This window comes from Streptopelia decaocto (genome assembly GCF_964273445.1).
Source record: "Streptopelia decaocto genome assembly, chromosome: 5".
NCBI classification, from domain to species: Eukaryota; Metazoa; Chordata; class Aves; order Columbiformes; family Columbidae; genus Streptopelia; species Streptopelia decaocto.
The window spans coordinates 52,454,418-52,526,506 of record NC_138659.1 but is presented as its reverse complement, the minus strand read 5'-3'; the positions used below and the strand labels follow the sequence as shown (position 1 = coordinate 52,526,506).

At 38.2% G+C, this 72,089-nt stretch overlaps 1 protein-coding gene across 1 annotated transcript; it reads left to right on the top strand.

The window, feature by feature from the left end:
• Positions 1-20,684: 20,684 nt before the first annotated feature.
• Positions 20,685-60,953, top strand: HECTD2 (HECT domain E3 ubiquitin protein ligase 2). Its single transcript, XM_082053083.1, has 21 exons — positions 20,685-21,222; positions 26,525-26,654; positions 32,455-32,593; positions 35,009-35,111; positions 36,006-36,095; positions 36,679-36,743; positions 37,865-37,910; positions 39,002-39,111; positions 40,237-40,385; positions 41,865-41,988; positions 44,289-44,385; positions 45,261-45,368; positions 47,181-47,313; positions 50,672-50,760; positions 52,160-52,318; positions 52,767-52,841; positions 53,774-53,861; positions 54,093-54,199; positions 55,290-55,405; positions 56,040-56,183; positions 58,390-60,953. The coding sequence occupies exons 1-21, from the start codon at positions 21,004-21,006 to the stop codon at positions 58,508-58,510; spliced, it is 2,412 nt and encodes an 803-aa protein (XP_081909209.1). The 5' UTR covers positions 20,685-21,003; the 3' UTR covers positions 58,511-60,953.
• Positions 60,954-72,089: the final 11,136 nt, after the last annotated feature.

Genomic DNA, 72,089 nt, shown 5'->3' with positions numbered 1-72,089 from the left:
ATTGCTCCAATAGTGTCTGCAAAACACTTTGTCATCATTGCTTGTATATGTTCCAAATTATCATGGACTTGAAGCAGAGATTCAGGGCCTGAGCTTCCTCTTCTTTTTTCTACATCTGCTACACAAGGTCCTTGTATTGTGAGAGTAAATAATCACCCCTGTCTCTGCAGACATGTTCCTACTTGCTGCTTATGTCCTTCTAATGTCATAGCCCAGTATTGGATTAGTGCCAGGATTAATGTGCGTTTTCTTAACATGGGCAAGTGGGATATCACATTAATATTATCTTTGAATTGCTTCTGGCTGGTTTTGCCAGCCAGCTATCCAAACTGTGCAATGACAGCCATTTGTTTGGGCTGAATATGGTGCTCTGGTTCAGATCTGTATCACTGTTCCTTTCCATTGGATCAAACTTGCACTCTCCACTCTAATGAGTGCATCCCAGCACAGATCTCTCTCCAGATGTGTGAAGTGCCTAAATCACATTTTTGTTGTGTGTCAGAAAGAGAAGGCTCTCATTCTGAGAGAGACTTGCTCCAGAATGCTGGCCACTGAGTGATTAAGGCTTATGGACCAGCAAGGCAGAAGACCCAGGGTGAAACAAGGGCTCTGCCTGACAGGGAACAAGAATTTCACCTGGACATCCCATGAGTGCCTTGAATGTCAGGCTGCTGTTGTTCAGAAGGTTTCTCTATTTATATCTATTTATATTTTTCTCTCAAAACTACTCTAAGTGTATATATATATATATATACATATATATATATACACCCACATGTATGTATTGCTTTGGCAACAAGTACCTAAGAGCCTGGAAGTTCCCCTAATAACACCTCTGGCAAGTAGGGAAGGTCTGTTTTTTCAGGATTTTACAGACCAAGAGATGAGAACAACTATCCTGCAAGATAGAATAGCCCTAATAATAGAGAGCACTGACAAACTCGTCTCCTAGTTGAACCAGGCCATGTGTCTCTTGGTCTCATATCCTGAGCAACACAGGCTACAGGCAAGCATGCTAATCACTGAAACATTTATACCTAGTCCCCCTCTGTGGCATACCCCATCTGGATGGAAGAACTTCCTAACTTCGACCCCAGGCCACGTAACTGCCAGAGTCTGGATCTGCCCTCTCGTGTCTGAATATGGATTCAGCAGTCAGGCTTATGTATACATTTTGAAAATATACTCCTCCAAATCTTGTAGTAAGGCAGGCTTTAAAAGGCTGCAATTTCTACAGGAAAAATCACATGAAGTATGCTTTTTAAAGGCCTAACTATAATGAAGTATAGTAATTCCCAACATGTGTATCTTATTTTCAAACAGTAATCCAGCCACTTTCAGTTAATAAACTGGATCACGTATTTGCTTACAGTCCTCTTTGTTTGAAAAATAAGTCACATTTATAATAATCACATAAACATGGCAGTCATTTTATTCATATTTTATCAGTTGTTCATGCTTTTAAAATATTCTTCCAGTTTTATTGAAGTGAAAATTAATTTGGTTCAGAATCTGATTTAAAAAAAATAGTGAAACAAGTTTGTTTGCTAAGCACTGCAGGTGAAATTAGAGTTATTTCAGTTCAGTACCAGATCTATCCTGGGGTTTCTGCTGATGTACAATACTGGTATGCTCTTTGCCTGCCCAAAAACTCAGCCACATGCCAGGTAAGACTTTGTAGCTACAGCTGAGTGACCAACATCACCTTATTTTTCTTGTTTATTCCAGTCTTTTCCAGAGTGAGCACACGTTTCGGGCATTTGACAGATCGAAGTGCTGCTGTCACCCAGCACAGTCTTACAAAAAATGTCTTTCAAATGCTGCTCTCCACATTGTCCAGATTGTGTCATTCCCATGCAAACCAAGCCAAAATAATGTCTTTTAAAACTTCCTATTACGAAAGAGTAGAAAGTGTGTACATAGGAATTTAAAGGAACAAGGACTTGCTGCCAAAACTGGTGGCAAACTTAACATCATATTCAATTGTTTTAACAGTTGTGAAACAGAACATTCTCTTTTCCAGTTCATTTAAGTAATGTGATAGGCTTGGCCTAAACTATTATTGTAAATAGTGATGGATTTTCTGCTGGAATATATACTTGTTCATTGTTGTGCTTCAGCTTTCATGTGAAGAATCATTTTCATTAACCTATTCTTTATTGAATTAATATATTTATGTTCCCTGTTTTCCTGGATTTCATAATCCCAAAATAACTAACCATACAGAAAGATTTCTTCATATTTCTGCCTGTTGTTGCTCCCTTAACTTCTACATTCCTAGCAAGTAGATCAACTGTGAGATACCCTTATTCCCTCAGAGCAGTGCCTTGCTTCACAATTAGCTTCACTGACATCAGTGGATTTCCTTGTTCAGTCTGGCAGCAGCTATCAAACTGCCCAGTTTGATTCTGGCAGTTCCAACAAGGTGACTAGCCTGACAGAAGTACAATTGTTCACACAGTTTATGTGGTCAGGAGCTCAACAGAAGTGGGATAAGACAGGGGAAAATTTGTGAAAAACTAAGATAAAACCTAAATAGCTGTGAAAACAGATATTACGCTCTGGCCCTTGGTCATAAAGAGCGCTGTCAAATGCTGTAGGACTACTGCAAATGTGTTGTGATGCAAAACAGAGAAGCAATTTTTTGCATTTGAAGATCATCTGTGAATGCCAGGATGCTTCATGCATGCAAACATTAAGTTTGCACCCCAATGGCTATCTGCAGATACCACTTCAGCTTTGTTACAGAAATTGTTGCGATAGCTTGTGTGCACAAATGAAAAATATTGTGCCTTGTTTTTTACAGCTACAATGTCATCAGGGATTTTTCTTTATATGACTGAATCCTACTCACACGGCCTCCCCAAATCATCCTACTTGTTTTGCTATTTCAAAAGAATCACCTTGCAAGCATTTATCTTTGTGTTTGCTAAATAATACAATAGGAGCTCAGTTCAAATGCAGAGCTACTCTCGTAAAATTATTTTTCATTTCATCTAGCTCATTGTCTCATCATGTTTATTAAGTGTTTAAGAGGCAAAGTCACTCTTGTAATACTCAAGGAATGGGAGTTAGTTAAGATCCACATCTAAAACTGATGAACTTGTCAAAACCTATAGAGCCTGATAATAAACAGCAGGTGGTTTTGTGATAACTCAATCCTTACAGAAATCTATACTTCATAAAACTGGAACTGAATTGTTAGTTTAATGTGTCTGATTACTGTGAATATGGATGGTAGGCACCTCGTAAGGGCATGCAAAGCTGCCTAGTTCTCCCTCAGAAAACTTAGTGTGGATGAGTAAAGGCCATAGGTAGGTATCGAGGGAAAAGCTGCCTTAAGTGTGTGAAGCTGTGAAGTGTAGTTCTTGTCAATGGCAATTTTAGAAAATGAAAATTGATCTAGGTCTTTCAGCTCAGAGGTTGGAGGACAAACAGTGGAAGTCTGAAACTCTGGCTCTTTCCTTCTTTGAGGTGTTTCCTCAGCTTCAGCCTTCTCAGTGACACAAAGAGTGATCTGGAGAAGTTATTGCCACTGTTGCTCATACTGTTCACTGCTCTTTGGGTGCACTGATCTTACTTTATGCTGCTCTGGCAACACAGAGCAGCCACTAGTCCTTAATGCGCTCACCTGGAGGATTATACCAGCAACCGGCAGGCAGAATGCCACTGTGAGCCCCCGTGCTGTTCTCTTGTAGGCTTTTGTTATTCACGTTCTTAATCTAAGAGTCCACCTGGATGCTCAGCTAGACAGAGGCAGAAGAAAGGACAAAGGAAGACTCTCATTCCTAATTGCAGCTGATAAGACATGGGCTGCTGAAGGTTGGGTATGAGTAAAGGAAGAAGAAGGAACTTCAAAGGGTGAGATGAAGAGCCTGGACTTTGCCTTATATGTGTTTTCCTCAATGTGCACACTGCATGAAGGAGCTGTGGCAAGAGTCTCTGAAAGCATGTCTGAAACACTGACATCCCAGGGGCAACAGGTTGTACACCGGGTTGTCTTGACCTTGGCCAAGACACATGGAAAAGATTTCCAGCTTTGTACTGCATGTCTTTCTATTTGATCAAATGACATAAGTGTTTTGTCTGAGGGGTCATTTTATTACCTCTGGGCCCATCACATTGTAAAATGAATACAGATGGACGGCTGATCATTTTAATTCTATTTTTTTTTTTTTTTTTACTACAAGAGAAGTGAGGTCTAGTGGAAACCTTCGAAGTTCCTTAACTCCAAACATGTAGGTGTCTAAGTAGACCTTGCTTCCTTGCTCAGGCAATACATACTATTTCAATCTTATCTGGAGGGTAAGATTACTTTGTTTATGGGTACTGCTGTGGGAATTTCCAGTATAGAAATTGAAGGTGGCTTCGGCTTGAAGAAGAAGGGAAGTAAGGATTAAATTTTAGCAGTCTTGCTTTGTTTTTACTAATGAGGCTATAGCTGGTTAACTGTGGGGTTTCCAAACCCTGTGACTCTTCAAACTGTGTCACTTCTTTATGTGGGAGACACTAAAATGTGAAGATGAGGAAATACCAGAAATAAGAGCTTTAACTGTCATATGAAGCTAGTTTCATAGTGTTAATGCAGACAATATAGAGAAGTGACAGGATTCACCTTTAGTATAGGTCTTGTTGAAATAATTAGCACTAAAGGAACAAAGTTTTGAAAAACAGAGTCTTGATATGCCATGAAATATTCATTTCTAGTAAGTCATTTAAGTTAGAAGTGTTGAAAAGGGAAATTGTTCCAAGACTTCTCACAGTGTCTGTTGAACAGTTAGATAGGAATAAGGAGGGGAAGCAGGGAATGAAGAGTTGTTTTGGTTTCGTTTTCTTTTTTAGCTTAAAACCTGACATATAGCTTACTGCTTATATTATTGATTAATCCCTTGCTGTTTCTCTGATGTAGTCATATGGTGTTGACCAAAACTAGGAAGGAAATGTTGAAATGTGTACCTAAGCCCCTTCTCCCATTTCAGCAATTTGTATTGTGGGATGTAGAGTAATATGAACCCGCATGATAAATTATTTTCAGTTGACTGACTTTATAGTAGTAAGATCTCAACTGAAAAAAACATGTACTGTTGCAATGTTTGAAAAAAATTCCCTTTGTACTACTGTGTCGTAACAGGCTGCCAGCCAATGTCATCCACATGTCTGCTTGGTAGCAAAAAAAGGTTTTCAGCACTTCTTCTTACTAAAATGAAACCTTTCATATATATTTCAGAAACACTCTGTCATTTTAAATTAGATCACATACATTTAGTTTTCCTTTGAAAAGGAAAACAAGGTTCACACCATGTAGAGTTTGTCTTCACTTCCTATCACTCCTTCTCTCCTTTTTAAATCACCTCTCAGCAGAAACTCCACCATGCCAACCACTTTTAAGTAGAATTCCTCAGATTAAGTGGTCCCAAGTTTATACAGCAGAGAATAGAGGGCACAGTGCTACAACTCTACTTAGGGCAGTGCCATCAGTTGAGTTACTCCCACAGACTAGGAGTCTGGAGTCTGACTTACCTCATGAGCTGAGCTCACATGAACCCCGGGTTCATCACAGTTAATGCTTTGCCCAAAAGACTAGAACAAGCCAAGAGAACACTCAGATAGTCATGGGAGACATTCACATCATGAGCAAATGGAAAACTACTGAGGCAAGGGCATCTTGTGTCCTTGACCAGAGTTTTCAGTTGTACAGCAGTCTGTTACCATTAATAACTGTTACTTATACTCTGGACCTCCAGTTTGGATTGGGACTGTGTTATCCTTGCTGCAGTACAAAGACTCAAGAGATTTTTTTCTGCTTGGGATGCATTTGCCACAACCCATGGACATTGGCAGCAGCCTGGTCTCTGACTTATACTCTTGACAAATCTGCACCAAAGACAGAGGGTGCTGGATTTCTGGCTGCAGAAACCCCACAATGTACAGTGGTGAACTTTGGTGGGACCAGATTCAGCTCTGGACAGACACCTAAGGTTTAGAGGTTCCTGCTTTATCTAGAGATCACAACTTTGTGGCCATCCAAGAGGGTTCCAAAACAGTTCATCAAACATACATGAAGTGTAAGATAAGATACTTCAAACGTATTAACTATTCATCAGTGTCAAGAGGAATTTCCCACTAAACTGTAAAAAGATACTGATCAAAGTCTATTTGGAAACAGTCATTTTGCTAGAAAACAGGAAGTCTTCACCCCCTCTTACCTTCACTGCATACCAATTCTTCAGATCACTGAGAAGCCTGTAACAGAATTATTTACATTTCCATCCATTAGCATTCATATATTGTCTGTTGTATCACACATAGATTGCTGTTTTTCTTTGTGCCTGCCTTTTTATTCTGGTTCTGTACAACTTTCAGCACAACAGATTTAGGAGCTCCAGAAATGCCTGCACACGACTCTGCTAGTTTCCCAAGTGTGACTCTTGGAAGCGTGGATAAAAATGCAAATTAATATAATTTTTACCTCCCTTTTTCCCTTTCATAGGGACAATAAGGGGAAATCTCTCCCTCCAGAGCTGTTGCACCACTGAGCCAGTCGCCCTCTTGGTAATGCTCCTGAGAAGAATGGACACAAAGGGACTTTTCTGGAGTGTCACTTCTCATGGGGAGAAGAAAAGACTGCCAGCCACTTCACAAATATACTGTTCTTCAGGAAAGACATGTAACCCACAACTTCATACAGAATTCTGACAACTTGTTTTTGCAGAATATGTATTGTGCACATGCATACTAAAGATGATTATTTTTTAGGTAGCTATTCTCCTGAATAGCCTTAAGTACTTCATGAATAGTATAAAAGAGAAGAAAATACACAAACAACTCTTTTAAAGACAACTCACTACTCTAAGCCAATACATGCATAGCCACCCCTTTATGTAGCATAGTGTCATTATAAACATAAAAATGTGACAAGATAAAGAATATTTTAAAATAGCTTCATAGATGTGACTCAGTCCTTTATTAAAATTGGTGCTTACAGTACAAGAACATGGAGAATAACTTTTCCAAATTAATTATTAAAGTTACAAAACCTTTATCTTCATACAGGTTTTGGATTGTTAATTTTGGGAGTGCACTCTTTAGACGCAATTGTAGGGCGCATCTGTTTTTATAACAAATAAATTATTACTGTGTGCAAATCTAACCCCACTGGTGTTTGCATGGTATTATGTTCAGCAAGACGCGCAGACTGTGTGCTCAGCATCCTTCTTGTGCATATTAGATGTTGTCAACATTTTGGCGTGGAATTCACTCAGTGTCACTTTCTGGATCCATGCTCAGGGCCCTGTGGTGCTGTGTTGCTGCTGTGGGCAGAGTGAGCAGACGGTTGCATCATCCCCCTTGTGCACCTGTTCTGGATGTATTTGCTTTTCCTCTACCTCTTCTGTGGATGTTACATTGACAATAAGACAGAAAAGGGAGATTGAGCAGTTTAACAGTAATGTGAAAAAGTATTTTGCAACATGGGAGTATAAAAGCACAAGTTTCAATGGTTATGACTAGATTATTTAAATGAATAACAACAGAGAAGTAAAACAAGTTTAATTGTTTTTATGATAACTGGCAATTTACCAAGAACCAGACTATTGTTAATGAAACTACTCATATGAGTAAAATGGGCAGGAGTTGGCTTTACAGCTCTCAGGCTGAAATCTAATCACTTTGGTTAATTTGTATTTATCCAGGATATTTTGTTTATTACTTTATTGTCCTTCACAAGTAATTGTGTACAAATTTCTCTGCTGCCTCTCTTCTGATTACATGACTGTAGAACCTGAATGAATCAGTTTCAATAATTCAGCAGATGCCACTGTCTGTAATTAGAATTTCAAACAGGGTCATGAATACTTTTTCTAAAAAGGTTGTTAGAATAACTCTTCTCTTCTGGCTGCTCTCTTTAATCACAGTCATTGTGTGCCACCCAGAGTTGGGATAGCAGAGCCAGGGCACAGAATGGGTTTGGAGGGGAAGATGAGTCACCAGGTCCTTGCATGTCGAGCATCCCCTCCCACGTTTCCCTAGCGATGAATGACGTTAAGTGCAGCTAAAAAAGAAATGCGTCTTCCCATGACAAAACACAGGGAGAAAAACCTCATCTTCAGCAGCTACATAGATATGATGTGTGGCAGAAAACCAATACTTAATATGGTGCAAATGCTTACCTCTATAGCTTTTATTTACCTATGACTCACTTCTTAACAGATAATTTTTCATTCTGCGAGGGACAGAGGGGAGGGAGGGATAAAGTATGGCAGCCCAGTTCCTGCTTATCTTGCTAGCAACACAAAAAGGCTTACCTTAAAATGTTCAATGCTACATTTTCCCTCTTCTGTGGTGACTTCTACTGGGGCTGACATTCCATCTGCCCTTCTGCATGCGATAACACTCTGCACTTCCATGAGCCCAAGAGTATTTTTAGCACATGTTGCAATTCCCTAGATGGGAAGCAAAACCACAATGTTGTATCTCAGTCCAATGGTATCACTTCACACTGCTGCCATGAGCTGGTACTTAAGTCATACATCCTTAATTATATCAGATACATGCTAGGATTGCATTCTTTGCCCCAGAAGGTTGCTGTGGTATGTCATGTGTCAAATCACACCACAAGCAAAAAATATGCACTGCACCTTCTTTGGGCAGTTCTTGTAAAATATAACCCACGTGCACATTCCCCTTCTGTGTTGCAGGCAGCTGGGCACCAGTAGTGAATTTGGGCTCTGAATCCCAGGGGTGCCCTGTCTGAGTCTCACCCAGGAGTTGGTTTAATTGCCCTTTTCCTGTACAGCACCTACGTCAGTGTGGTGAGTTCCAGCCTTGGAGCTGCCGCCTGACCTTCAGACACTGCACAGAGCCACCACTGAGCCCAGGCCCTACTGCTGGCCCTCATTGTCTTTTCATTAATGGTTTAGCAACCGGGCTTGATTTTTCCCTGGTTTAAGCACAACCAGCTCTCCACGTAACCCCATGAAATGCTCCTGCAAACACTAGGGAGTGGTGGAATGACAGCAATTAGCTGGCAGGTGAGGAAGGGTGGACAGCTTCTTTCAACACCAGAACCAGTTTATGCTACCTGAAAGCATTTGTGAAGCTACAGCCATTACTGACCATCTAACTTCTATTTTTTCACAGGTACAGAAGAAACCCTGGTATCAACTATGGTGTTTCCTGAGGGGAAATGTTACAATGTGACCTCGAGTTCATGGACGCTGAGGAGACGCCAAAAGCTTCTGGCCAAAGTGTGCTCCTCTAGCCTTTGACAAGTGGGCTCCAGGAGAGGCGTGGAGCTGCCGCTGCTGCCCATCACTTGGAGCACAGGCAGCAAGTATCGACAGCACACTCGGAGTTCAGGACCGAACCCCATGTCCCACAGAGCCATGCTGACCTCTGCAAGTGAGTGCTGAGCACCACAGCCACTCCGAGCTCCTCTCTAACCTCTGCTTCCCGAAACCTCGTTCAGAGGAGGGCACAGTGCTACAGAAACCCCAGCTTATGCCCACACAGCAGCAGCAGGTGATGTGTGATGTGAAGGTCCGTTTATTCAGGCAGATCCAAGCAGTGGTCTATGACACAAATGTGGATTCTTCTACCTGTATCTCACTGGGCTGTCTTATTGTTATGCATATTAGGAAAAAAATGCAATCTCTAAATTTTTATATAGCTTTTCAAAAGCAAAGGTTTGATAAAGAAGAATCCCTTCTGGGTTTGGGGTTTTGTTGTGTTTTGTTTTTTATTTATTTGTAAAATGAATTTAACATTTTGAAGTCATTAAAAAATACTCAGATTTGTACCATACGAAGCACTGGGTTTTTTTAACAAGCGTGATTTGGTTTAACCTCCAGGTCTGTAGTGTTAAGAAAATGGATCCTTGAGTTTTCTGTAAATAAAATTTTAGAGAAATCATTCACAGAGCACACAACAACCAGAACACATGATTGCTATTTTGCAAGGACAGCTGTAGTAAGAGTGGAGGAGACTTCTGACAAGGTCCCCATCAAATGATGATGTGAGATATGTGACCTTCCCAACAGTGTACTGCAGCATTTGTTTGAAGAGCAAGCTCCTGCTGGCATGGTTGTAAAACCTGACCATAAATTAGGTCTCATTCACAGCTGTCTGAAACCCAAAGAAATTAGCTCAGGTTCTTCTCATTGCTTCATTCTGACAGGAAGGACTGAAATATTTGCATGTGATGAGGACTGTCAGTGTGTGTTGTTAAATCTTGGCTACTTAACAGAGCTTGATATGGTATTGTTATCTATAATTTTGATACAGATGAACATTATATGGAATAAATTTTAGAGGAGAAATTACTGATAAAACCTCTGAGAAGAGGCATAGTAAGCACGTGTTGAAATTCTACCATTCTTCAGAGAAAAAAAGATTCAGTAATGAATATATTGTATAATGTAGGAGTAAATGCTTCAAGCTTATAATCTTGTGAATGGCCTTTATTCACATTTAGGTCTAGTGGATTCAGTGGAATGAAAGGATCTAAACTTAAAAATATTTGTCTATAACCATTGTGGCAAATTATTTTATAAACAGATGGAGTATGCCTCCCCAAGAGGGGTAGACTAAAGAAGGCTGAATTGGCACAAGTGCTTCTACCAAGAGTAAATTGCTCCCTGGAAAAAATTTATCTATGAATTTGAATATCATGTTAAATGAGTAAGTTCAATTGAAATCTCATCACACCCTTTGCATCCTGTAAGTATTCTTAAAATTTAGAAAATTTTTAGAAACCTACATATCATATGGGACACTCTTGATTTACATTTAAACATGCTTGCAAATATTTATGTGTATTTTGCCTCAATATGTTACAAACAGAAAGTTGTGCTGGAGACAGGCAGGACCTCCCTAGCTTTGTTATCTCTCCCACCCTGTCTTCCAGAGTACTTAGAAAAAGAACAGGGTGTGTTATGTTTACATCAATCTGCCCTCTCCTGCAGCTGTTGGCTGGACACTCTGCATAAACGGTCCTGGTTTATAATCTCCTGGCTTTATTTGCTAGTCTACTAGAACTCAGATTTGTTAACTTCAGAGGATGTTTCTTTGCCTGTGCAAAATGAAGCAAATGGGCTCACATGTAGATGTGGTTTGTTGTAGATCACTAAACATAAGTAGTTTATACTACTATAAGTTTTCTAAATTGTGATGCCTTAGACTTTAGCATACGTACTCAATTAATATCATGGTGGATGTAGAGATATCCTTGGTGGTAATCACTGCAGAGGAGAACGAAGTCACATTAATCACTGGGAGGAGATTCTTCCTTGTCTAAGTGGGAGGATTAGGGACCCTCCACAGCACCGAAGATTTTGTCTTCCCTTTCACTGTCATCATTTTGGGTAATGTATTCACTTCAGGTGTGTTCTCAATTTCTTTTCTTCATGGTGACTCCGCATGGATAGCTCTATTTCACCAAAAATCACTGTTACTTATGCCTGTTTCCAGGGCACACTGTCCTTGGATTATTACTCCAGTGTGATTACTTGTCTTGTTCGTCACTGTTCAGGACTGTAACGTTGGAGAATGGAGGAGGGAGGGAGGTGATACGGTAAGTTTTTGTATAGTTAAAAGAGGTAAGGCATCTGCAACCACTGCATAAATCATCCATTTGACACTTTTAAAAGCTTTAACATGCTCTATTTTTGGAATAAAAGTAGCATCTGTGCTGACAGCTTACATGCCAAGTTTCAGCTTGATGCAAATTTGAAAAGTCCTGAATAAAAACTGCTAAAAATCAGGAGTGTATAAACACTACTTGATCCTAACTGACATTCAAAATAGACAGTAGTTAAGATGCAGTATTTATATAGTACACTACTTCATACCTTGGAAAGATAGAAAGTAATCTCCTTCTTTAAAAGTAATTTGCCAAGTATACCAAGTATATTGGGTCACCTGAAAGTTTATTATAAATAGAACTACTTGGCTGGATACAAATGATGTTATAACTTGGCACTACCATCTTGGGAAGGAGTCTCTACTCCTGCAGTCCTCTCCAGCAAATCAGATACCTCTGTACCCAACAACAGTAAATTCTGCAATATCAGCTGAAAATGTGGGAGACTGTGCTATAAGCACAGCCTGGTCCCCTGGTCCCCCACTGCCAGCTCAGCCCTTTCGGGGGAATGGGGCCATCCTCACCCAGCTTCTCCTCGCACCCTGCTGGAACGGGCAGCCCTGCTCACCCCTGTCCAGGCTTCGCAGGATAGGGAGGATCTAAACACATCTCCTTATTGCCTCTTCTGCTGGACAGAGCATTCACAGGAAGCTCTGCAAGACCTTTCTTCTGCCCTTTTTCTTTTTCCAGAGAGGTCAGGTGGAGCAGTGCATGGTGGAAGCCTGGCATGAACCTATTTTGTCACTCAGATTGAAAAGGAAAGTGATGTGTTGCTCACACTGCCAGCACTGACCAACAAAGTCCAAAACTGAACCTACTCTCAAGAAAAATACTCCCAGATTTATTTCCAGTAGACTGAGTTTTCAGTTTAAAGTATCGTAATAATTTATATGGGGATCTGGTACAGCTGTTTGTTTTAATATCTCTTATTTATATATGAAAATTGTTCTGTAACTACAGGATTCTCTTCTGCCTTACTATTTGTCTCGGAGACTCCAGCAAGTGTGACCCTATTAGAGATCATGTAGACACGAAGATCTTTGTGGAAAATGTTGGAATATTTCTTTTTTAAGGAGAATAACTGCAGAAAAAGTACAAAGGGAAAACATTTCTTAAAAGAGAATTATTCAGGAGGAAGTCAGACACATCAATCCCATTATCTAGACCAATGCTTTGCTTTTGTAAAGTTTCTACCACTAGTCAAACACTGTGGCGTTTTTCTTAATATAGGGATTCTGTGTGGGGCAAGGGCAGAAAATGTGATTATTAACCACTTGGTGAACATTTCTTCTGAAGGTTACAAAAGTAAAACAGCACTATTTATTAAGCAAATTGAGTCATCATTACATGGTTTGTGTTTGCATCACTCCTTTTTTTTCACACACACCAAGGGGAGGTTTTTGTGCTTAATGTTGTACAAGGCTGCTTTACTAGAATAGATACTGTTTAGGAAGGAACAAGTTTTGAGTATTTCTGTAAAAGAAGCTAGCCAGTATCCATAAAACCTATCTAGATCATGTTTATTTATATTTGTGTTTTTGTTTTAAAAGGCCCTTGGGGAGTATGCTAGCACAACCTGCTCTGGAGCGCCCTGTCCACAGCCATGGGCCAGCCGGTCAGGGTGTTTGAGTGGCATCCACGCTGCACAGCACTGAGATGCTCTCAGCACCCATCCCATCCATAAGCATTTCTGGTGCTCCTGGAAAATGAGTTGTGAGCCCCACTGCGTCTTGCTGGCACACAGGGAGATTCTGGTGTCAGAGTCCACGCTGATTGACAATATGTCCTGAAGTTGCTGTCTTCCTCCAAAGCTTCTGTGAAACCTCAGGTGTGCTCCTCAGAGGTATGGTGAATGTATTAGTATGTCTGTGTGATGGGCCTATGCTAACACGTCAACACAGTTTGGGGTCTTGTTGGGAGTTTTTCTCTCCATTCTGTGGTTTTGGTCTGTGGCTGCCATAGCACAGCATGGTGTTCTTTATTCCCTCTCACAGCTACTATGGGCAAGCTGTTGAAAGGCAGCCAGCATGGCAGCAGCCAGGGGAAATTTGCAACTGATAGCAATGTGGGAAATTTAAGAAATTCTTGTGAAAGTGGCAATGCTGGGTTTGGAACTGACAGCATTTATGGGAGGTAGGGGAGCAAGCCCTGAGACATATTTTGAAATTACTTTCTCAAACAACTGTTACCCTAGGCAGGGAGGAAGGGAAAATAAAGAAGCCCTGGAAAAGGGAAGACTGAGCCTGGGAAAGCCAGGTGCCTGCCTGTTTGACACAGCACCCAACAGCTGCTGCTTGGCCAGGTGCTGAACTGGGCATACTGGGGCCCACGGTACAGATCTGCAAGTGGATCCATGCACAGCTCCAGCTGTACATGAGAAATGAGATTTGAGGAGAAATGTCCTCAGAGCTCGCTCTGCTCTAGGAACAGCCCCGCCAGCACCCAGCAGAAGAAAAGGCTTCACCTTCACTTTGGGGTCCCATGGGCTTGTAGCAACAGATTCAAAGCACAGCTGGTTTACCTTATAGACCAGTCTGAAAGGTGGGGCAGGAAAGGAGCAGGTTCATTGGCAAGAACAGTGCCATTGCGGGGGGAGGGGGTCAGGGGGAGGCAGAAAGGAGAGAGGAGGAGAGCAGTGACTGCTCCAGCCCTCAGATTTTAGTTACTGTTGTATATCTGCCAGAGGCCTTTCCTCCTTGGGAGATTCAAGACGTCTGTAAGCTGTTCAGACATCTCTCCTATTTATAAAATTCAGCCATCATCTTTTCAAGAAATAAGCTAACTAAGGTATCGTAAGGAGCAAGCCCTATACCCATCCATTTAGACATTGCAAAGGGAATAGCCCATACTGCATTAAATATGTGAAATCCTCAGCAGCTGTCAAGCAGCCGACTTTTAAGACTGCCAAAATTAACGTATGAGACAGTTAATCTATGCCATTTATCCTATCGGTTTCCAGGGTGCTCATGTGAATTATTGTATGTATGACTTGATCCCACATTTATTATTTCTAAAGCTCAGAATCCCGGAATTTCTACGATGTCCATCAAGTCTGTGAGCTAATTAATAATTTCCAAAGGCTTGGAAGCAGGAGCGCAGCCGTGTGCGGTGCAGCCGAGCCCGCCTCCCCCCGGCAAGTCCCCGCGGCTGGAAGCGCCGCCGCGCCGGCGCTGGAGGGCGCTGCAGCCCCGGGTACCGCCAGCCGCCCCTCCCCTCGGCGGGTCCTCTCCAACGAAGAGGACGAGCATTCGGCAATTATTTAAATTTCACCTCTCGCTGTCACTTCTGTTCAGGAATGTCCTCTTTTTAAATAAATCAGGCTAGTTTTTTAACTCGTAAGTAAGCAAAGATTTGCAAAGCCATGCTAAACAGAAATCTTAATTCAATAAATTGTATCCAGTACAGAATACAGTAGTGAACAGAAATCTTAAACCAGTAAAATCAGTATTTTACAATTCTATAGGTCATATCATGACAAAGGTACAAAAGCAACCTTCTGAAGTAAACATTATTTACTGCCTCCTCATTTTAACTTTCTTTAGCACAGCATAATTGTTTTCTTATTTCCAGTTTGAATAGAAATTAGGTAAAATTCTGTGTCTACTATCTGTCTCTATCTCATTTTAAAATAATTTCTGGATTAAACATGAACAAAATAGAGGGCTGTCTCCTAGCCTTAACTTTTGTCCCTTGCTATACTGTTATATCTTGTGAGAGTTTAAGTGAGACAATTGAAGATTGAATAACCCACACCAACATTCTGGAGGTATGAAGCAGAAACCTTAATAAAAGTTATGTGGTCACTAAGCTTATTCTCTTCACTTGGTGAGGTTTTCTCTTGCTCTCTCTCTCTTCTAGTGTTTGCATTATCCCAGATAACCTCCTTCTGGACATCACTAAAATATCCAGAGTGTTTCTAAAATAGAGGCTAATGATGTCTTTCAACCCAAAGGTCCTGTTCCATGGCAAGGGGTAATATAATATTCAGCTTATTCAGGGAGACAAAAAAGAGTTAATCACTAACCTAAAAAATCAGCTGTTGCCTAGGCACCAGTGTTCACGAGCCTTTTCAGTTAGCTGGTACAGATGTTGTATTGCACCAGTCAGTGATGACAAGAAACCCAAAATGCAAATGTAAGGATGCAGATAAAACAGAACTGCTGATTAACTTTTCCTTTTCTGTCCCAGGAATGCCCAAGCAGAATATATCCCATCTGATGAGATACCTTCAATCAAAAGTTTACCATTTGCAAAAGAGAAAGATACAATTGAGTATCTGCCAAGACAAAACAACAGCTGGGTAACTTGCATGTAAATGCCTCAGATGAATTAGCTGAGGAATTCTTTGCAACGCTTTTCTAAATATTTATAAACTCTTTAAGGAAAGGGGCTTTCCAAGTACTGGATCACAGCCAAAGGGTGAGAGCTATAGATTGCTTCAATGTTAGTCACAGGGGAAATAATGTGGACTTAGCTCAGGAGAGTTTGAGTGCACCTTGCACATATGCTCCTGAAAAAGATGGAGCTTTTCTCTCTTGCAGATGACGGCACATGATCCAGGGTCTGAAAGAGTAAGGCAAACTCAAGTTTGACATAATTTCCTATTCCCAGCAAAAATAACAAACATAATTGGCCTAACTCACCAGCAATGGCAGACGGATTCACAAGCATTCGGATTCTTTAGGACAAAATTCCCCAAATTTATACCTTAGTCCAACTTCAAGGGAAACACCAATAGGCGAGGTCAGACAAGACTGAGGGCATCCCTTACAAGTTCTGAGGCTGTGCAGTCTCAGACAGTCATGACTGGTGGGCAGGCAGGAACTTCCATCTCCCCTAATGGGTGAAGTGGGTGGGTGGCACAGGAGGATAGAGCAGCTCGGGAGTTAGCTGGCCGAGGAGTCCAGAAGCCATCCAGCCCCTGATTTTGATGATTCACATGGCAAGTGTGGCAATCTTTCCAACTGAGTCAGCAAAGTAACAGGTGGATTTTGGTGGAATCTTGCCTGAATCCTGCTAAAAGGTCACAGAAAAAGATGCTTCTTTGTAAAACATTTCCATTTCAATGAATCAGGTCTTTCTGTTGAAAGTGAAATGTTTTGCTGAAAACCTGTTGTGTTGGAAAACTCCCAACCATTAATCTCTCTCCTACTCCCATAGAGAGGAAATGGGTTGTCTCCAGCCTCTGTTTCCCCTTTCTATGTTTCAGTCATCCTGTGCTTCCCCTTGTGCCCACTCAGGGTCCATCTGATGAAGTACACATCTGTTAAATGGTCCAAATATTTTATTCCAGGAAGTGTATGAGATCTTCAAAAAGTATGAAGAGGAAGAAAAAGTACTATTCAATAAAAGAGAGACACGGTATAGCTGTGTGATGACAGTGTTATCACCAACTGACCAGGAAACTCAGCTTACCTTTTCTAAAGGACATGGGTCACTTCAGTTCCTGAAATGCCAGTTTGCACCAGAGATCTTTGATATTCTTTGATTGCAAACACTAGTAAAGTATTTGAGTGCCAGAAAAAAACCCCATAGTGAGCCTGAACCATCCCTAATATTACTGAATTAAGCCAGGGCTGATTTTCACTATGGCTGCATTTTGACTTCTGACTACAGAGGAACGTGTGAGGTACACTCAATTATTTGTCATGAAAATACTAGCCAGGGAATTTAGCCCTTTTTGTTTTTTTCATTTGTGCATCACTCCCAAATGCCAGTCTCTGCAAGTGTATCTATTACGTGTAAGCATTTACTAATCATTTGTGAACAAATGTTAACATTTGGTTTGTTTCCATCTGTCATTCCTAGCAGCAGTCTGTGCCTGGCCACGTCATTGCACAGAGATGTGCTATCGACTTTTTCCCCTTCCTGACAACACAAACTCTTTGAATAGAGAAAATCTATTTGTGAACAATTTTAAAGTAAGTTGTTGAGAAGATCGTCTTCTGGTTGAAAGGATCAACACCCTAATAAGGCAGGATTGTTGTCCTGTAAGTACAAGAAAATACGTTCAAGGTCATGTACTGCCTGTGTCCCCCCTGTGTCACCCAGGGCTGTTACTACAGTGCATGTACGCTTGTCTGAGCCATCAGTGTGGCATGCCAGGGTGGGGTCCAGTGCAGGCTGCAAACTCATCCAGGAGCCAGCGTGGATGTGTAGACCCAGGCAGCACGTACTTGGCATGAGCAACAGTTTTTGATTGAACTTTACCTTTCCTCCACTCACCAAAGAATACTGTGAAGTCGCTGGCACCGTGTCATTTAAGATTTTTAAGCAGCTCAGAAGAGATTAAAAAAATCAAGGAAAGGGTCCTTGGAAGGATAAAGGAAGGAACATAATAGCAGTTGAGGATGGAAAAGTAACCACCAAAGTAAGCAAAAGCATTATGAGAACTGGAAACTGGAAGGTGACACAAACAAAAAGCCTGCAAACAAGGCTCCCAGGTCATCTGGCCAACAAATTCCTGAAGCCCTTCCATATTGGAAGTTGCATACCTCTGTTTACTTTTGCAAAATTTTGTACTTTGTATATCCCACAAACCTTGCCTGATAGAAGACAGACTGTCTTTATCCTGTTTTCTGACTGCTCCATTGCCCACTACTCTGGTTTATCACTTTGGCAACAAATGATTGCAGGGTTTACTTATATTGCCTCATTACATGCGGCACTGCTGCACCAGCTAGCATCTATCCGTGCTAGCAAATCGAAAGCTAGTCTAAGCATGCCTTTCCCACCTGAGGTTAAATCTTTGACTGCCTTGTGGATCTAAGAATTATACTGAAATACTTTCAGTATGTGGTCCTTTTACTCTCTTAGAAAAACAGGAAGAATTTTTTTAACAGTGCTTTGGTGCCTACTTTCATAATTGTCAGGGGTCAAAATACTCACCTGAATTAGTTTAGTTCAATGGAACTCTTCAGCTTCAAAGAGCACAGGACAGTATGGACAGTAAAAACTGATGTTTTTGACATTGTATTAGCTTTTTGTGAAATAAAGCTATTGAAACTCGGGCCTTTAGAGCTCAGTGGAATTTAAAAAAAAAAAAAAAGGCATTATGAGTTTGCTTGTATACTCGCCTTCCTACGGTTCTATTTCCCTTTGCTTCATCTCTCTCTGCAGGCTCAAGGGAGCAGATCCTTCCATGTTTCAAGTCGGCACAGCTCCACAAAACAGCTGTGCCAATTACTTCCCATTGGGGACTGCTGCGGGGTGTGTAGCTGCTTGTACTGAAGTTGTTGCAATTACTATCATTATGTTATTTCTTGGCAAGGAATGGAAAAAGATGAGTGAGTGTTTGGGGGGCTTTAAGTGCAGCAGGCCACTTATTCATGCAAACCACTGAGAGCAACTGGAAGGAAGCACAGTGAGGAGTAAACTTTTTGGAAAACCAGCTCTCATATTTAACTTGGTAAGGAGACAAAGCGTTTTCTTAATGAAACCTAATAAACTCCAGGTCTGCCAGTTCCTTCAAAAAGGGAAAGCATTTTTCAGTGTGTTAGATTAACACTGCAGTACCTATTATGCCCTCGCTTTTAAGCAGCTTATAGAGATCTTTACCACAGCTCCAGCCTGCAGGAGCTACTTGTGTAATGCCAGTGCTGAGAAAAACTGTCACGTGGCTTACTTCCATCTGAAAAACAATTTTGAAGAATTTTTTTCAAGTAGTCTGTAACGCTATTCAAACTCTTTTGATCCTGACGCTGGGAGGGGAATTCTTCTGTAGACACAAAATTAGAGTGGTCTGAAAGCAGCTTATTTCATCTGGCAGCTGATGGTTTGAAGGACTGAAATTTTATCTAGCTGAGTATATACAAATGTGGCACCCTTTGTAGATGGAAAAACTCCCATACCTTTGTATATCAACCTACCTTTGTAGGTTTGTACCCCACAGACAAATGCTGTATTACAGCTAGTCTAGATATTGTATCGCAACCAGATCAAAATACCCTGTTTCCCCAAAAGTAAGACAGGGTCTTATACGATTTTTGCTCCAAAAGATGCTTACTTTTTTACATGTATAGCTGCCTGGACACTATTTAAGTTGACTTTTTAAATGAACTGTAAGTAGGGCTTATTTTTGGAGTAGGGCTTATATTTCGAGCATCCCCAAAATTCCTGAAAACTCATGCTGCTGGGGTCAGTCTTTTTTTTGGGGAAACGGGGTAGCATGTGTTCTGAAGATGACTTAGTTTTTAATATATTATTACTGCAAAGCCTCAGCAAGACTGAGCTACCACATAGACAGCAGGTATGACCTCTGGTTTCCTAAGACCTGTCCAAATGAAGGGCCAAGACCTTTCATCGCAGAGGCCTCAGCTCTACTTCAGCTTTGCCAGTGCAACTCTGAGCTTTTACACCTCATTTATGTGCTTTTCTCGTTGGAGTGTGACTTGAAAGCATGTTGAAGATATCATGAGGCGACAGGGTGGTGCGAGAGGTGCCACCAGCAGCACAGTGCCTGCCAGCGGTGCAATAGGCAACACCGGCCCGTGTGAAGGCGGAGCAGAACTGCCGAGCCGGTACCCGCCCCGAGGTCCCATCACCGCAGTTTATATTTGTTACTCGTGTATATTGTTACTCGTCGCCATGGCCCTGTCGCGCCTGGCCCCCGCAGCCCGGGAGGACGCTGCTCCCCGCTCGCGGGGACGCGGAGGACACGAGTTCGCTGGAAGGCCGGAGATCCCGGCCGGCAGAAGCATCGCTGCAGGGGGGTGCGGGAGCTGCATGCTTCGAAGCGCCCTCCCGCCACCCGCGCTCCGGCGAGCGAATCCTTCCCGGGGCTGCGCCGGCCGCCCAGCGCTCGCTTCTGGGCAGCGCGGCTGCGCTAAGCGCGGCGCACAGCCCCCATTCCCGTACGCCCGGCGCTGCCGGGCCAGCACCGCGCCTTTTCCTGCGCTACGGAATTTCCGTAGCCGTGTCCTCCGCTGCCCCCGCGCGGCGCCCCCAGTCGCCAAGCGCGTTTCTATGAGCCGCCTATAAACAACATGGCCGCGGAGGCCCCCCCTTGCTGGCCGCGGTCTGTAGGTGGCGCGGTGGCCAAGGGGTCACGGGTGTAACGGGGTTCGGCGGCGCCGGGCGCCTCCGCTTAACCGCGTCTCGCTCTCCCCTTTCTCGGCGGGGCAGCGGCGGGGGCGGCAGGACTGCGCTCCGCCCCGCCGTGCGGGGGTGTCTGAGCGCCCGGGAGCAGCGCGGCTGCTGCATTGCCGCGGCGGCCCCGCGCGGAGCGGAGCAGAGCAGAGCGGCGGCGCTGGGGCTGCCCTCGGGGGCGACGGGAGTGGAGAGAAGAGGGCGCGGGGGCTCGGGTGCTGGCGGCGGCTGAGTGGCTGCCGGGAGGAGAGACGCCCAGGGCGACCGGGAGCGGGGCCATGTCGCTGCAGAGCCCGCCGGCGGCCACGGCTGCCGCCGACCTGCCCCCCGGCCCCGGCGCGGGGCTCCCGCCGGGCGCGGAGCTGAACCAGGGCAGCGCGGCGCCCTCGTCAGCCCAGGAGAGCGGCGAGGATGAAGAGGAGGAGGAAGAAGGCGAGAAAGAAAAGGAGCGAGAGAAACTGCCGCCTATCCCGTCGGCATCCAGCGCGGCTGCCGAGGTAGGTCTCCCGCGGCCCCCGGCGGGGCCGGGCGACCCGTCAGCCCCCGCCCGGCCCCGGGGAGCGGGAGCGGGACCGTCCGTGCGGTCCCGGCTGTCGTTTGTTCTGTTTGCTGCTTTATTCTTGGTGGTGGGGGAGCATCATGTTAATTTCCTTTCATGTTCTTTTCCGTTGAGAGCTTTCATTCAAGTTTTTTAAAAATACCGTGTGCATCTGTAAGCAGTGACATAAGGAAGCTATAAATTCTACATCTACTTATAGTTCTTTAACATTTTACAACGGTCTGCTCCTTTCTGTTAGTCATGACTGAGGGTTTGCAGCATTGTGAATGTTCGTTAAAGGTTGCCGGGGGTGGAGGGTTTCAGCTCTTAATACACTTAATAGCAAGAGAGTTAACTGGAAAATACTTCTGTATTTTTAACTTTTTCTTCAAACGTCTTGTGTGGTTTTTACATTGTGTTGAAGCGAAGATGACATAACATTTTGATGATTGCTGAATGAGTTGACATGGGTTAAAAAACAAACAAACAAACTGCGAGAGGGATATTTGCTACAATAATTTCATTTAAGAAAACTCGTTTGAGATTTTTAGTTTTACCGGAGTTATGATTTTCTTTCTGCTGACCACACAATATTATGAAATGTAAGATTTTCCTGGCATGACTTGAGTATCTTGTGTAGCTTAACATTAAAGCTTGCTGTAATTTCAACAAAAGAGCAAAAATTTTACCAATCCTATAGTAATACAGTTAGGAGATTTTAATTCAACAGTTCTTATAAGTATCTGACTTCCTAGAAATTATCGTTTTACATAACTTAAGTTTAAAAGATTGAGTCTCTATGACTGTCATGAAATAATTGTAATGTTAAATGAAGTAATTGTAGGCAAACTGCAAACTCCTTGGAGCAATTCTGCCAATTTTGTGTTTTGCCTGCGATGTTCCAATCTTCTGAAAGACTTTCAGCTTTGCAAATCTGTCTGAATGTGAAAGAATGTGTTTGTTCTTGTGATTTAAATACAGCTTTGGTGGGAGAAGTCTGTAATGGACAAGTTCCCAGGAGTTATTTTTACCTCTGAAAATCTCCACTTTAGACGTTGATTGCCAAATGCAAGTCTCCTAGAATAAAGATAAAAGTGCTGGTCTAAAATGTACCGGGCTTAGCTAATGAAAAATGTGTGCAACTGGGCAGCCACATGGAATTCCCACTGCCTTAAAGAATAAGGATAACTTGTTTGTAGCTGGGCATCCTTCATGCCCCTCTGAACTGTTGCCCGTGGGAACAAGTTGTCTGAGTTGACCTGCTACAGAGGAGCTCAAATGTGGCTGGGTGTGGACACTTGTTAAATGCATGTGGGATTTTGAATTTACAAAGAGCTGTATGTGGGTTTTCATAATATGTTACAGACAGAGTTTTGTTTACAGATGTAATTGATTTAGATTTCTCTGTTTGTGACAGAATGCAGTGTTGATCCAAATATACTAAGCAGGGCATGCAGGTATGCTTTTGCAAGACATTTATGAGCTGCTATGAATAAGGTATTGGACTCCAGGTCTGCTAAGCCCTAGTTGTGACCAATGTACACATCTAATTCCAGGGCTTTGTGAAATATGTTGTGAGATTCATCATATATAGCATGATTTTAATACAAGTTCTTGTATTACAAGTTCTGATTGAACATCAAAAAATAACTGTTACTTAGCACTCAAACACTTTTAAAGAGAGGATTATGTTCTCAGGTTCCTCTTCATTAAACTGGAGAAGAGTTTGTAATATGACATAATGACAAAAGGGAGAAATAATTGTCTTTTTTTAAAAATACCTTTGCTTGTTCATGGTTTTTTTTTCCCATTACAATTCCCTTCCTTTAAAAACACATCTGATACAAATACAGTGATATTCCAGATAACCTTAATTTCCATATTCTCTCTGCCTATTATTTCTAAATTTATAGGCATCATATAATGACTATGGTGATACAGATACTGTACCTTGTTTCTAGATGAAGTGACCCTTAGATATCCTTGTCTCAGAACATCTCCCCAGATTTTGTGTAATTGACATTTTCTTCAGTTCGCTAAAGACCCACCATAGATTTGTGCAACTGGTGTGGCATGACTAGAGGTTCCTTGGAGGCAACATGGAGTGACACATCCTTTAAACAGCTTCCATTTTCCACAATGATTGTGGAAGAGGTCAGAATTTTAGTAAGTCAATAGATAACTGGTATCCTTTCTCTCCTAAGAGCATGTGCATGAAAGATGTCTCATCTGGAGTTTAAGCTGGCTGCAAGTTGGAATAAAGGAGTTATGTGACTGTTGTTATCGTCGTCCATACTGTGGATTTTCCTAGCCAAGAGCCATGTGGAATTGTGGAAGAATGATTACTTCGTTGTTGTTGTTGTTACCTTTTTTGTTTCTTTTATTTCTAAGGAAAGCTATGGTGATTGAATTAGTCCATGAATAACTTAACATCATCCTGCAAGGAGTGCAGGCTTTTTTTTTGTGGGTCACATGGTGATTGGAAATAATGCATAAAGGGTGATGATTTGAAAGTTCATTGTTCAGATTCTGAAAATAAATTCGTGAGAAGCTAAGTAACTTCTAAGCAGGAACAAGCAGAGGCTTCTGTAAAACAAAATCAGTACTGTGTTACACCTTTCAAGATATGAATGGACGGGAAATCCTACTTCTTGCATAGACTGTTGCATTGACAGCTGCGTTTAGGTAATCTGATTGTTCTCCCTGTCTTCTTCCACAGGGAAAAAAAACCCTTCTACTCCTCACTGGCCTTTGCTTGCCACATACAAATGGGTCTTGAATGAGTTATGTTGGGGCTAAAGAGTAAGACTTTCATGAAACTCTTCTAGATTGCTTTTTGCCTCTTCCCAGAAAGTACTCTGTATGTGCTCTTTGTAAACAGTTTGACTTATTTTCGACATCGAATTTAAATTCAATAATGGAAAACATAGATTTATAAAGTATAATGCTAGTACCTCTCTAGTCTTATGGAGGGCTTAATGCTTTGGAAAGCTTCCAGTAAGAATCCAGCAGAGTTGTGAGTTATTAAAATGTTCTTTAAAAAGAGGATTAAAGATTACTTTGATCCATTCACTCCCCCTAAGCACACTCATTCTTTACGTCGGGTTCTGTTTTCTGCTGTTAGTGTGTGTGCGGAGTCTTGGGCTCTAGAGGTTCACTGACCTCCTACAAAATTTTGTAAGTATGACATGGTGCTGTACACTTGTCCTAGATTACTTTCCCAGGAGGTGTCAGAGATCCTCATTAATGAGCATGTGGTTTCCCAGTATCCCTCTGGGGCTTCCCAGTAAAGCCTTTGTCCATACTTTTGTCTAGTATTGTTGGGACTGCACTTGGAGTGGGATAATGGACTTAAATAGTGCATGCCATTTTTGTTCTTTCTGGTCACTGCTGAGCGAAGTAGCATTAAGAACCCTTTTAAATAACTGTTCAACTGTGATAACGCAGTGGTATGGCTGGAGTAAAATCTAGAAAGCTGAGTCAGTCAAAAAGGCTGTTGCAGTAGTCTGTTTTGTAAAAGCTCCTCTTGTCGATGATCTATGATATTTATTCCCTATTAATCATAATTAGACAAGTCCAAGCTCCAGGGGTTTTCGACCTAGAACATACATTTTGTGACACAGCAGGTTAACCTCAGATCTAGATTTGTTTAAAAGTCACTTTTCAGTTCATAATGTCTTTGCATGTTTGTTCAGGGTTGGTTTTTCTCCAGTCATGGATTTTTAAGAAGCATCTTAGTGATATTTCAAATGATACATTTCTAGAATAAAATAAAAAGTTAGTGTCAAAATTATAATGGTGACTAAATGTTGTGTTTGAATGGTTGTTGCATACAAGGAATTTGGAGCTAGAAATTGAAACTTGGTATTTTCAAGCCAGAAGTCCTACTGATTGTTCAAATTAATAATTTGCTGAGTTATAAGCCATGGAAAAATGGCTGTTTGTGCCACAGTTATTTTAAATTCCTGGCAGCGTACCAGCTTGCGTACACTGTGGCACGGCAGGTTTATGGGCTGTGTTATTACCCTCCTGATGGTATTTCAGGATGTTGTGGTGGAAGTGAAGTGCTTTCCTCAGAACTCTGGCTGCATGTCATACTCCAAATTTACTACTCTTAAGGGGAAAGGGAAATGTATGGTTTAAAAAAAAGATAGGTTATTACATTAATCAGTCTAGAACTTTTATTCTCATTTGGGGAATTACTGTTTTGATTTGCATTTTTTTTCTATTAATAACTGAGAGCTGAAATACCAGATATTAAACAAATGAATCTTTAGGTTCAGGTGAGGCTGAAAATCGTCGTATGTAGGGAGAGTGTGAGTTTTTTGTTGATCTACCTTTGCATAATATCAATTGATGGTTTGGAGCTGAGATGGAAAAGAAAATCTCTATCAAATGACTTCTGTCATCTTGGGCAAGCCCCTTAACCCACCCATGCTTTGCAAATTCTCCAGGGTAAATCATTATATGTAACAGCACTTGTGGTGTCAAACAGACTGATTGGTGCAATCCTCTGGAAGTCTGTTGTGTGATTTCACTTGTGTTCGTTCACTGTTAAAACACATAAGTACTCAACATTTCTTATCAAGGGCTCATGCAGACTCTTTGTTGGCAGCACAAACTCAAGCAGGTTTATCTAACACGGTGTTAACAACTGTTTGTTAGCTAGTCGTTCTTCAGTGGCAGCTGATTCTGTTGATTTTGAGTCACTAGGGGTTTTTACACAGGTAGTCAGTATTGAGATTTTATTAGTAGGTTACCTCTCATGGAATTCTTGGCCCCACGTTTCAGGTCTTGGGAAATTCCTCTAAACTACTTTAATTATATTAGGATTATTTGGATGAAAAGGAATATGTTACCCTTTATCTGTTTAAAGTGAGCTAGACGTAGTGAGGAATATGAAAGTAGTTAGAAATTAGGATACTGGAAGTTAATATGAAAGTAGTTAGAAATTAGGATACTGGAAGTTAGAATATTGTTGAAAGCATTCTAATAGTATTGTTTTCTTCACAGTAATCCGAGGATACCATATCCTGCAAATTAGTAGCTGAGTTTTTGAATGGAGTGGAAAGGAATTTTCCTGATTCCTCCTGATTCAATTTGAAACAAATGTGTAGAATCATTATTTCTGACTTATTTAGGTATTACCCATCTGATTTCAAGATAAAGACATTTAAGTATTCTGGGTAATACCTCATGAGTAAGATTACTCTTGCAGTAATGTATTAGGCCTTTATAGCATGCTGTCATCTTAATTACAGGGGTTGGAGAGAGGAGCCAAAAATCAGTTTTCCACTTTCAGCAGTTTCATCACAACTATCAACCAAAAGAAAGAAGGCATCGGAAACAGAAATTCACCTACGCAACTTGTTATACCCAACATCAAAAATGGTAAGAGAATAAAAACCCGGTGTTTCTTAATTACCAATTTAAGATGGTGCTCAGTGTTCTGCCAATATTTGTATTGTGGTAGTGCCACAAAATCTAGATTTCCTTAATTATGCTATACTGTACATTGTACAGGCAGTAATATATATTGTAGTCTACCCTCTGCAGAGGTTGTGTCAGAGACAAGTTGAATAAGAAAAATAGACATGGAGGATGAAATAATCTTCTGAAGTTTCTAAGAAAGTTACAGATTCAGTCATCCATCTGCAGATGCTGTTTGTCAGATGGCAGTTTTTCTAGAAATTGTGTCAGAACTTCGTGGAGAAGATTTTTCAATTGCCATCTGAAGTATGGCAGGGATGAGGCAAGCACAGGGCTTTTAAGTGAGACAGTTGCTGAGAATTGCTCCTTTTGAGTGAAGATGAAGGCTGGTGGTGACACAAAATTCACAGGCAAAGATTGGTAAGTTCTGAAGAGCTTTAAAGGTGAGAAGGAAGGTTGTTGTGGTATGATGAGGTAATGGTAAGTGCTGAAAAGAAAGTGGAGCTGCATATTCAGCATGGTAGACTAGAATCATGAAGCCTGATGACATGACATTGTGGCTAGACTTGAATTTTTTATCAGATTTTTGGGCTAGGATATGGAATTTCAGTAATTTGGCACCTTTGGGAAAAGGTTGTACAGATATTTTTCAGGTTTATCCTGACCTCGCATCTGAGCAGGTCCCTCTCAGCATTATTATTCTGTGGTTCTCTTAAACCTATAGCACTCAGTGAATTCAAGGCTAGAGAGAAAGAGACTGCGTTAATTAAGAGATCTCAGCAGTGCAAGTTTGAAAGAAAACTATGGACAGGGATTGTCCATTTCAAAGTTGTGCAGAAAAAAGGTGGCTTATACTGTGTAGGATTGGATCCTTACTAATATAATCTTCATATCCTATACTGTAAAAGTCAATGCTAGGCTTTTTTTTTTTTTTTCCCCCCTCACCTTTTAGCAATTTTTGTTATGGTTTAAGGAGGCGTTTTCTACTTCTTTTTTTTTTTTTTTTAAAAAAAAAAGGCAATCACTGAAACGGAAAAGGTAATTATGTGTAAATGGTGGCTCAGACAGGATTTGGTACTATGCTCAAGTTATTTTGTGCTACACAAAGAAAATAAAGGTGGCTGCAGGTGGCCAGTGAGGAATTCTTCCACTGCTGCATAACTTACCAGGGTTTAGGTAGAGGTGGTGTTCTTCAGGGAAATGCTTGGGGTAAGGCAAAAAGATGATGCTGCAAAGCAGGTCAGAGCTCTGGTGATTCTCAAAGTGCTGTAAGGTTGAGCTAATGAAGCTGGAAGAACAGCCTTCAAGTAGCCATTGCTCTCACCTACGTATTTTTGAAGAAAAGTCTTCATATGTGAAGTGTATGTAAACAATTGCAACGTTTTTGGAATCTGAAAGTCCTCAGAGAAATAAAATGTTTTACCTTTCCAAGGTAACATTCTTTTCCCCAGAAGCTGAAAGTGACCTTTTGGCAATATTCACTGCTGGGCTGCTGGCCTTTGTAGCAGAAACATGCATGCAGCCGATTCATTGATTCCAAACTACTATTTTTCATTATTTAAGCCTTAAGTGTTTCCTGTCCAGCTTCTGTCCAAACAGTTGCTTAATACAATCTTACAATATGAGAGCCTGCTGCTTAATAAAATTTAGGACAAAGTAAAATTAAATCTAGTATTGGGGCAAGCAATGTGAAAAATACAGCACCCTTTTGCAGAACTGATTTCACTAAACAGGAAATACACCCCACCCCGCCCCCCTTTTCTTTTTTTTCACCCGAAATGCCCTCAGTTCTTGCTGCACGTGATATTGTCCCAGTTGCGGTTACTGCCTCATAATACTTAGTAGTTAATTTTCACCGCACTAGTGCATGGCATTATTTATTGTAGTCAAGGCCATATTACTGAAATTGAGCTTGATGTGTAACATTGAGCAGATATTCTGGTAACTTCAAGATCAGGGTAAGCTGCCTATGCAAAATCAGATTATTTTTTCCAATAGTCAGAGGTGCACTTGAAATTTTTTGAGGAGGTATATGTGTTCTACGGAAGAAATAATCATTGCAACAGGCTTCTCAGTTAAAAATGCCTCTTTTGCTATTCTGGAATTTGAGAACGATGCCTGGTAGGTTTTTTTCAGTTTATCTATGTAAGTGATATCTTTCTGAATATGTATCTATATAGATGTGCATATACTGTTAACATTTTAGGCTTGAGTTCAAAGAAAGTTAATTTTGTTGAAAAACAAAAGTATGGAGAAGATAATGCTGGTAAATACAGCATGAGCGCGAGGATGATGTTTGTTTGCTATTTAGCTGCCACACAGATTGAGTTTATATAACAAGTCTTCTAACACAACAATGATTTGTTATTAAATCTATGTATGAACTAGATTGTTCTAGTTCTTTTATAATGTTACAATACGAGTAAATGTGTTTGCTTTACCTACTTTGAAAAAAAATTTTCTGCCAGTAACTGTGTTGATCACTGTGAAAATAACTGCTGTTCTAAATTCATTCACTCTAAATTTCCTTGTACTAGTCAATTCTGCTTTGTATCAATGAGATTTTCTTCCTCAAAGTTTTTGATCATTCCCTAAGCAGTCATGCATTGCTGAGTTTTTTTACTCGATGTAACTGGGCAAGCAGCCAGAAATGATTGCTTTTCCTTGTCTTGTAATATTGTGTTATTGCTGCTTATCAACTCAATACATAAAGCTTCAAGTTTCAAGTTTCTCCTCAATGGAACTCAAGTGACAGATCTTAATTAATATGTTTGAATGTCAGATGAGCAAATAAATCTGTTTACAGATAAACTTGAATTATGGCAAAACATACTGAAGTTGACAGTATTTATTAAAGCTATTATTAAAACTCAGTGTTAGTATATCTAATTTAAGCTGCATATATTTTGAAGAAAATTGCATCACTGACAGGGTGCAAGTTACCAGCTTAGCACCTGCAGTCACAATTGACTTAAATGAGAAACAGCTTCTGTCAGTAGCCGTCTCTTTTACAGATGTGGAGAGAATATTTTCTTCATTTCAGTGTCTTCAGCTGGTTATAATTCAATGTTTAATCCATTTAAAATTGAAAAAACAGAATGACTTGTCTTTCTCAGAGTATAAAAATGGTTTATTTTAAGTCAGTCCATCCTGCTTTCAGAGAATGATGTGCAATAGCAGAGCACTTACATGGCAGGATTGTTTGGCACCTTGATTTGAATTAATTTAGAATCTATGTGTCCACTTTGGTTTTTAAATGACTACTCTTCTCATTTAAATAGCTTTAAATACCAGCTTTGAGAGTGGGCAAGGTTCTATAATTGATGTCATACTTGGGACTGAGGGCAGCTCTGACCTATTATCGTCTGATGAATGGTGGCTAAGTCACAATGACAGTGTCTCTGCCATTAGCATGAGTGAAAAGAATCTTCCTTTGGGGTTTGGGAATTTTGTTAGTATCTATTTCCCTGCTGTGATAAATGGAGTAGGCAGCAGAGTAGTTTTACTACTTTGATTTTATTAGAAACAAACAAACAAAGACACCAAAAAACAACCCTGTTGGAACTGTAGCAAAAAGGCTTAGAGGGTTCTTAGCCAATTCATAGAGGATTTCAGTTTAATGTGTTTGACTTTTGAGGACATATTTTATACAGTGTCTTTCATCCCAAACATGAATCATAATGAATATGGTTTTTAAAAACATGCAGTGTAGTACAGACTAAAGAAGCTTTTTAAGGATATTTGAGAGGATGCTGTCAGTAAAATGGATGTTTGTGTATATTGCGTTGTATACTGCGTTTTTTTCATGCTTTTGGTGGGTTTACATTGTCTGGCTGCCAGATGCCCACCAAGCTGTTCTATCGCTCCCCCTCCTCAACAGGACACAGGGAGAAAGTAAAATGAAAAAGCTCATGGACTGAGATAAAGACAGAGTCCACTTTCCAGTTACCATCACAGACAAACCAGACTTGGGGAAATCATTTTTTCGCCAACAAAAAACCAAAAATCGAAACACCTTCCCCCTGCACTTCCTTCCCAACTTCGCTCCTTCATTCCCCACTCTTGTACCTCTTTTCTCCCAGGTGGTGCAGGGGGTGAGGAATGGGGGTTGTGGTCAGCTCGTAAAACTTCATCTCTGCTACTCCTCCCTCCTCATGCTGTTCCCCTGCTCCAGCATGGAGTCTCTCCCATGGGTACCATCTTTCACAAACTTCTCCAATGTGGCTCTTTCCCATGAGTTGCAGTTCTTCAAGAACTGCTCCAATGTGGGCTTTTTCCATTGAGTGTAGTCCTTTGGAACAGTTTGGAGCTGCCTGTGTCTGACAGAGAGGCAGCCCCAACTCTCCTCTCACAGAGGCCACCCCCGCAGCCCCTCTGCTGCCAAAACATTACCACATAAAACCCTATACAATGTTCTCAGATCAAATATGAAGTAACGAGTAGAACAGAATGACCTTGTTGAAGCACTGCTATTTGTACTTAAGAGTAGGCAGCCAAACTTATTGAGAAGAAATATTTAAAGATGTTACTGTTTCAGCAGTAATACTCCGCAAGACGGAAAACTTAGATCTCCCATTTAATTTATTGAAGAGATTCTTTTAGGAGGCTGTAATGATCCACAGTCAGCTCTAGCTAAAACTTGAAAATCACAGTATAGGAAAACAGACTGAAGACTTGTCCTTGTACGTCAGAAAATAGTTGGACTTTGGTGTGGTTGTGCTTGAGATTTTTCTTAGATGTAGGGAACACCAGTGTTGTAGTTTGTATATTACAATATTTAGAATCTATATTGTAAATACAATAATGGACAACACTACTCTTCATGACTAATAACTACCAGTAATGGACTGCTCAGTTTGTCTTTCGAACAGCAAATATAATAGGATCACCCTGGGTAACACTCTGATTTCATGACATCCTTTGACTTTGTGGTGTTGTTGTTTTTAAATTAAGTTCTACCTTGCCTATCTTGAGTTCCTCATAGGCTCAGGTTCAGAATAGGCACTTTCATTATGCATCAGACTTTTGAAGGCACTTGGGTTAATGTTCAGAAGGTTGAGCATCTACAGCTACAAATAAATTTAATGAAAATTCTGCAGCATTCATTTCTAAAAATGAAATTATATATGAACTTGAGGTTTTCTTGTGTTATGTGAATGCTGCTGTATGTATACCAGTTCATTATTACTGATGTAATACCAGTGCATCTTAGGTAAGTATAATATTTTCTATTTTCCCTAATGAGTTGTGTTTGTGTGTCAGTACTATGCCAGCAGTTCAATGGTGAAAATCTTAGTGGGGGTTTTTTGTTTGTTTTGTAATAGACAAATAATTTGTTTGCAACTTTGTCCAGCAGTTCTAAAAAATAATAGACACTTCTGTCTTTCAGAAGGCCTTAGACAGGAGACAGACTAGACAATTTTCTCCCTTTTCTCCTTGGCAGAAGGAAGCACTTTGTTCACAAAGACCTGGTTATGAACTCAGGACACAGTTTTTTATTTATAGGCTTTGCTTTCCCTTCAATTAGTGGAAGTTTCCATACTGTCTGGCATGAGCACCTGGTAAGAAAAGTACTTGGATGAGCAGGAGTTTAAAGACATAGAAACAGACAGTTTGAGTTTGGTTTGTTGTGTTGTGGTTTTTTTTTTTCCCCTAGTTCCTATAAACCTGTATTTTATTAGCTGTTTATATGATTGCATTGTATTTATTGTTGGTTTTGTTTGTTTGTTTTTGCTTTGTTTTTGTTTTTTTTTTTAATAAGTGAGAGACCTACCACCTATTTGCCTCGATGTACGACAAAAGCAGCGCATCTCTATAGATACACTACCCCAAGAAATGAAAGCACCAATTCCTCCTGAACCTTCCCTTCCTGTCCGAACCAAAACAGTGAAAGATTTTGAGTAAGTCACACCAGTGTTTCTAGAAGTGTGCTTTCTTTCTTTGGAGTTTGTTTATTTTGTCCTGACGTATACACTTGATTTTGTTAATCTCAAATGAGGGAACGGTTCACTAAGACTGACTAGTAGTAGTAGTTGGACTGATTGTGGTGGTTGGCTTGATAACTAGTACTGTGAAAATTATAAAAAAAAACCTGCCTCTACCTTGAAGTGTTGTTCTGTTCAAGAATTGCTAAATCTTGTACTTCAGAGATAAAAATTTGGTTCCTGACATTCAGCGGATGTTCAGTTTTGGAAAAAAAGATACATGGATTATTGTAGGCTTGAAAATCCCTTTCAGTCTTGGGTATTTTGTTTGTGCTGCCAATTATGGTGTGTTCTGTCCACTGAGATACTGAGTGTTCTCAGGCTTGTAACACTGCACATCCGATACTTAAATGTATAACCTCCTATTTGAGGACCTAGATTGGTGATTATGTGGATTGCACTATTTCTAGCTTTGGCTAAAAGTGCAGATGACCTTTCTTCATGCAGTATGTCGAAGAGTGTTAATTTTCAATATTAGTTTTATGGCCAAATCTTATTTCTTTACTTTCATGTATTCTTGCTTCTTATCTCACCACAATTTTAAGCAGTGAAAGCTATTCTGGCACCTCTCTGTGAGAGTCACTATGCTTTAAGTTTGCCGAAGTAAAAATAGTTTTAAGACTAAGGAGTCTGTGCAGACGATACTTATACTGCTGTGCGGTAACTCTGATTTAGCTGGAATGAAAGTAGAATTGATGTGAAATAGTGTCTTGTGTTCCATTTCTACTTTTCTAAATTGGTACAGACCCTTATTCAAAAGTGCATCTGCATGAGATTTTTTCCAGCACCGTTATGATACTTAGTACACAATGCTTGATCAGCTTAGCTAGGCTTAGCTAGGCTAGCAGAAGTCTCCAGGGAAACGACCTGAATTGTTTTTAACTGTCTTTCCCTGATGTCAGGTCTACAGCACAAAGTTTTGCTGGCTTTGCTTGGTTCACTGTGGGCACAAGGCAACAGAGAACATTTTCTTTCTCTACTTAATGTATCTATATTCCAAAAATTGTAATGTTGACACTGTCCTCTGAGGAAATAGCATAACTTCGTTGAAAAACTAATGGCATAAGGTGTGTCTACACCAGACGATTCTGCCTACAATATGGGAACGTCTATTGGCAGACTGTTTCTTTAGATTGGATGTGTTCTTAAAAGGATATTTACTAAATCATTGAACGTGTGGCTTTTTCCTTGTTACCCGTAGCACCCACAGAACAACATTATGCTGCTGTAATACCCTTGAGTGTTTTACAGTAGGTTAATCGTGGTCAGGAAATGCGGAGTAGTATTCCTGGGAAGAAGCCTGATTGTTTTATTTTTCAAACAGATGGGAAAAAAAAATCACAGTTGCTCCAAGAGATATGAGCATGTACTCCTCATTTTTCTTTTCCATCTTTGAAATTTTCTGCATTCAGTGAGGAAAATGAATGTTTTTTGATTAGTCGGTGTGTCTATTTGGTGAAAAGGAAACAAATATAAAAGATAATTTGACAAGAGGTGATCCTTTGTTGGTATTCAGGTGATCTGAAGAGCTGAAATTTTTTTCCATATTCAGATTTTTGTATATGTTGACTGCCTAATTATATAATTATCAGGAATTTTATTATTTAAAGTAAAGTATTAAAAAAATCACTAACATGTTTGATATGTCCCTCTAAAAACTTTTTTAAAAAATATCTAGTACAAAGAAATTATCCGGAGGTGTGGGGGAGAAAACTGGGATTTGTATCACCAGCACTGTAGATAGCTAAAGTAAAATTCTGCATCAAAGGTTGTTTGGGGTTTGTTTTGGTTTGGTGTTGATACTTACTTTAACGTCCAATACTTAAAAGGTCCAACACTTAGAAGTTCTTTAAGAGTAAATCCATAGGTTTTGTTGTCCCCATAGGGAATGCTTACAGTCACATACAAAGATTAAGTTCTATTTTACAAATTTGAAGAAAAATAATATTTTGTATGAATGATAATGAATTTGACTAGTTTAGGAGCCTGAATACTTAAATAAATTAGTCTCAAATTTTATCTTGTCAGTGTATCTTCAGTGAAATTCTGTTTTGCTAATTATTTGTCTTAACATACTGAACTGTGACACCATGAATTAAAATTTTGAAAAGAGATATTGCTCAGGCAGATCAAACACAAACTGTGTCTTTGTTCTCTTGTAATACCAAGATCTTTAAATGACAAGGAAGATGTTAGATACTGATATTATACTTGTCTGTCTTCTAAGCATTCATAGTGAGAAAAGCTTAGAGTTACAGTGCAGACTACAGTTTAAGCGGTTGGGAAGATTGGACCCCTCTATTACCAGTATTTTAATATATTTTTTTCTAGGGATGATGTGGAAAAGGCTAAGTCATCAGGAGATTGGAAGGCTGTACATGATTTTTATTCTACAACGTTTGATTCTTTCATGGAGATAAATGCTGCATTTAAGGTAGAAAATAATTCATAATCCTATTTAGTACTTACAGTGCTTTGTGTCTTCAAAGTGCTTACAAAAACATGAGTTAAGGGCTTGCAGCTAGTTACTGAAGGCCACTAAGATCATTTTGTCATGTTCTCACCTGACTTTGGCAGGCAAGCTGTCTTTTGCATTGATTTATTCACTCCAGCTTAGGCAACTGTATTTCAAGTGTATGTCTTTGGTTTGTGACACTATGACTGCATATGACTTTCTGCACAAACTGCAGTTAAAAAACATGCAAGCTAATGCAGCTAATATGGGTACCTGGGCAAATCTGGAAACAGAAATTCCCTGTCCCTAAAAAAACATGCGATATGGGCTCAAGTAGTATAGCTGTTCTGATGTTGCGACGGCATACCTAAGTTTCTGTGGGAAAGATTATATTTGTGTATGAAAACTATCTGAATTAATGCTAAATTAGTATTTCCTGCCTATTACAGGGCAAAATGTGCTTATGATATTTAATGTGGACAGTAGGGCCTCAAAATAGAGGAAATAACCTGTGACTTTTAGTTACTTAACAAATGTTGAATGCCTATGATTTTATTGTTCTTGTCCAAATTGATAACAAAGATGAAAATTCAATGTAATTCATTATTTGAAATCCTCTGACATTGTAAAAATAGAATAACAAGGTGATGGTGTTACATGAATATTGCCAATGTGTAGGATTATTATTGTTTAGCTTCATCTTTCCCATATTAATAAAAGCAACTTAGATTCTTATGTTTTGGTAAGAAAAATAAGTAGTTATATCTGTATGTCTTTTGTTTAAACTTGCTGTTAAACTTTTATTTTCAAAGATAGCTAAAAGATTCAAAACATTTCAAACCCAAAATGCTTCATGTGTTATTTAACTTGCAGAAAGATACCAGTTCTCCATTTAATACCATTGAGGACTCTGGAATCAATGTGAAATTTGTGAACATTGTCTATGATGCCTTATTAAATACTGTAAGTAGAAGAATTCATGTTTTAAAACATTGTAACAATTATTTCAGCCAAGAAGCAATTTATACCAAAAGTTTTTCTCAGATTGGCATGATTTCTGAAGAATCTCTCAAAACATACTTAAAATCGTCCCATGAGATTTGCCATAGAGTCATTGAAAACTGCTCTAGTAAAAGGAAAGGAAATTTTTGCTACTAGTACAGTTTATGCTGTGGCAGATCTCAAGACTGCTTGCAAGATACGACATGACTGTGATGGTAAACCGCATGGTGGGAAATAAGGATAATTTGAGGATGGAGGCAGCAAAAAGTAGGTACTGTGCCTAGTTAACAAAGGACAGGAGTAATTTAGAAATTATACTCACAGCTTTTAAGTTGTTTAAAGCATTGAAAGCCATCATTGGCACAACTCCAGAACTTAGCTAACAGCCTATGAGGAAAGATACTTGGGAGCTCAGCATCATAACATGAAGATTTTTTTAGCTGCCTTGAATCACAAGTAAAACAAACTTGCTTGTTTGTACAGTATCTTGTCTAGAATACGTATAATTACATCAGATATGATTTTTCTTCCCCTTTTTCCACAGCCTCAAGATGTTCAGAAGTCAGTCCTAAAAGGAATAATTAATGGTCTGCTACAAGAATGGAAAGGGTAATTATAATAAATGTTTGCATTAGTGCTGTGTCAGCACTTAAAACTGATGTACTTTTTGTGTTTCTTGTTTTAGCCAAAGAATAGAATGGTCTGATGCAGCTTATTTGACTCATGAGAACTTGTCTCATTTTGGCAGGCAAATATGCTGAAGTATATCTGTTGAACTCTGTAAGCTGACACTGAACTTCTGAGAGGCAGACCCATGCCCATCCATACATTTCTCTACAAAATCTCAGCTGCTTATTGCCAGGATAGTATTTTGGGTATCTGAACTGCAAGATGAAGTTAGGAATTTATTTAGAGTAAAACATATTATCCCTTGCTGTGCCCCAACAGCAACTAGGATGTTTTAACCTAGGTAATTCCTTGATCCTAAGTTTATTTCACTATACCATTCATGTGTGGCAACAGCACAGAAAGGGCTGTGCAGGGTACAGAAAGGGACAGTCCAAAGACAGGAGGTTTGGAGAAGACAACCTTTTAGCAAGAGGTAATAGAAGTGAGAATGCATGGTTTGATTCACCAAAAGATACAGCAAGAGGCAGCACCTTGTTGTGACTCACCTGTGACCCAGCACTTGGCTATTCATTTCTCCACTTTATACTACCTTTTCTGTGCTGTTGCTGTGCGTGTTTGTGGTTATGTGGAAGTCTCGAGGAAGATAAACAGCAAGAAGTACAGAGGCTGCAGTGGTAGAAGAGTATGGAGAATTCTGGCAGGAAATATATAAGATAGTATCTAAGATGGGGCAAACAAACTCCTCTGCGGGGTCACCTGAGATAGACAACAGCAAACACTTCCCTCTTCGGAACACCTCTTACCCTTCAATTGGCCTTTTTTTTTTTTTAATTATTTTCCCCAATTCTGCTCCCCCCCCACCCTTTTCTCCTGTGTTATGCCATAAAAGACAGATGCTAAAATAGCCTGCTGCCTTTAGAGAGTAGTCATAAACCTTGAGTGTCCTTTTCGGTTTCTGAGAACAGTGAAGATCCTTAAATATGGTATTCAACATGTATTTGCAAAGCAAAGTTAAATCATAAGGTGCATGATTTCGTGACTCTTAATGTGCGTACATGATGTATACATATGGTTCTGCTTATTATTTCATTCATTCATAGGCCACGAACAAAAGATGATCTTAGAGCATACTGTATACTTTTACAGGTAAGAAAAATACAGTATTTTTACTTAAGTATGTATCTGCTTAACTTATAATCTATAAAGCAGTATACTATGCAAATGATACTTTGTATAGGTGAGATACTTCACATTCAACTTGCTGTTATAAGAATGTTCCATATTAAAATATGGAAGAAATGCAGGGTATGCATGATGGGAATGGGAGCTTAATGGAAGATAGTTGATGGGGAAAAGTTGCATAGATTGGAACTATGAACTAAGAGACATGTAATTGTTTCCTATAATTTTATGGGTTGAAAGAACAAATGCTTTAGGAGATTATTTGTTCTTATTTCTTATTCCCTGATTTGCTTTTTTGTTATGCTGTAACTCTTTCTAGAAAGTTGCAGTGTATGCACTTTTGGATATTGCTGTAACTTTCTCTGATGTTACATTTTATCCAGCTGACTCTGTCTAGTCTGGCAACATTGATTTCTGTCTGTGTTAACCTATTACCTTTGCTACTATTGCTGATTTGCATTTGTAGCAAATTTCCCTTTAGATTTTGCCAGTGTAGATAACACCTCTACATAGAAGGGGAGATTTCTACTGTTGTATGAGAAGATCAGATGGTAATTTAATTTTTTCAGACGATAGTTTTCCTCTGCGGGATGGTATGCTAGCTGTGAATTATGAGTATATCCTGCTGAAAAGTGGGAATGCGTGAACTCATATGCAAGAGGGAAAATAAGTTTGGATTTATGTATGGGAAGACAGGAGTTATAAGAATGCTTATTACTGAGATAGAAAGTACAGTGCTCAGATGAGTTTAATTTATGTGCTACACAGTGAATGATAATCCAGAAAAATACATTGAGTACTGCCTTCAGTACCTGTGGGCTTTCTTTTGAAACAAAAAAAGAAAATCATATGTCTACAATATAAAAGTTATGTATTTTTTATTTGAATAGAAATTGCAAATAATTTTTTCCTCGTTTTACCACTGTTACAGAAACTTTGTGAATTCCTTTCCTGCATAATTGTATTGGCAACAACAAACATAAGAAAAAAATCCTAATGACTTTTTTCCCTTTATGCAGTTTATTAACCTAAGACATTTTTCTAATCTCTTTCAGAATCCTCAGTTTAGTAACACTTCTACTTATGTCATCTATGCTCACTTGCTAAGACAGATTGCAGCCTTAACAGAAGCAGACCATCATTTCCTTGTGCACTGGTCTAAAAAGTAAAGTAAATCAATAAATAAAATTTAAAATTCCATTTCTGGGTTTACAATTGTTGCTGTATTTCTGTTGATGTTGACTGTTTTATAAGTTATATGACAGTTAATTTAGTTGACAAGAGATTTTTTTTTTTTTTTCAAAGTACATTTGGACATAGTGTTTACAAAAAAGGTTTACCCTCTTGGTTAATGATGCAATAGGTGTGTTGATGGTTTTGTTCTTAACATGTATTAAAAATCTAAACCGTTAAAATAAAGTCACTCGGTTTGTTCAGCCTGGAGGAGACTGAGGGGAGACCTCGTTGTGGTTACAGCTTCCTCACAAGGGGAGGAAAAGGGGCAGACGCTGATCTCTTCTCTGTGGTGACCAGTGACAGAACCCATGGGAATGACAGGAAGATGTGCCAGGGGAGGTTTAGGTTGTACATTAGGGAATGGTTCTTCATGCAGAGGGTTATGGAGCACTGGAACAGGCTCCCCAGGGAGGTGTCACGGCCCCAAGCCTGGCAGTGTTCAAGAAGAGATTGTACAACACCCTCAGACATGGTGTGAACTGTGGGGTTGTCCTATGTAGGGACAGGAGTTGGACTCTGATCCTTGTGGGTCCCTTCCAACTCAGAATGATTCTATGAATAGGAGAGCTCTTATTTAGAAAAGGATGCTTTAATATGTCTACGTATATATGTGCGTTGTTTTGATATTATGGAAGTGGTGCGGCACGTAATTTAAAATGTGCATTTGTCACAAGCATATGAAGTACTTTCCACTCTTTATTCAATAGGACCAAACATCTCAAAATAAAAAATTGAGACTTCCTCTGTATTCAGATTATGGGGTGAAATAGCTAAGGATTTTTGTTTTCTTTTTGTTTACTAAAAGTCAACAAGTAATTATTCTATTGCTTTTTATTTAAATCACAGACATTAAGAAGCATACCTTAGGCATGCACTGAAGAGCATTGCTATGTGCCAATGTTTAAAACCATACTTCTCAACTTTATATTTGGAATTTCGTTTTTATGTATAGGACAAAAGCATGTGTTTTTATCAAATAACATTGACATTTGATACTACAAACTCTAGTGTGGACAGCAATCACATGAGAGTAAATGCAGTATGTTTGGTTTAGGATTTCACAGAAGAGGTTCAAGCAGCTGGTGGACAGGTTACTGCAATTTATTTCTTTACGCCTGTTTCCTGCAAAACCTGAAGAGTTTCCACCTATGGTGAAATGTACCTGGTGGATTCCATCAGCAACCAAAGTCCTGGCTTTATTTAGTAGGTATTTTTCTTGAACTGTGTGATGTACATTTATGTGTGTATATATACATATGAGGGGAGAGACTGATGATGGTGGCACAGTATGAACTACAACAAAATGCCAAAAGGTAGGAAGCAACAAAACCCATCTTCTGTTGGCAAGTCTTCGTACTTGCTTTCTAGTAGAGGATAATTGCTATACATCATTTTCCTGTAACAACAATTGAAGATCATTCAAACAAAAATCCACCGAAGTAATCAATGGTTAAGGTTTCTGTTAGATTCATTAATAGAATAGAAAAGAAACTGTGAAAATATCTAATTCCCAGAATTTCTTCTGTAATTGGCTTATCCCCACAGAAGTATTTAGCATCTGAGAGATGTTAGGCAATACATATGCTTCCTAAATCCAAAATTACAGGTCAAAAAAAGTAAATCCCTGTCCAGTTCAACATAAACCATAGCAAATTTGACCATTGCAAATGCAAACCTTTTCCTCCAGTCATCCCCAATAGCTTAGTGATTAGAGCTCTTACTATAGAAACAGGAGTCCTCTTTTCTTAAGGGGTAAAAAGCCCTTCTCCATTCTAGGAGAAAATGAAACAACAAAATGAAAATTAAGATTGAAATGATGATTTTTTTTTTTTTTTTCGCTGTCATCTTAAAACATTCTGCACAGTCCTTCTTATCCAGAGCGACAGTTCAGACAAATAAGCTCAACTGTATCTAAAACCAAGGTGTGGTTGTCTAGTCATCTATGGAAGAGCTGCTAATTCCTCAATTCTAGGAAAAATCTTTAGTAATTCGAAATACGCTACTTTCCATCTGACTGATCAAAATTAAATTATTTTAAAGTGCAAATAGAGGAAACTTATTAGCAGTTTGACTTTATATGAATGTTACAAAATGAGGTAGGCAGCTTAAATGTGAATTGGTTTTCTTCATTTGGTTAAGTACTTAATTTTTGTTCGGTGAGTCTAGATGGTATAGTAGATACTTGAGGAGATAGTCTTATCTGAGCATACTATGTTTTGTGCCCCCCACTTTTCATTCCTTTTGCAAACAGGCGTCAGACTCAGATAATTGTTAAATGGAAAGCATGTGGATGTTTTATGCATAGCTATGTTTGAAATTAAATGAAGGTGTTAAAGAAATCCACTTATCAAACTGCTTTTTCTTTAATTTCTGCAGAAGAGCACAGCATTCTTTATCTTTGAAACTTTAACTTGATGCATGTCATTAAGTGGGCTACAATCAAATGGGGGGTTCTCTTATAAATGGGCTGAACTAGGGATTTATTTATACTGTTTTCTACAGCAATTGATACGATGTCATATGTGTTAAGTTATAGTTGTAATTCTGTAGCTAAGACTGAGCGAAGTTTTTAGTAGCTGGTTTGGCATAAAGTTTCTGAGGTCACTGGTGCTCAGGATGCCTAGGAAACAGATGTGGCAAATCCAAGCAGTATTTTAAAAGACTTTTGTGTTTTCTTTGTAGATGCTGCAAATAGTCTGATCAGTCCTCCTATTATTTCATATACGGATTTCTATAATTCTACACTTGATCATATTGATCTTATGGAAGAATACCATAACTGGCAATGTTATGGAAATTCTCACAGGTAAGATCAATAACTGGTTGTTTCTTGTTCAGCAGTATTTCAAAGCACCGTATCTACACTATGTATATCTATCATAAATATATATTGTGTATATATGGTGTACATACCCTTTATGTGTATATATAACCACACTAAATACTATATTTTATTGCAAAAACGTAGCTACTACTCGGATACTTGCTACAGCATGGATGTGAGAGTGATTGTAATAAATCTCATTCTGCCTTTGCAAAGTGGAGAAAATACATAAAATATAGATGATAATATAGTATGATAATAGTATGATTTTATTATTTATTGGCATAGACTTTTGTATCTTACTACAAACATATTTTAACCTCCAGTACATTCACAGAAAGTGGTGTTGTGTGCATACTTGTCACTTCAAGATGAAAATGTCTAATTACCTCTATATATGTGGCTCTGATCATATTTTTCCAGTGAAATCAATTGTGCTATTTGTGTTACAAGAAAATAAATGCACAAGTTAAATATTTATAGACTCAAAGTTTGTAAACATGTTTCTCTTCTTGTGAGAGGCAGCCAGCAGTATGGTACAGAAGCAGGTGTTTCATGTTTCTGGTGGTTTAAAATCTTATTAACATTTTCTTAATAAAAAGGTAATTTTACATAGCTGTGTTTTTCTAGTGTATCAGTACGTACCACTCAGTTTTTACAGCTTGAATTACAAGATCAATTAAAATTTCCCCATATTTCAAGACTTTTCAGTAAGCTCATTTAAGACATCAGCCATCCAAATGTAGCTTTTTGTTTGTGTGTGCAATTTTCCTTGCCTTTAGCAGCAGTTGAGGAAAACTTGGAGAGCATAATTTACTCCACCAAAGCAGGTATTTTAGGCTGGGCTTCTGTGTGATGCCTGCTATTCTGCATGGGAAGGAAGGAAAGAAGGAAAAAACAAAAGAAAGCAAAACACCAAAACCCGTGATACGTGGTGGCAAGAAATGTATCGTAGGCTTTGCAAAGTGTCAGTCAAAGCACTGGAATCTGAATACTGCTGAGCTTCAAAATTGTTGTTTTGGTTTATTTTCGTTTACACCATCTGGCTGTTTTGGCACCCACATCCAAACTTATAAAAGGGCTGTGAGATTTCCACCTGTTCCAGTTCTTTTCAGTTTGCTGGGACACTGGGAATTTAATATATATCAAAACAGAGTTTGCTTGTCACGTTATTTCTGGAGTAGCTGAAGTGCATACTAGCCATATTATTCTTAAATTTAATTCTTTTACTTTGTTACAGCCACAATCTTTTCCAATTTTACATCTCTTAACTCTGTGTTGTTCCAAAAGAAAAAAATACAGTCAAGATTATATGTTTAGAACTAAGATGACCAAGTAGGAGGGAGTATTGGCTTGCCTTCCATATGAAATATGTTTAAATACGTAATTCTTTGAACTAAGTGAACACTCCTTGGTAAAACAGTTTGGATTAGGATTTCCAGGAGACCAAGTGAGAATATTTTTCTTCATTTTCCTTTATTTCCTGAAGGCATTAGAATCCAGAGCTTCTCACAGGCAGGATGCAGGGTGCACATGCAGTCTGGATTGAAGATGCACACGCAAAGTCTGAAGCTCTCAGTATTTCAGTATGAACTTTTACTAGGCAATACATGAGCTAAATCAACACAAAACTTACAAGTAACCAGTAAGAAAAGAAATCTTTTACTTTGCTGATTTCTGAAGGTTTTAAAAATTATTAGTATTATTTGATTGGAGTGAAATGTGGCTGTCATCTGATATTTTAGAAGACCTAAACACCTGTAACCCTGGGTTAAATCTGAAAGACCTGTGGAAAATCAGTTCATTTTAAAATCAATTCTGCAGTAAATAAGTCAAACCGGAAATATTTATACTGTGTACCTAAGAATGCAGCACAGAGATATGTTTCTCTTGTATTTAAGAATATATTATAGTTTTCTTTAATTCAGTGTAGCAGTTAAAATTTAGCATTTAAAGCAGATGACTGTTTTATTAGGCCTATTGATAATGATAAACAATTAAAAAGGGCTTTATTGAGGGTAAGTGTTACTACTAATTACAGTTTATAATAGTATTTTCAAATAACAGTTTGTTCTAATGAATTGAATGTCTATGTGTACAACACAAAAAACAAACGAACAATAACAAGAGAACACAGCAGCTATTTGTAAATTCTTATCAGTGGATTATCAGAGTGTAGTCACTTACCAATAACACAAAGATTCACTCCTATATTCTTGAAAAGGATATGATATGCTAGATGCTAAAAGGAAATATTTTACCTTCTTTTCTCTTGTTGTTAGGTTTTCTTTCTGTCAATACCCATTTATTATTTCTATAGCTGCAAAAAAAGTTATTATTCAGAGGGACTCAGAACAACAGATGATAAGTATTGCACGGGTAAGTCATTTAGTGGTAAATGTTTGTGTCTCATCCATTGGCATTTTATAAGTTTTTGTTAGATTGATATTACACACAGCCTGTCATTACAACTTCTAGTTTTTTTGAATGCCCTGAAAAAGAACTTGAGTCCTATTACTAGTCTACAAATGTCCATGCTGGATTTTCTCAATACTATTTTATTTATTTTATTTTGCTTAGTTTAAGGATGCTTGTGGAGAAAGAGTTACAGTATTTTTTTTTCTTTTTTTGAGAAACCAGCATAATGTGCCAGCATGTTAAATTAGCAAGATAATTAAGGAAGAAAAATTCCGTGAGAATTTTGGACTGTTTCCTATTTTATTCTGTGAAAATGTGTTATCATGGAAGACCAAGTTGCAGCTGTATGTTCACAAGTCACAGAAGAGGCAGTGCTTCTGGGCGGCCTCTTCTGCTTTGAAAAAGGTGTTGTCTGCCTCCTGCAGTGATAATTTTCTTCAGGTGTTAGGGGATACTGATTTCCTCAGTGCTCAATATGGCAGCACCACCACCTACCCATTCCTGTCTTGCTGGATGTGTCTTGTGAATAGTGAAGTAAAGCACAAACCAGCCTCTTATGGGTATGTCTTTACTATTTGAGGAGTTTAATATGTTGCTGCACAATTGCCACCTTGTTGTTAAATTTCTTGATAAGATAGTTTGAATGTGCTGTAAATGCTATCTGCAGTAGAAAAGAAATTGCTCTCCATCTCTTAGAAGATGTTGAAGCAGCTGTCATATTAGGGTAATGTCTTTAATGTGAGATACTAAGGACTTGTAATATTTAAGAAGTATGGCACTCTGTTTTTTAAATGAAGATACTGCATGTATGATTTTTTTTTTTTCCATTCAAATAGCAAAGCCTTGTGGATAAAGTCTCTCGCAGACAGAAACCGGACATGAATATGTTGTTCCTAAATGTGAAAGTGAGGAGGACACACCTTGTTAGTGATTCACTAGATGAGGTAACAAAAAACGTAATGAAATGGAGTGTTGCTGCAGAATGGCTATTGCACTTAGATTTCAGGTTTTCATGTTTAAATCTTTCTGCATTGATAGGGAATATAACTGTCCAATAATAAATAAAAAGAACTGAATTATTGTCACAATAGCAGTGCTGCAGAATAGATTTTGCTAGACATTCTGAACTTTATTTTCAGTCCTTGTACTGCTCTATAGCAAAGCTCATAATGAACATGTATGTTTGCTTGCCACACGGCATGTGTTTGTGTTATCAGTTTTTGTCTTAAAAATACAGTGTATAATTACTAGGTTATGTAGGACTTGGTTCCATGATAGGAGCATGAATAGTAAGTGACTAATCGCTAATGAGCTTGTTCTGTTCTAGTTCTTGAAATATTTTTATTCTTTTCTTTCACTAACTTCTCTATTCTATAATAATTATTTTAGGCTTTCTTTTCTTAAGTTCTTATCTTGATTTTAACTAATTCCTCACATTTATGAATGTAATTTTTCCTTTTTTAGAAATGTAACAGATGTGTCTATTAAAGTAGGCAATTCTTCAGTATCCACTCAACCTTATTTGATGAAGTCTAGCTCCCTACTCTTTCTTAACACTAAAAGCAAACTGATGGTATTGAAAAATAAGTCCAAGTAGTGAAAACAAGACCGAACAAATTCTTATTGCTCATGTTCAGAAAACATAAATGTAACCTTTTTCTTCCCTAGATTACAGCCTGCCTATTTTCGCCTTGTCTCCTAAGATGGAATAAATATGAATACTGCTTTCTCTAGGCATTGTTAGGAATTTTTTTATAAAACTAAAATAACCAAGAGCAACTTCAAGAGTTCTGATAGCCAAAATATTATCCTATTTATTTCTGATGTTTTCTTCTGCCCATCTCAGGGATGAGTAAGGATGTATTAGATTATCCATATTCTCAAAAGGGTGGGGAATGGAAGGTGCGGGAAAGATGTTTTATTTGTATTTCAAATTTCAAAAATGCATTTGCAAAGGAATATCGCTTCAGCCAATGAATAGCTTGTATCAAATAATACAAATATCTATAGTTATACGATTTGTGCAATAGGAATTTACTTGAGCAGCTAACAACATAGAAATTATTTTAGCACATGCATCTTCCCAACTAATGTAAACACTTCCATTGGAGCTGGCCGGTAATTAGTGATTTAAAGAAAAATTGTATAGGGATTTTATCTGGAGGATCACTGCTCATTCTGAAAGGCTGTAATCTAGTTCCTTCCAGGTCTCTTGCATACTTGGATGAAATGCTCTCTCTTAGGATAAAGGAATGAGAAGAGCTTGTTACCTTGATACTTGCTGGCATCTATCTTATGCTGAACAAAACTGTGTCTAAACATTTAAAGTTTTAGCTGCTTCCTTATTTCTAAATATCTCCAAAGGATTTTTTTTTTTTTTAATCTAACATTTCTTCCTGGCAGAATGTTTTCTGTGTAGGTAAAAAATTACATAGATCCAAAACATTACAGACAGACTCCATTCATTGTATCTAGTAGGTTATTAAAAGTCTGTTTGCATACCACCTAACTTCTTATCAAGCCTAGAGAGTGGCACCATGTGCAAGGTAGTTGATGATGCCAAGTGGTCATGATTGTCCTGCTTCTGCAATTGAATTATTGTTTTAATATGTTTTTGACCTATTCGTAGGAGATTATGCAAATTACCAGTTTAAACAAAGCAAGTGCAATAAAGACAGAGATGTGTTCTCTATGGCTAGAGGTAGTCATAATATGTTAAATCTCCTTTTTCTTCTTCCCTGCCTATTTTGCAATAGCTAGCGAGGAAGAGGGCAGATCTGAAAAAGAAGTTGAAAGTCACATTTGTAGGGGAAGCTGGTCTTGATATGGGTGGCCTGACGAAAGAGTGGTTTCTTCTTCTGATTCGTCAGATTTTTCACCCTGATTATGGTGAGTCTTCATAAACATTCTTAAATACAAAGTGAAAATTTGTTCATTTTTAAATTATCAAAACCGTGATGGATAATAATTCTTCATTAATCCAGTATTAGGCAGACCAGTTACTAATTGATATAAAACCAGAAGCAGGCAAGTTAGAATTGCATATAAATGAGAAGATTTGGCATAGAGGAACGTGGAAGAGAGTGGGAAGTACTTGAAAAGCTTTGAAGATCTTGGCTTTTGACAAGGAGCTTCAAGCACTGCTGAAAAGCTAAGACTTTACTTCAGTGGTAGGGCAAAATTAGAGGGTGAGCAAATCTCTGATCAATGGAAAGGCTTAGAATTAAAGTTAGGATTCAGCTTTTTAACAGTTCAGTCACGCTAAATTTTGTGTCAGAAACTCAATGTTTGTGGTTTGTTAGTTTCCCTAGGCTAGTGGATAAGAAGCAGGGGGGATTGAGGACCAGCAGTAGATTTGCCATGACATTCTTCCTGTGATATATCTGCAGTGTTAAATTGTTTCCACCTCTATCCAGAGATAGAATCTTGATATACCTCTGGGCAGATGGGAGAAGGCCATCAACTGTTTTATGGAGTAGGGCAATGATAATTTAAATATAACTCAAATGGATTCAGGCCAGTGAAAGGGTTGTTTCCATCTCTCTTCTGAGTAGAAATCTTGGAATTTTCTATAAGTGTTTGTGAATTGCCAGACATACTAACAAGCTAAGAAGAATAAGCAACAGCTATGCAAGGCATTGAAACATTGACACTTGTCTGCTCTTGGAAATTTTCTAGAATTCACACAAGCATGAGAGTGAATTCATATATTTGGATTTAAGAATAAGTTTTTTCCATTTAGCTTAATATGTTGGTTAGTTGCAACTGGAATATGATATTCCTGTTCCAAAATAGGAAGAGACATATAGCAGCCTCTGCAGCAGATGGTTTAGCAAATATTCAGTGGAGATAAGGCCAAATTTATTTGTCACCTGCCATCCTTGCCTCTTTCTTCTCATGCTGCGTTTTCTGTTTTTACACTGCCCTCAGCTGTCCTCATATTGCTAGTTTAGGGAGTTTTTCTCTTTGTTTGGGTTTTTTTTATTTTGTTTGTTGTGTGGGTTTTTTTGTTTGGTTGATTTTGTTTGTTTGTTTTAAGTAGCTACAGTTGGATGCTGTTACTGTGCTCAATTCTGGCAAACTGCTGGCTCTGACCTCCTTTCTGTCAATGGTTTCCATTTGCACTGATAATGTCTACAAGTTCTAGCACTATTTCTGTGATTAGTATAGGTAGACGTTAGTTCTTACCCGAATCTTTGTCATCATATGTTCTGTTCAGGTAAGGCTAGTATTCTTAAAGTGGTCTGAGATGCTCTCAGGAGGGAGAGATCCTTCAGTCATGTACAGAGACATTCTAGACAGATGTGAGACTGAGTGACAAAGCCTGCCTCTGCTGTTACCAGGACATGGGAGCCTATAATGTTTGCAGGCTTGAGGAAGAAAAATACACACGCACCAACCTATTTTCTGATCAAATAGGAGATTGGAAGACATGAATGAGCATTCATAAACAAGCAATTCAATCTACTTTTTCTATATTGCTGTAGATGGATCTGAGTGGATTTTTTTCCCCACTAATATTTCTCAAATGAGTCAGCTTTCCTCAGCTGTGCGTGGTTACATTACTGATGTTATAATGGGTTAAAATGTTCCCAGGCTGGTTCTTAAATTAGAAACATTGATTTCCGGGGACTTCAGCATAACACCTGATAGCCACTGACAGAATGCTTGTCTGTCTTTGCCAGGAAGTGTTTATGTCCCTTAAATGCACAGTCCTCTGTTGTTTGTAGGATTCCTTCTAAAGGTCCAGTTTCAAGTTATAAATATGTCCTCAAATCTGCTGAGAGTCATTATTTGCCTATAGCACTTTTTCCAGTAAAAAGGGGTCTGTGCAGAGAGATGACATTTGGTGATAACAACCTTAACAGGAAACAATTTATCCTGAAGAAAGTGTTCTGTAAGTTTGACAGTTCTGTTAGTAAAAATGTGTTGTCAGCAGAGCTTGGTAACTGATGAGTTTGGAAACATTCAAGAGTAATTTTTTCACCAGCTCTGGCAGGCTTCCTCACTTTAAAGCGTAAATTCTTTCATTGATGTGACTATGAGCCAAGTGTGGGAGGAGTTCAGAAGTGTTCTCGTCCCTTGGGAAGGGACTGTATACTCTGCTGTCTTTAATGTTTTTAAGTTGCAAATAATGGATTTTTGAAGGTTGGAAGGAAAAAACATAAGAAAACGTCACTGTTATTACCCTTTCCAGATTAGCTGATCCTGCAGATTCAACCCCTGAAATGAAAGAACTCCAAATTAATTTGGTTGTCTGCTCTCCTATGTGTGTTATGATGCTTTCTTCATCTCGATGCAGACAATTAATTAATGGGATCTGAGACCTATTTTGTTCCAGCATCACTGCCTTCTTTCAGTATGTGAATCTTGCTCTGCCTTATGTGCATTTCTTTGTTGCTTCTGGTAAAGGCACTGTCTAAACTTTTTGTGATGAGCACCTTTTTGAGCTAAATTTCAAAAGATAAAGGTAGATTTTTTCAGGAGAGTCGGGGAGGTGAATACGCAGGCAGAGTTTTACTTATAGTTTTTCATAAGAACTAAATGTCCCTGAGACATCAACTGGATTTTTATTCTTTTGTTAATCCAAAGGAGTTTGATTTTTCATTTGAATGTTACTTGTACCCAGCTTCATCTTCAAACACAAATGCGCTGAGCTACTGAATACCAAGGTGTCCTTACAACTCTTCAGTGCTTTGTTTGTACACTGACTGTGGAAACTCTCAGCCCATTCCATCCCAACAAATTAGAACCAGTCATCACCTTTTATCCATTTCTGCATTGCCGAAGTTAATTTCACTGTTAGTGCATACTTAACTGAAGTGTGTCTTGCTTCTCTGAGCAGTACTTCCTAGGTATTTTAAAGCTGTGCTATAGTTTCATTACGTAGGTTTTTTTCTTTCTATTGCTCTTTAAAACAGAGTGATCCATGTCTGACACAAATAGCAGTCAAACTAATCTGTAGTTGTGATTTCAGTAGGATCTAGCTTGTCATTTAGACCAGTGAGTGGTTTGTTTAGTTTGAGGGTTTTTTTAACTTCTCCGATATAATTTTTGACAGAAAATATGGAACATAGCCCTTTGCTGGTAGTGTTTGTATAAGACAAACCTTTTACAGCTTTCTATTCTAATAAGGTATGGGCACTCGGAAGGGCGCTTTCAAGGGTGCGTATGTGAGAAAGATGAGGGTTTGTATGACTTTTTATCAAAGCTCAGGCTTTGTAAAGGCCACTGTTCCTGTTTGCAGGCATGTTCACCTACCACAAGGATTCGCACTGCCATTGGTTCAGCAGCTTTAAGTGCGATAACTATTCTGAATTCCGATTGGTTGGAGCTGTATCCTTTTATGCCTTCTAGATGTGCTAAAAGAACAGCCATTCAGTGAGTTGGTACTGGAATGAAATAAGACATTGATTTAAGATCATTTGGATGTTGTATATATTATACAAGCTTTTTCCATTTTAAATGTATTAAAAGGATGTCATTCAAACAAGTGAACTAAAAATAGGAATAAAATGGTGGTATGTAGGTACGTGGTACATTTTACAGTCAGAAAATACTAGTATTAAGATTACAGATGCAACTTTTTTGTGTATAAGTTGTAATTTTTTATGTACTTACACCTCTGAGTTTCATTCAGTAAACATAAATGAGCCTCCATGCATCAATATTTCATTGAAATCCCTGTTGATCAGTTTGTAGTTTTTTTTATATATATTGACTGGAAGCCAGATGCTATTTTGAGCATGAATTTATTTCCTACATTTTCTGTTGTGCTCAGTTGTGAAGTCCTCAGGCAGATGATTAATATATACTTATAATTCCACTAAGGTGAAATGATGATGTCCCCATTTTAATGATTGCAGTTGGACCAGATGATTGTTGTAGGTGCCTTCCAACTGAACTATTCTATTCTAGTGAGAATCAGAACTGTGAACTGGATTCTTCTAATTGTTGGTATATTTTCAAATTTATTTCATGAGATTCACTGAAATGTACTAGCTGTACAGGACTGCACAGGACTGTAAGTCCTGTGAAGGTTTGTCTTTATGGTTTTAGATTCATTTAAAAGAAAAATTGCTATATTGAGCTCTCTCTAGAATTCATGAATTAAAAATATATATTCCCAGTTCTGTGTAAAAACATTTCATTAACAGTACTTTGGAACAATTTATTCTAGAAATGCTTTTATAGAATATTATGAAGAATCACAGAATGTTAGGGATTGGAAGGGACCTCAAAAGATCATCTAGTCCAGTCCCCCTGCTGGAGCAGGAACACTTAGATGAGGCTACACAGGAATGTGTCCAGGTGGGTTTTGAATGTCTCCAGAGTAGGAGACTCCACAACCCCCCCTGGGCAGCCTGTTTCAGTGTTCTGTTATCCTTATTAAGAAGAAGTTTCTTCTCAAATTTAAGTGGAACCTCTTGTGTTCCAGTTTGATCTCATTAGACCTTGTCCTACCATTGGTTGTCACCGAGAAGAGCCTGGCTCCATCCTCGTGACACTCACCCTTTATATATTTGTAAACATTAATAGAAGAAGATGTTCAAGTGTTCTGTCAATGTGTATCGTTTGAGTATTTTTAACTATTACTTAATTGTAATACAAACTGTTTGTTTAGGATGTATTAGAGTATGCTGAGTAAAATTTTAAAATATTTTTTCCAAGTTAATTAAAATATTAATTATAATAAGGATGTGCGGGATTTACCCTTAACGTTTTACATGTATAGCTTATGGGCCTTGCTGTATATAATAGCATCACCTTGGATATTCGTTTCCCACCTTGCTGTTACAAGAAATTATTAAGTCCTCCCATTGTTCCCTGCGATCATAACACACTTGTAGGCATCTGTGATGTCACATTAGATGACCTGTTTCAGATTATGCCTGTAAGTATTATGTTTAGTTAAGTGGCTGAATTACTGATTTAAAACCTGGTTTATTTATATTTAATGCTTGAATTATAAACTGTTTGAAAACAGCCTCTTTTTTTAAGCACAGGGTCATGGAGTCTCCTTTTTTTCTATTGAAAACAAAATTCTCCATGTTTTCTAGCATAGCAGAATTTTTGTTGATCTACTTGAAATTAGAATACCAAAATCTGATACGAGCATTCTAGATGCATTTTCTGTAGTAAAAAGAAAAATGTAACTGTTTTTGCTGAAGTAAAAATAAATGTACGCACACATATTAATTAAGCAGCGAGGGGTTCTGTTTGTGTGCGCATTTTGAATATACAGCTTTTTACAAGATACTTTTTGTATAAAGTAATGATTCTGGCACATCCCTTCGAAGTAAGTTACTTAGTTTACTGAACAGCTTTTACTTATATTGTAGGAGCTGGCCCATGGACTAAGTGAGCTGCTATCCTATGAAGGCAATGTTGAAGAGGATTTTTACTCAACCTTTCAGGTCGTTAAATACACACTTATAACTGTTTCTCAAATGTGTTCAGTAATTTTACCAATGTTTCTCCAATGGAGTTTCCTACTGCTGTGTGGTTACTGATTGTCTGGAATGTAACTGTGTGGGCATTGACGCTTCCCGGGCTGCACAGAGCCCAGCTCCCTCACCCAGCCACCAGCTCTTGTCCCCTGGCAGTGCTGCTGGGTCCCAGCACTGACTGAGTGGGCGGCTGCTGGGGCATCTGAGCTCTTTGCTCAGACACATCACCTTGCAGTCAGTCACTGGTTTGTGGAATCCATCAGGCTGCAGAACAATCCCTTTCCTGTCTAACACAGATGTTACGTTACTCTGGTTATTTTATTCACTTTGCCCAGGAAATCTCACTTGAATAACGGGTTGTTCCAGTTACAATAGTTTTGCCTGACTTAATATTTCAATCAAGAAAGTCCCTTCCATTTATTCATTGTTTTAGAACACAGACTAGTTAGTAAAATTTCATTCTGGTTTAGGGATGTGTATTGGTCTAGTATTGACCGCAGCTTTGAATTACATTATTGTCAGGCCATATGAGAATTTTTGTAAAGCAAGTAGTTTTGAGTTCCTAGGCGAGCTACAGTGGAACTAATATCTTCTTAATGTGTTTGATGCTCCTAAATTGTTCTTTTGTACGAAAAAATCTGTGGCTACCGAGCCTGTAGGTCAGTTTGATATGTCACTGTGTAACAGGGTTAATTTTTCTACTTTGAATACCAATTTCTTAAGCAATTTGTTGAAAATTGTAATATTTAACTTATAAAATCCCCACAACCTTCAGAATTACATTATGTGCTAAAGAGAGAGACAGGGGAAATACATGAAATAAATAAATACAAGCTTTGTAATTTGTGAGTACATGAATGTATTTTCCAGCACTGACCTTGACTACTCTTTTTCTTCAGGTTTTTCAAGAAGAATTTGGTGTTATAAAATCTTACAACTTAAAGCCAAATGGAGATAAAATTCCAGTCACAAATCAGAACAGGAAAGGTACTTTAATACATATTAACTACACATATTTGGCAGATTTAACTTTGTCCTATTTTCCCTTCTTATTAAGCCCAGGTTTTATTTAAGAAAGTGTGGAAATGAAGTCCTTTCTGGTATGCCTACCAATTTAATAGTATCTAAAATGCAATAAATTCATTTTTCTTTATTCAGTACAATTTGAGAGAGCATATTATTATGATGTACCAAAATAAAATGTTTTTCTTTTTTTAGAATATGTGCAGCTCTATGTTGATTTTCTTCTCAACAAATCAATCTACAAACAATTTGCAGCTTTCTACTATGGATTTCATAGTGTCTGTGCTTCATATGCATTACTGGTAAGAGTAAAATGAACCATAACTCTTTGCTTCTGTTTCAAATATGTGACAGTGACTTAGCTAAATTAAACAAATTACACTGGATGATTTTAGGATTCGTGAAGAATCTTGATCAATCAGTGTAGTTGATTAATCCAGCCTAAGCAGAAGAAATTAAGCAGGTCAACTCTTCTCTGTAGTTCTACATTGAAAACAGGTAAATCAAGCTCCGCATGTTAGGTTTATCAGGATACATTCACAGGTTCTCTGTGAATGTTACTGTTTGCAGGAAGAACACTCAGTGAGACTGAGATTAAACACTCTTCATATTCAGTCCTGCTTGGCTGTTGGAATGGCTTTTGTAATTTACATCACCCCTTGTGCAGTAAGAAGAGAAAGAAGAGGCAATTATTTTCTGCATGAGAGTTTCTTAATTCCTGCGAAATTAGCCAAGTATGACACACTTGAAGCAAAGTGAGATGTGACTAGCTGCAGGGAAGGTTCTGGAAGAAGAATGAAAATCCATTTAAATGTCGTGACATAATTTAATGAAATTTAACAGTGTAGTAAATTAATAAATAGGTTCTCCAGCTGTAAGTTTAGCGGTTGTTAAATGTGGTTTATTATTATGTGTATTTGCTTTGCATAGCAGTGTGTACAACTAAGAGTCGAGTACTGTCAGCCACTGCTACTCATCAACCTACACTGGGACTTTTCAGTGTAAATGAAATGGAAGTTGTAACCAAACTTAAGATAAAGACCCTCCCTCTGAATTCCATATGTACAAACTTCATCTTCCTGACAAATTTGTAATCTAATCAGATGACAAGCAAGTCAGTGTAATCAATGTAAGAATGAAAAAGAGTGATAAAAGAAATACACTTAGAATATGATGTTATCTGGTAATTTGCAACTATATATAGTAGTAAGAGATTCTTCAAAGTACTGGGGAATTAATTTTTGTATGAAACAGTGTGTATCTAAGTCACAGACTTACACTGAATGCTATTCTGTTAGTTTTTCTATAATGCCAAAAGAAAAAAAAAATATCTCAGTCTAGTTGCATAATTTCTCATCTTTGGAAAAAAAAAATATCCTTAATTTCTGGCAGTTACTTCGTCCAGAAGAGGTTGAAATTCTTGTCTGTGGCAGTCCTGAACTGGATATGTCTGCTTTACAGCGAAGTACGCAATATGAGGGCTACCAAAAAACTGATCTTACTATACGGTAGGCTTAATCTTTTTCATTCTAATTACTGCATTTAAAAACGTCGTAGAATGGTAGACTGTTGGGAATAATCTCTTCAAGGATAATCTGAGAATGTTTGAAGTTTTAAATACCTATTTCCAAATAAGACAAAGACACTATCAAATTATCTGTAAGTAGGAAGAGTTAGATCTTTAATGGCATAATGTGTTGCTGAATACCTTTAAAAGGTTATGATCAGATTGAAATATAGTTTAAAAATAGTAGCTTCAAATCCTGCATGGTGAAACCTGAGTCTTTATTTTTATTAACCAATCTTCTAAAAATGCTATTTCTCTTCCAATTCTATTTGATAATGAGGACATTTTTATTATATTAGTGAGTAGAAGGCATTTATATTTTTATAGCAAAGTGGCTTTGAGCATCATTTGACGAGGCATCATTCCAAAAATCATAAAACATTGTACTTGTTCAGTCCTTAAGAATTTATTTAAACTTGCATATTAAGATATAACTTATGTCCTATACGTTACATTGATTAAATTCTCAGTTACTGACATTCATCCTGTAGTGCTTATGGCTGTGTTATACTCGTACTGATGTGTCATGATATTGTATCTTACACCATTTTCTGCTCCCTCTGCCCTGAACATAGATACTTTTGGGATGTAGTACTTGGATTTTCTCTTGACCTTCAAAAGAAACTGCTACATTTTGCTACAGGAAGTGATAGGGTACCTGTGGGAGGAATGGCTGACTTGAATTTCAAGATTTCAAAGAGTGAAACATCAACTAATTGGTGAGTAGTTTTCTGGATTTTTTAAATTTTTTGGTAAATTATTTCCTGAGAGACCTTATTGCTCTTGAATGTATTTTTAAAGAAGAGCAAACTAATGAATAAGAAACTCCATAGGCTCCTTTAGTGTGTCTTCCAAATGTTATTATATGCATTTATTGCTTGCATACATTTTGCAAGTGACCATCTAATACAAAATTAATTGTCTGGTCAATGCTTACATTTGGGGCCAGGAATTCTTTGTTTATAAAGTTTCCTTACAGGTTTTCAATTCAAATTATTTGTTTAATTGTTCCTAACATGAAAGCTGAGCTAATGAAAATGTACTGTGAATCACCATGACTTTCTGAGTTAGTTGAGTCTGTCATTATGTGTAGTAGCCCCTTCAGTTGCAGAAAATGCTTACATTCTTTCTTGATGGTCTAAAGAATTGTAACATGTATGGCTGAGAAGATGTAGCGTTCCTTTAAGGTCTATGGTGAGTAAGTGTATGGCTGATACAGAGGTTGCTCAGAAGAAATGGGAACAAAGCAGCCTTGTAATTTCATTGTGAAGGTTAAATTGTTCATGCCAGTTTCTTATGTTTCTGGTAGTGTTTTATTTTGTATTGAATTGACTTGAAAAATTCCACATAGTATTTTCCTTCTCAAGTTTGGAGAAAGCCAGTTTAAGTAATTTGGAAAGCTGTGTAGAAAAGCTTACTGCTCTGAAGCTCAGTGCTAAGCAGTAATTGCTGCTCAGCAGTAATTATTGGCTTTACCTGGATTTCTAAAACATTTAGGGTAATCAAAATACTTACATGGAAATATATTTTTTAAGGTCAAAATTTTGTTGGATTTTCTGTGGAGAACTGAATTAAATGCATAAACAAAAAGAATTTGGTTTGGTTTTTAGATTGGGTTTATCTCATTACTGCGGTATTTCTAATGCTTTATTCAATGAGCTAATAACTGTTTCCAGTAACATGTTAAAGGAGCATGAATATCTGATTAAAAAATGAAGAAAAATCAGTCAACATTGAATCTCTGGTTAAGTTCATTCTCCTATGAATTGTTCTTTTTCTTAAAAATGGAAAAATATGTTTTGAAATAATGTGCATTTTAAAATTATGTAACTCTGTGTTTTGCAAAATAATTGTTGCAGTCAGACTGCCTGCACAGGGATGAACATGGACATGTTTCCACTGTATTGATCACAGAATAGAATCAAAGAATATATTATAATAGCTTTAAGAAATGCAAAATTAATATCTGGTTTCCTAACTTTCCAAATTCCAAAGCACATGACTCCAGCCTGATTAACAGATCTTTGCTTGCTTGTTTAAAGGGTGGGGAGGGGGAGGTAGCTGGGCTTTCCAGATGTGGGAGATTTCACCCCCCTTCAAGAATGTTTCCTAGTGACAAAAGATCAAGCACTGCCATTCAGAAGACTAAGGGCTTTAATGAAAACAGAACTCAAGATCTTTGGAGTCACATACCAAAATTTAACTATTAAGTGTCCAAGTTTTAGAAATTTTTCAGTGTGTTGGGTTACTTGAAAATGTCAAGTTGAGCTTCAGCTTAGTCTTTCTCCTCTCTCCTCCCAAGTAATCAGTTGTAGGACAAGTGTATATCCTCAGTCTGTGCATATATCCTGCTTGTCACTTGAGAAAGGGCAAGAAGATCCCGTAGCTACGTATTGCCTGTGGCTATGAGGTAGGATGTTAGTGGCATCTCATACTGATGGCAAAACAAGTACTTCTGCTACTGAAGAACAGTTCTTATCAAACTAATGGCTTCTAGTGAGGAGCAGTGTTTCTGGTGTTTCCGTCAGGCAGTCAATCCTAAGAGGCATCTGCAATATATATATTCGAACTCAGCTCTCTGAAGAAACTCACAACCGAAAGTGTTGGTACGGCTAAGACCCAAAACTGTCAACTGAGTTTCCAAAACCTGTAAGAGGATTTTTCCAACTTAACAAAAACCGGAAAATTGAGGAGGGAGTTGGAGGCAAAAGTTTCACGTGAGGTGCATATGACCAACATTGGTATTATTTTTGTTCAACAGAACTTGAACCAACAACATTACGATAAATGTTCCTTTTACAGGGTTTCTCATGTAAGTAATGTTTAACTGAAAATGTGTAGGCAGTTGGCAGCTTTCTGCTTCTATTGTAGTATTACTAAATGTGTTTTGTTGTTTTTTTGTTTGTTTGTTTTTAATTATTTTAGGTTACCTGTGGCCCATACCTGCTTCAACCAGCTTTGTCTCCCTCCTTACAAGAACAAGAAGGAACTGAAGCAAAAGTTGATTATTGGAATTTCAAATGCAGAGGGTTTTGGTTTAGAGTAAAATTAAAGACTTCAAGAACAGCATTTTTATGTAGCATTCACTCTCTTCTAATTGTGCCTTTAAGCTTTTTGTTGTTACGTCTCTTGATACTGTGCCAGTCTTACCTAACTTAGGTATTTTTTAATTGAATATGAAGTGTATGGTTTTTCTTGAATGGCAATACATTTACTGCTTGCTTTGTCACAGAAAGTAGCTTTCTTCATACAAAAAGCTAGTCTATTTGATAAATGAAACCCAACTAAGATGATTTTCAAGTTATAGTTTGTTTTTTCTTAATAGCACTTTATCATTAATCGTAATCCCTTTACGTTACAGGTATCCTACTGGGACATAATATACAGAATATTTCTTCATTAACTAATCCCAGTGGTAGAATGTTTTCAATTAACATGAATAATAGAAAAAATATACCATACAGCATGTAGCCATATTTTCACAAAGGCAAATAGGAATTTTAGTCTTTATAAAGTGTATGTAGTTTTAATGTTCTGGGTTTCATTCTCAATGAAACAGGCTGTCCAAGAAGCATGTAAATAACTGCCTGTGAACAAATAGGGTTTTGATAGTGCCATTTACTGCTAAAAATTTATTTTTTATGAATAAGAGGTTTTAGATGTTCTATATTAAGCTTTTACACTTGACCATACAAGAGTGTTAAAAGGTACTTTTTTCAGCTTGAGGGGATTCAGGTTCAAACCACAGGTATTAAGCAGCTTGTATGTTCATTCTCTGACAGCAAACTAACCAGATCTACTGTAGCATTATACTAAGCAAAACTAGATATTTAAATTAACATTCAGTGAGCTATTTCAGAAGAATAATGAAATCCACAACACACAGAAAACTGATATAATGATCCTGCTGTCATTTTTTTTCAGCAACTTTGTTGAAATTTTAAGTAAGCTGTGATGAAAGTGAATACAGTAACATTTCAGAAGACTGTTGAAGCTTTCATTAACTTGAAGGCCAGCATTTAAAGACAATGTTTTGTGGTTTTCACTGCACAAACAACATGAAAAGAATTCTTACTATGCCTGCTCTGAGTTAGTAAATTAGGAGCTGGGACAGAAGCTGGTTCTAAAATTCAGATGTAATTATAATTCTGGGTTTTATTCATTAAATGGAAAGAGTTTATCAGCATGCAGTATAGTATTTTTTAATATGAATAGCTACTGTGTGTTCTATAGAATTTTCTTTCAGCTGAATGAGGCCCAGATCGTTCAGGACACTTTGGCATCTAATTTGTCAGCTTTCCCCATTGACTTCTGCTGGGGCATGGATGCTTAAATATCTTGTAGTGTCTGTACTCAATTACTTATTTGCAATAAGAGTAAATTATTATATTATTCTTGGTTTCCTTCTCTGTATTATTTACATACAACAGATTTACACATGATGAACAAATTAATCTGCCTAATCCGTAGTTTCAAAGCTGTTGTGGATTTTCTTCAGTAGCTAAGTGTAAACTTGATTTGATTCTGTTTCCTAGAAGAAGGTACTAGTGATTTTACTGTTTTATTAAAGCAGAGATAAATAGTAGGATATTTTAAAATACTTGGCACTGCATTGATTGTGCTCTCCTTGAAACCAGTAATAATCTTCCATTTACTTCAGCCTGGAAGAAAACTAGGGTAGCACAGAGTGTGTTAAAAGCAGCACTTCAAACTTGTGCATTTTACATTGTTTCTCCCAAATGGTTACTTTAAAATAAATTTATTTTATAGGATTTCAGATGTTGAGAAATAGATGAAACTTTCTACCGTTGCACTGAATGAACTAGATAGCTTCAAGCAATGTTAAATTTCTAACAGCTGAATGTGGATGGAGGTAAAAAACCTGGAAACAAACACCTTCCCCCTTTCTCTGTAGAACTGGTTTCATGGAAGGTTGGCTTATGAATAAATAACTATACAGTTTATCTGAAAACATGGCAAATTAGCCAAAATATTTTTTTATGGCTTAAGCCCACTTTTAATAACTATTTATCTATTATTGTTAAAATAAAAGCTTTATCTTCTTATTTTCACTGAATTGCACTTTGCCTTGGGTTTAGTTTTATTTATTGAAGCTTTTTTGATTTACTGTGTAATATTACCTCAGAATTCTGAAAAGGTTATTGTATTTGCATCAGTTTTTAAATAAGATTGTCATTCAATGACATTTTATATATTTCCTGATGTTGATAAATTAAATAGTAAATTTTGTATTTGTTAAATGAAAGCATTGCACTGTATTTATGAAATAAGCCTCTGATAATTTTAAAACTTTTCCTCAATGGTGTTTTGTTGTTCTTTTGTCTTGCACTGTAATCCAGCAAATCTTTTTTTATCTCCATCATTGTTTTGTACCGTACAAAAGAAATCTGGTTTGTATAAACTTGTTCATTACTAAGTATCTATTTTTATGTATTAAAATTGTGCAGTCATTAAATCAAATATTTCAATTTTTGGCCTCACTTGTCTAATTTCAGATTTCCAAAACTGATCATAATGGGTTTAAAAATAAGACCAGCTTATCTGCTTTTGTCACATTGTTCTTTTGAAAAGTTTTGTTTACAGTTACAGTTTTGCTGAAACTTTTCATGGCTCACTGGAAAATAACCTGAGTTTTGACTACCAGACGTACACCCAGAAGTATATTCCATATTTATAGTCAAAATTACAGGTGTTCCAGTGCATACCATGGAGTAATAATGCTGCAAAATAGCATGGATCCTCAATTTTCTTTTTTTTTCCTTTTTGTCTTTTTTTCTCAGTTGCAAGAGTAATGTGAGGTACAAAGAGAGATAAAGCCAAGTTGTTGTATGTTCTGTCTTCTTCTGAGTAATTTAACATTATAATTGGGAGGGGCAGGTAACAAGAACATCACGCTTTCTCATGGGCACAGGTTCTGATCACAGGACTAATATCTGAGGAAATTCAAACTTGTTTCTTGTCTCCTTTGTACCGCTCAAGTTACCTACAGATGGCAGCAAAGATGGAGATTGAAACCACTTAATTAGATGTCAGACTTTGAATAATGAAGAAAAAGTTCTCTCTTATAAATGTGTATCAGAAATAATTTCAGATTTGTAAAAATCAGCAAATATAAATTGGCTTTAACAAATTTATATGGAGGAGGGAGAAGCAGTTGCTTCTGTCTGCTGTTGAGTTTTGAAAATGTCTTCTCTTTCTATGAAAAGTTCCCTGATATGTTATTGGGATCAATGAGAAACTCTCCAAAAGCCTCAAAGACAGGAGATTGATTGTTACTGATCTCTGAACAGTCAATAACCTCAAGACTAGTATTTAGAAAGAGGTTAGAAAACCCAGCTTGCCTTGTCCTGTTCCAATTGGGGATCAGATGGTTGGTGCTGGGGCTTAAAATGGAAATGCAGTATTTTGATGCCAAAATGCTGAGGTTCCTTCTCTGTAGTTGCAGTTGCTGGTGGTGCTGGCTGACTTGCTCCAAAAGCAAATGCTATATCTGCTGTTATTTTTCATAGCTGTGGTATTTAACATTCTTTCAGAATCCTTTCCTGAAATAACTGAAATATCTTAAAGGTTCCTCAAAGCCTTTGTTTTCATGTCCTGACTGACAAACTGTAAGAGCATGTGTTTTTCCTTCTAGAGCATTTAGTGCTTTCAATAAAATTTCTTTTTTGTTTGGGTATTTTTCCATTCTATTTGGATTTTTTTTTTCTTCAGGATCTGTGCTGTTGTATGTGTTGTTGAAGCTCCTTGCACTTTTAAAGATTCATAGTGTCTAGGAAAATAATAACAGGACAGCTTAGACTGCCACAGCTGTTTCACTTATGTTAGAAATGTTCTAATTCATAGTCAGGTGGGTTTTGTTGTTAAATTAGTGAGCAAAGTGGGTCCCCGGAGATCTGCACCTTTCAAATTGTTAATTAAATTCTTATTAAAGTCTTTAAACCCCAATGGCTTTATGTAAATATAACAGGGGAACAGGTAGGGCAAACTATAGTTTGGTATAGTGTGTTCATAATGGTAGAATGGATATTTGATTCAAAAATAACTTGTTCTACAGACTACGTTTAGGAAAGAACTCTGAGGCCAAGGAAGGTGGAGAGATTTTTTGTCTCTGAGGATCTGGTAGACTAGTTGGTCACTGAACTCTGGAAGGGTGAGAGAAGATCATGCAAGTTGGGCAGCACCTAACATCAGTTCTGGACTCTTCTGCAGTGCTAATATTAAATAATACCCGTATACATAAGAATATGATATATGCATTAACGGTTTTGTTGTTTGTTTCAGGAGTTTTCTGTTCTACCACAGCAAGGTTTCATTTGCCATTTTTCTTTTTGGCATCAATTGTCATGATTTGATATTTGTAGTGAGTGATGAATAGATTTTTACTTTCTGATGCAATATTCTCTTCCCATAAGAGCTGTCCTACTTTATGTAGATGTATGATGGTCAGGTTTAATTTATGGGCTTCTTGTTTACATAGTGCTTTAACTCTATAGCATGCTTTCATATTAACTAGGAAAAAAGCTTGTATTCTCACAGAGTCCTTAGTATCTTTACACTAACATCTCTGGCTGCTGCCACACTGTGGATGGTAACAATCCAGCCTCCATTGTTTAGTGTAGGCATTATCAGAACAAAACTATTTGTAAGTCTGTGTAAGTTATTCAAACCATCTTGTTAAGGAGTGATTTACTTGATGTACATTCAGTCTCTTACCTCTAGAAAGAGCTAGAATATTCATTTATTTTGCTATTCCTTTTGTGTCAGTAACAACAGTGTGGAGGGCAGGAACTATGTTTTGTCCCCCAGAAAAATCAGTCCAGCTGGATGTAAAGTGGCCAAAGCACAGTCACTTTGAAAACAGTGTGGTTTAAACTCAAACATGTGAGTCTTGGTTTTGGTTGTCTCTAGTGATTTTATGTGACCTCACACACCTTAGTTTCAAGGACAGTGGTGGCAGCATGCATACTGCCTGGGGGGTTTTAATGGTTGGCATTGATCAGTGGGAAGGAATGGGCAGATGGGCCAGCAGGGTCTGCCACAGGAAGCAGAGTAGGCGCTTAATTTTGTCATCTCATTTATCTACTTTACAGCAGCATCTTTTCCCAAATTTTTCTGGATTCCAAGGTGGAGGAGTATCCTGCCCAGACTTTAGAACTTCCACACAACACATTTTTTGTGATACTAAATGCATCATGTTCATTCTTAAACATTTTGCTTCATTAATAGAAAATTAACCACAGCAGACAAGTGTGGCCTATGTAAAATAGAGATGAGCACAGGAAAAAATTGATTAGTAGTGGAAGAGAAAAATCTGCTTTCTTATACAATAGTTCTATAGAATTGCTTTTAAGTTGGAGAAATCTAATTTTATTCCCTTAACTGATGAGGTTTAATTTTTCTAGTGATTAATATCTCTGAGAGTTTAAGAACTGAAAATATTTTTCTTTAATTCAATCACCATGTTAGATAAAGCTAAAACTTGAGTTAACTACTATTTTTGCATGTGCATCGCGGTATAGTGCTTACTGCATTATCTAATTGTATTGAAATCAGTAAAACTTCTGCATCACTTTTCTTTGGGTATTCTAACTTTTGTGGCAATTTTTACAGTGAAAGAAAAGCTTTCCCAAGTGTTGAAAGCACTTGGTATTCATTCAATCTGAAGCTTTTAAAGTAATTATATACATTTGCTCCTGTTGCATATCAACAACCTCACTGCATTTTGTTTTGGGTGGTTTTGTTTTAGGATTCAGAAGCTATTCAATATCATATTTCTGCATATTGATTTAAGTGCATTAAGCTATTATCTCAAATGGCACATTCTGGAAGGTGAAAACTCTCTTTCCAGTAGCCTGTGCTTTTGGAGGTTATTGTAAATCTGTGAAAAGGATTGCAAGTTAATAATTTATTTCTTTGCTCTGTTAGTTGCAAGACGAGACGAAATCTCCTGAGGTATTACAACCAAGCTGTGTTGGAACTATCTAGGGGATGTTTGCTTTTGTCCTATTGATCATGTCCTAGACCATGCTTGCCCAGTTTCTACTGGTTTCACATGCTTACGGATTTTTTTTTTTTATTTATTTCTTACACTGAAATATTCAATACCTGTGAATTCTTCCTTTCAAGAAGTGTACTCAAGTTTCTTCAATAATCAGTGATGTTGGCCAAGAACTCACAGGTGCAGAACTGAAATATCAATGAAATTAGTTTAGAGACCCAGTTTTATTTTCCCATACTTGATTTTAAGAGTTAAACATCATCCTATAATCAAAGCTCTTTGGGCAGCATCAACTCTGCTATGCTGAGCACCATGTCTTCTGTTCCTCGTTGCCTCTTTTTGTTTTTGTGTCAACTACTGTTGGCACATAAGCAAAATGTGAGAGATATAATAGGAGTATTTTTTTATATTAAAGTGATAGTGTTGGGATTTTTTGAGCTCTTTGTTTGATTTCCCATCCCCATGTGCTAGCTGTAGTAGTGTGTGTGTTTTTCATTTGTAACTGTTTGCAGTGGGTACACTGCAATTGTGAATCTGAAGGCGTAATAGCTCACATCATTTTTCATATCACTAGTTGTTCAAAAGAAAAAATTAATTTCCTGGGTTACCCTTTCTCGTCTCCAGGGCACCAACTGATGCGTCAAGGCTTATGTATTTTATCATGCAAAGATATTCTCAGTTTATCTTTTGTCCTTGAAATTAATTTTGATTTATTTGTTGCTGACGTTATTAGTAGAGCTTATATGACAAGCACAGATGTTGTGCTTAATCATGCACTTAGCATCTTCATACTTGTACCATGAAGAAGAAATTACCACTTTCATGCAGCGCAACCAATCCTGTGCTAATTTCTCCTGTCATTACTTATAGCAACAAGCCATATTATTTCACATTCTTTGCATAGTGATGCTGCCTTTCACTATGTTCAAGATCTACTGTCATTCATAATAAAAGAGATATGTAATTGTTGAATGATAAAGAAATGGAAGCTTTTGCTCTGAATTTCCCTAGATTAGGAAATCATCCCTTAGGCTATTTGTGAAAATTTTTTTTCTCTCTCTCTTTTTTTAATTATTATTAGACTTCAGGCTTTATTTTGTATTTTCTCAAGACATAAGGTAACTTAGGGGAATTTATCAGACATTTTAGAACTGACTTGTCACTTACATGCAATGTCAATCATCTGTTTGTAGCACATATTCATAAAACAAAGTGATTCTAATATTAAGAAAGAGCACATAGAGAAAGCTGTCAAGAAAGGATAATGAGTAGTTGTGTGTCTGGGGTGCCACTTGTAAATCTGTCTTTGTGTCTTAAAAAAAAAACCAGTACTGGTTAAAAGCAATGGTTCAGTGTGGTGGCATTGGGAAGAGCAGAGAGTTGCTATGCTTCATCTTTCATTTCTGAGGAGGTAAACAGAGGCTACATGTTGAAGACAATGTGTCTGGGAGAAAAATCCCTGTGAGATAACACAGATTCAGATCAGCTGTTGTAATTTGATCTCCTCTTCCTTTCTCTTGCAATTAGCTTATTGTTTGAATTACCTTGGCAATGTTTACTTTCTTTCCTGTTGATCTTGTCATAGCCCATGCTTACCTAATTTCTACCGGTGATGGGTTTCATATGCTTTCAGATTGTCAGAATTCAATTTTAAATTGAGCAATTGAGCTGTACTTATGAGATGAGAAAGAAGCCAAGACTTGTCTTGGACCATAGGAAATCCTTCTCTATTTGACAATGTTTAGAAAGCTAAAGAGTTAACAATATCTATCTCAAGTCTGTCTAGATGGACCCATTTTTAACCCAGACTGATTCCAGTGCCCTGGGAGATGGTGTTTGCTCAGCTGGTGCCACCGATGGGTCCTGCAGCAGAGCCAGGGCAGAGGCTGCCGGCTGGACTCAGCAGCACATGCGCCTCATGGTTGGTGATTTATTGAAGCATTTTAAATTAAGGCAGTTTTGGAAACATGCAGTGTTGATATATAGCTTGATTTGTCTTAATTGTAGCAGATTAAAAGGCAAAACATCTGCAGCAAACAAGATCATAGGGCTTCTTGTTAGTAATACCAAGAATTTTTCATGTGCCTTATTAAACCTAAAAGTGGTAGTGTGAAAAGAATGTGAAACTGTATTGTGTAGATCAGAGCTACATATCAATTATTGAATATTACTAGTCCAAAGCAGCTAAATAAAAATGCCTCATATTATCTCAACATGCAGTGCATGCTGGGCATTACATGTCCATTATGTCTTGTAAAACTGCGTAACAGCATCTCCCATCTCACTCAGCTACTTTTTTAGCATAGGTGGATTGTGAAGAGAGAACCACAGAAAATACTGAACCACATATTGGCAACTTGCATATAATAAAAAAAGGTTTATTTATTTTTGCGTATTGAAGGGTGGGGGTTTGGGGATTTTTTTTTTGTTTTGTTTTGTTTTGGTGGTTTTATTGGTCGGCTTCCCAGACTGCCCGCAAGCAGAGCACAGGATGGCTTTGGCTGAAGGGAATTAAAAAACAAGAGGTAACTCTGGGGCAATGTACTAGTTTGTAACTACTCCCTTCAGTATTACATCTAGCCAGTAGCATAAGTGCTTATTTCACTAATTACCTAGTTTTATAGCAAATGTGTCTGATTCTTGAAGCAAGATAAATTTATATCAGAAATTTCATTTGATAAATAGAGCATCTATAAAATACAGTTACAGGGTTTTGCATACTTGCAGCTATTCAAACGTATAGCGATCCTCCCTTGTCCCTTCAGAGCTCACCTGAGGTTTTTTTTGATTCAAAATTGCTGATAAAATGTAATGGCTAATTTCAGCTCATGTGCAAATATTTGATTTATGAAGTGAGGGAGGTGTTACGCTTTTCCATCCTTTCCACTCAACACTTAGGTGGTCTGAACGCTTGCTGGCAATGGGCAAATCGGTATTCAAGTCTACCGAGAGTAGGACTTAAACTCGCGTTGCCCGTAGCCCATGAGCTCCTAAACCTGTGGTTTGCATTGGGCAGAGGGAGCCTGGCCCTCTGGTACTGGAGGTGGGCACACCGAGCTGGTCAGAGAGAGCAGTGTTCTCCCACTATTGTCAATGCTGTGTGAGCTCTGGCTTTTAATTTCTGTGGTAGCTCTTGTTAAACATCTCCAAGTGGAATAAAAGCTTTGTTTCTAACTCGGTGTGAACCAGAGCCTTCTGCTTCCTTGCCTCAGGAAAATAAAAGAGCCTTCATTGCACTTTTATCTTGATGTGACCTCAGTCTGTTTTCTGAAAATGTTTTGGTTTAGTGGCTAAACCAAAATATTAATCACATTCAGGAGTCATGACTGAAACCCTCCCTCCTGCTCGCAAGGCAGGCATGGCCTAAGAGGAGAACAGAAGAGGCTGAGAATGGGAACACATTCTGCAAAGTGTGGTAAGTCTACTAACTGAAGTACCATCATTCTTCACGTCTCAGTATAAAATTTTCCTGAGCAATGTACAAAAATAACAAGCCAGAAAGACCTTACTGGCTGAAAATGCAAAGAATATTATGAAAGCCATCATGGTAAATTGTTCAGTTATTACACAGCACTAACTTCTTTTTTTATTATTGAACTCCAGAAAATTACATGTTTTATTGTAACATTAACACTATATTCTTTGGGCTGTGTTTAGCTGTTTGTATAACACTGTAAACCTTTCCTGGCCTCTGAACCACCGAAGGGATTATTTTCTCTGGGGGAGGACTGGTGTGGAGTCGGGCTTTGAGCTGGATAGCCACTAAGTGGAGCAACAGAGAACCTCTGGGTCCTGGACTCAATCGCCCCTCGCATCAGCTGTGTGGTTTATTTCCTGGAGCCAGTTTATTTGCAAACACTATCTTATGTGAGATCAAGAGACCTTATTGCCAGTTCTTACTGCTACTTTTCAGTCTTCCAGTCAGCATGCTGCACTGCGTATAGTCTCTGTGAACAAGTGCAATTTAAGGCATCCTAAAATTTCCACTTCTATAGCATATGGAGACATTTGTAAATGTAATTTTTTAGTGGGTGTTTGCAGAAGCCATACCAGAAAATGGATGCTTATGATGCTTTCTAGGCCATTTCTTTTGCAAAACTCTGTTCTGGTTTGCAGATAATTAAAGGAAGAGACTTAACTGTTCGGTTTGGTGTACACTTTTTGCAGATTTTGTTAGCGGAAAAACCTTTGTACTTCAAGTGCTGAAGGTGAGCATTCCTATGGCATTTTGAAATTATATTCATCACAGAGAACAGAACATTTTGCAAAAAATCACATACAAGACTTAACCCAACCTGGATTTCCGACTTATTATTCTGTTTTACTTCTTAGCTGTTTTTTTTTAATATAGATAAATGACAGTTTAGAAGAATACTGTGGTGGAAAATATGCATTTGGAGTCTCCATGAAACTCTGAATTTTTAACATGCTTTCTAAGCTGAAAATAATCCATTTTGATTATGAAGCTTCAAGCAGTTTCGCAGAGATAGGTGTTGAGAACAGTGTCATTTGTATTATGAAGCATATCATGTTGAAGTCCTTATTCAAGCCCATGAAAATGCTCACTTATTTCAAGAGGTTTTGGATAAATCCCATATTTGCCAACTTGTAAAACTGCTGTCAATATAGAATTCAAGTTTTTACTGTAGAAATTCCACTTTGAGAACCTGATTGGCAGAGACTTCAATGCAACTATTTATGTGCTCACTAGTTTACAAAATACGTTCCCCAAATTTAACAACTTGACCATTCATTTTTTCCTTTTTTATGAAAATCACAACTTTGTGTATAGAATTGCAATCTTCACAATGAAAAGGCTTTTTTTAAGCTTTAATTTCTAATATTTCCCCCTTTATCAAGCTTGGATGTTTTGTGAGTGTTTATACCCAAACCATAGAGCACTCCAGAAACACATAAAGCCATTTTCCTCTCTTAATATTCTTAAATTGCCTTATTATTAAGTTGCTCCTTACAATACCCTTGAAACACAAATACCCCATTTTTAATCGAGGAGGTGTTTGTTTTCAGATATCAGAAAGTAAATGGTGTACCTGCAGGTTTTCCCCCCTGCCTTGAAGTTCTACAACACCAAATATTATGCATGTTTTTCAAGGGACTTCTCATTCTTTAATGAACTGGTTTTTGTCAAGACAAGTAAAATACATTGAAATGCTTTGTAACTCTCCAGTCTGAGGGGGGGGATGATCACAATCAACTTCAGGAACCCTGTGGTTCTGAATACACTAAGGAGAAAAATCATCAAAACAGAAAAAAGAACAGCATGAGCAATTGTGTGCCTTTTTCCTCATGGGTATTTATGCAGCACATATTTAAACTTTTTCATAGACATCCTATTCAGTAAGAATCAATAGTACCATATTAGCTGTTGCAGTTCTTTGTTTGGGCTCAATTGTGCCTAATCACTTTCTGATATAATTGCCCTGGTTCCACATGAAATTCTGCCAAAGGTGAGTTTGACCATTTCCTAACACGACCCTTGCATCGCTGTCTTCTGCACAATTACTCTGAGGATGTGGCTGCTACAGAGGGTACGGACCCAGTCACCAATCTGCAGGCAGTAACTTCCATATGAATGCTGTCTTTAAAAACTGTTGACTGCCTTTGAGTGTTTAAAGTTTTGAATGATCAGGCTGGATTAATAAAGTAAAGAAATGTCCAGAATCTGTACCTTTGCAGTTTCTGCAGGTCCATGTTTGTATTGGTATCTCAACATGGGCTTGTATAACCCACCACCTTTACTCCACTAAAATCATATTCTGTAAATACTTCTAAGACAAAAAGAAAGGCTTCTTCTGCAGTCTAATTTGGTTTTATTTATTCTCAAATAGTTGTTTGGGGTTTTTTTTGTACACTAATCACTTAGTCTGTTGCTCTTTTTTTTTAACAGGAGATTAGGCAGTTTGCCAGTTGTCCTCTAAACTCGTAAAAGAACCTTGACCCTCTCCAAGGCAAGAAATGCTGTTGATAGGTTGACATTGAGTTCATGCAGGGAGCTTGCCCAGGTCGTGTATCTTGTCAGCACCAAAATCTGTGATTCACATCCTTAGACAGCTATTTAAACAAGCAGAGCCATCCTCCATCCTAAAGGTGCGAGTTCACGCTGGGCAAGAATCCGCCCCAAGCTTTTATCTCCACATTAAATCCTCATTCTAATGTAAAGGAGTATTTGCTCAAAGGAGTGTTGACAGTTAAAATGGAAAAAAAAAAAAAAATCTATGCTTAAAAACTCTTGAAAGGATTTAATCTACAAAAACATAACCAGTCTTGCATTATAAATTTTTAAATCACTGTTAAATGTTTTCTATTCCTTTATCTGAGGCCTATTCACCACCTAATTACACCACCTTTTTGGTATAATTAATGCATTCTTGAAACACAGTAGAAATTCCAGTTAACAATGGGGTTTATGCATTAGGGACATCAGGCTGCTTGTGACAGAGCACCTTGGTGTCTCTGGCACCCCCTCTGTAAGGATGGGGTTGTGAGTTCTGCCTGCCGGGTCCTGTCTGGCCCCAATCAGCAGGAGCTTTCTCCTGGCAGAGGGCTGTGCCTTTGGTCCCTGCCCCACGGCTCACTCCCTTGGCACTGCTGCTGTGCTCCTCCCAATCTTCTGGCAACAATCTGCAGGGGAAGGGATGGAGGTGACCCACCATCACAGCTCCAGGACAGGGCCAAAGCCTGTTTGTGAGCTGGATTGCATTTGCCGGTGGAAGAACAGCCTCTTGTGCCGAGGCTCTCAGCCTGCCCTCTCCGTAACAAGGCTCTGCAAGTAGTGCGTTGGTTGACTTGGCAATCACCAGGCACGCTTCGGGCAAGTGAAAACACTATTTCAGACTTCTCTTGAAGCATCTTTCCAGTATTCTCACTGTCACATCTTATTGCAGATGCTTCTCTTGCAACTTTCAGAGAGACAGCGAATGCAGTGAAACAAACCAGATTTTATGTTGTTCTTACTCTGTGAATTTTTAATTTGCATTAGGTCTTGACTCTGACAGCAACTATTCCTGAGCCTCCCATGAGCACAGTGTATTTGGCTGAGTCCGCTCACCTGGGTTCACACACTTTTTCTTGCAGCAGCAGCCGGACTTCCTGAGCAAGCATAGACAAACCAGGAGGAAAATGGCAGACAAGGTAAAATACCCTTTTCTTTCTCCATGCATTCCCAAGTCCTGTGTTGTTACCAGTTCAGTAAGACTACAGTGATCACAAGATTCAGAAGAATACAAAAGCAAACTCATCTATCAAGTGTCAGGAGATAAAAAAATCCAGTCAGCCACAGCACATAATAGGAGCCTGCTCCTCCCTCTGTTGTCAGTTTACCACTGATAAGCAAGTGTCGGCATCTTGAGCAGCCTATGGCAAGAGGCAGCATTTCATGCAAATCAAAGTCTTGGATATAAAGGATTTCATTAGCAAAGCCTGTCCTGTTTCCCTAAGGCTGGTCATCATACCAGACTTGCTAATAAATCTGATCTGAAAGCTCTGTATCTGATGATAAATCATCCTTTCCTAAGCCTGTTTACAACCTCCACAAACTTTCTGCAAAACCCAGATGGGGACCTAACTGCTGTTATGCCTTTTCAAG

Coding starts and splice junctions, on each gene's coding strand:
- HECTD2 (XM_082053083.1), top strand. CDS start 21,004: ATGTCGCTGCAGAGCCCGCCGGCGGCCACGGCTGCCGCCGACCTGCCC. Junction 21,223..26,524: donor CATCCAGCGCGGCTGCCGAG/GTAGGTCTCCCG, acceptor TCTTAATTACAG/GGGTTGGAGAGAGGAGCCAA. Junction 36,096..36,678: donor ATGATGCCTTATTAAATACT/GTAAGTAGAAGA, acceptor CTTTTTCCACAG/CCTCAAGATGTTCAGAAGTC.